This window comes from Pelmatolapia mariae, linkage group LG13 (genome assembly GCF_036321145.2).
Source record: "Pelmatolapia mariae isolate MD_Pm_ZW linkage group LG13, Pm_UMD_F_2, whole genome shotgun sequence".
In the NCBI taxonomy this organism is placed as follows: Eukaryota; Metazoa; Chordata; class Actinopteri; order Cichliformes; family Cichlidae; genus Pelmatolapia; species Pelmatolapia mariae.
In genome coordinates, this window is record NC_086238.1 from 34648873 (window position 1) to 34700351 (window position 51479).

Here is a 51479-nt window from a genome sequence, read left to right on the forward strand (position 1 = left end):
TGGCAGGGAGAGTGGTGAGACCAGACCAGACCTGACATATAGACACAGACATTCCTCCCCTGCACCCTGGTGACACACCTGCACCCCAAGGCCCTGCATGTGTGGGTGATTGTGGTGGAGCGGGAAGAGGGAGGCAGGTGGGGATCGGGAGGGAAGGAAGGGAGGGGCAAGTGGCCCCTCCCTGGGGCCAGCTCCCCCTGCTGACCCCAGTAGGCACCCCCGCTCTCTGGAACCCACCAAGACCAGGGGGCCCAGGCTCATCTGGACCAGGGCCCACAGCAACAGCACCACCCAGCCCCACAGAATCTGGAGCAGCCCACCTGACCCCACCACAGAGAAAACTGTACCCACCCCATCATCCACTCATCTCCCAGACTACACAAGACAATAGACACCCAGGTTAAGTTCATTATCCTCCTCTCCTATATCTCTCCCCCACTCTCACTCTCTGGGGGAGAGTTTACATTTCGAATACTTCAGCTTCAGGGCACGAACTGTACTGGAATCTGTGCTGCTGCAGGAACTTAAACAGGGAAGACTTAGGCTAGGTTCACACTGCAGGCGAAAGCGCATCAAATCCGATTTTTTTGACCCTATGCGACCCATATCCGATCATGGTATGACAGTGTGAACGCCACAAATCCGATATTTTCAAATCCGATCTGGGACACTTACGCATGTGGTACTGAATCCGATACATATCCGATGTTTTAGAAAGCGACTGCTGTTTGAATAGTCAGGCCGCATTAAATCCGTCTTTTACGTCACTGACACAATACAGACGCCAATTATCAGCGCCGGAGAAGACATCGTGAACGCTTCCTGGCCATCCAGTGCAGATGTTAGTGAAACTGTTGGGAAGACAACGTTGGAGAAACGTGAACATTTTATTTGTACTGTATAATCTGCAGATTCTGACCGAAATCTGCAGCTATCCTTTGAAGCACCGCTCCTCTCTAAAACAGCAATAATCCGTCTTTTACGTCACTGACACAAGACAGACGCCAATTATCAGCGCCGGAGAAGACATCGTGAACGCTTCCTGGCCATCCAGTGCAGATGTTAGTGAAACTGTTGGGAAGACAACGTTGGAGAAACGTGAACATTTTATTTGTACTGTATAATCTGCAGATTCTGACCGAAATCTGCAGCTATCCTTTGAAGCACCGCTCCTCTCTAAAACAGCAATAATCCGTCTTTTACGTCACTGACACAAGACAGACGCCAGTTATCAGCGCCGGAGAAGACAAATGGCCACTCCTGGTTCCGACTCCATGTCCATGTATACCTCTGCACCGAGGTAGCAGCCACTGCTCCAAACAAGGCCATTGTTAAAGCACGGGCTCTCTTTTTTCTGTGTCCTTCTTTCTCTAATTAATTTGTCAAAATTCTGTCGGTTACGACTGTACAGAAATTGATAGACTCCTGCAACAACACCTACTAGCTCTGTAGCCGCCATTTTTACTTCCGTAAACAGAGCACGTTGCGTGTGACGTCTTCTTTTGCGCATGCGGGCCGCTTTGAGGACCGTGAACTGTTCACACTAGAGCGCGTTTGCTGTCACATTTTATTTGTAGTGTGTGAACAAGCAGACAAAAAAAATCGGATTTGATCAAAAAATTGGAATTGAGCATTAAGACCTGCAGTGTGAACGTAGCCTAAGAGGCATGGCTATGTGAGGATTGCCTGTTCCTGTCTATAAAGCTTAATTTGGTTCAAAGCTGGTACAAAGGATTGTGCGTATAAGGTAATGTCCTCTGCTACCTGTTGAGTGGGCATCTGTAATCCTGACTAATGATCAGCAGCACTTATTAGTTTTATCAGTTTCATAAAATACACCTATACTAATGATTTACAAATCTGATTAATTGATTGAGTTACTACTGTCAAATACTACTGCTGCTAATAACAATAAAAATAAATGATGATGATAATAATCATGTATCAGAAGTAAAGGACCTGTCAAGATCTGCGGGCAGCAGATCATGTAGAGTGCAGAGTGAGGACCCAAATGCAGACAAAGTAGGCAGGAAATGAACTTAACGAAAAGTGAACCATTTAATGATTCTAAAACAGTACAAAAATAAGAAAACCAATCAAAAATGGGGAACTAAACAGAAAACCTGAACTGAAAAAAACTGTAGAGACTGGGAAAATCTGGGAACACAGATCCTGAGCGACACAGGGATAGAGGAACAGACGCTCTCACAAAGGACAGAGGAAACAGAGACATTATATACATGTGACTAGAGTCACTAACGAAGTGGAGACATATGGGAACGCAACAAGAATATTTATTGATTATTTATGCATTTATTACTCTTCTAATGAGTTCTACCTGTGTCCACCAGGGCTGGGGAGTGACCTGCAGTTTCACGCTCCTTCCACCAGATGGAGCCAGAGAGTTCTTTAGCTCAGTCCTACCACTGGTTGGCACTTTTTTTCCTTTTAGCTGTAATACCCCTCTTTTGCACACACGGTGTCACACTCTAACAAATAAAGACCCGTGCCTACTACTTCTTCCTTTTTTCTCAGTTCTGTGGTACAGTGAGTTGTGTCATTCACCACAACTAATACAAAGCCATATCTCCATGCACGCTGGTGAATAGTGATGTGCCATACCACTGATTTCCTTTCCGATCCGATACCAAGTAAAACTCAGGTGGTATCAACGATACCGATACCGATACTTTGTACAAAAACTTAATGTGTTATTGTATTTCAGATTTTAGCTTTATAATGATTGCAGGACATCAGACTGCTTGTTCTTATTGTTTAATTATGAAGAATTATCATATAGAAATAAAAAACCTGAAGCTGTGTGTCGATGCTATTTGAACACACATATGTTGTCATTTAACATGTAGATACTTACCTGGAGGCTTCAACAAAAACCTTCAACATTCACACTTTCCCTCGTTCACAGCAGTGCTCTGCCACACTACACATTTTGGTATCGACCCAGTACCAAGTAAATACAGGGCCAGTACTGCCGAAGTTACTCAGGCAGCTAAATGGGGGAGAGTAGTGTGCCATGATTAATGAGACGAATTCTCAATTTGCAAATTCTGAAACATTTTAATCACCACTATATGTTTTGAAACTGGGTTTTTGGAGACCTGGAATGTTTTTCTGTCTTTTAGCACACAAAAAGCTTTGGACATTTTTCATAGTGCATGTTGGAGGTTTATTTTTTCCAAAGAAATAATTAACACAGTTCAGCGGGCTACACACTGAACTTGAGGGATACAAGCAATGTATCGATCCGATACCAATACTAGTGTTGTTATCGATACTATCGATATTTGGATCGATCCGCACATCTCTACTGGAGAAATCGGTTCAAGCCGACGCGCTCAGAAGGCACCTCCATTAAAAGCAGTGGGCACACGGGCACTTTAGGAGTTTCCATTTGGTTCTCACACTCAGGGCAGGGCGTGCACCATCGGAAAATCCGCCTGGAAAGTTATTTCCCGGTAGATTCTTAGCACCAACAACTGGGTATTTTCCTCTTGCGTGCGAGTATCACCATCAATTTTCATCACTTGGTCAAAGGCTGAGTGTAATATGTCATCACGAGACTGCTCTAGAGGAAAATCTCCTGTGGACTGAATTACTGCAGCCGTTTCCTACTCAGCGTCAGATGCAGCTGAGTGCAGCAAAGTCGCTACACACTCCTATAGGTCGGGAATGCATCAAAACACACTGCCCCAAAAGGTGATTAAACCCTGGCCAATGCTTTGCCAGAATTAAGGGACGCATCAGGCGGGCGCTAACTGCAGCTGTAACTCTACACGTTTCAGTTTCACAAACACGGTCAGTTCTGTACTCAGGTAAGGATCTCTCCTAGTGGTGAGACAGTTAATTAACCTCAGGTGAGCAGGAACAAAGGATGGGAAGCAAAAAAGAGAGGATCGCCTCTGCAAGACAAGGGCGTGGTTCGCTGCACACTCTCACACAGACAGAGAGGGAGAGAGCAAGAGGAGAAGAGACAGAAGGGCAGAGGAGCTTTGCAACACAGTCCTCTTTGGTAACATCTAGTGGCCAAAAATATGAAGAGCAGTTTGAATGTGAGTGTATCACTGAAATCCCTGGCAGCCAAAGCCTACTGCAACATGACTAAGGGAGGATAAAAATTTCTTTTTATACATTTTCTTATAAATTGCCCACTCTGCTGTGGACACCTTCTGTCTATATATATATATATATATATGTATACATATATATATATATGTGTGTGTGTATGTGTGTGTGTGTGTATATGTGTGTGTGTGTAAATGTATATATATATATATATACATTTATATAGATAGATAGATAGATAGATAGATAGATAGATAGATAGATAGATAGATAGATAGATAGATAGATAGATAGATAGATAGATAGATATAGATATATACCAAAACAGATAAAAGATTACATTTACTTATGAACAGGTAGAAGGTCATCACTGCTTCCATGTCTCATTATGTCGCGCACTGGTTCGCTATCTCTTGCACCAAATCACCACCTAAACACACATCAGATCGTGACAATAATTCACAAGTCAGCTGATCACCTGACTTTGGCCAGCTGAACCAAGCCTTGAAACAATGCTTCTGAAGCTCAGCCAGCACTTCAGCTTCAAACAGGTCATGACTATAACCTAGGTACTCCCAAGGTCTAGTATATTGTTGTGAAGTTGGAAGATGATCCAGGAAAAATTGTGAATAATATAAAGTTTGAATAATTTTCACATTATGGTGTGATCTTGACCCGATTTTCACCAGAGTTAAATCAGCTCCAGCTGGTATTGGTATCTTGAAAAAAAAAAAAGTGGTCTGCTAACAGACAGACAGACAACCAGACTGAAGTGAATACATGCTCCATCCCTTTGGGGGGAAATTACACTGACAGAATCTGAATGTGTTGGAACATGTTCTGAAGTGTGTGAGGTGACTGGGAGTTAACAGGAAAGAGTTTCACCAGGAGATTAAAGAGTGGATTTACCAGTTTTTTAACTAATGTGTAAAGTGTGCGTGTTTTCAAAATGAAATTGTAGTTTTTGTGAAAGTTTTAAAAGATTATCTAAAATACAGAAAGCAGTTTGAATGCACACTTTCCTTTAACGAGTCAGGGTTCATCTCTGATAGTGATGAACAAATTATTTAGCTGTCACTTTGTTGTTCTGAGATATTCTTCCTGCTCTCTCGTTTACAGGTTCCGCTCGCAGCTATTTTCAGACAGAGAGCTTCAAAAGGCTGAAAAGTGGAGTCTGAGTACAGCCAGTCCTGCAGCTAAGGTGACATTTTAGATTATGTCTTATGATTTCCTCATAGATTTTTACAGTATGAGTGTATGGGTGTGTTCTTTACTCTGAAGGCTGTTGTTACAAAGCTGGCACATGATACCACACAGCTGTTATTTGTGCTGATGCTGCCTCCCTCAGACAACAGCAGATGTTAAGACTTGTCCTGCATTCTCTCTGAGCACCATGTAGACATAGACCAAGTAGAAGAGACACCGAGCACATACTGAGGATCAAGGAAGGCGAGGCAGAAAGCCTTAAGAGACCAAATGACTGTAGTGACTGCAAGAACTTGATGGACATCTACTTCACCACCTTAAAAATGTTCTTCAAATGAAATTAATGTATCTTAGTGATCTGACATTCCTTTAGTTTTTTTCAACGCGAGGGGTCTTGAGTACTCCATTAGGCAAAATCTGTTTTTCTTTTTTGTAAAGGGCAAATAGATGACAGTATGTTAATTTCAGCAACATTAAGATTTGACATCAGAACATTTTCACTTACAACACAAATATTTAATTCAATTTCAGGGCAAGTGGAATAAGACCGTGCAGCCACCCAAGATTTAGTCTGATTGACCCAAAATCAACAATAATAATGACAAGAAAAACAGAAAAGTGATATGCTGATTAAACCTGCATTAATTGTTCTGTGTAGACAAGAAAATAGAAAAGCACAGAAAGCCTCTAGTGTGGATACAGATCACCTGATTGAGTGGCGTGATGTTCTGGGCTGAACTCCACAGACTTACGGAGTGTGCTCAGAACATCAATAAAATACTGTAGACTGTCCAGGTCTTGTTTGCAGTCCTCCAGAGTGCTGAAGGCGAATAAAATATGGCTAAAATCCTTATTTTTATTATCTTTACAGGTGTCAAACTGGCAGAGGAAATTAGTGACTCATAGAGCAAAGGAATAAAACAGTCTTATCAAACTTTCTTTGAACTTTGTTGAACAGTTTTAACTGAAATTAAGCTGCAAGTCTCTACCAGCTTTGCACATCCACAGACTGTAATTTTTACCCATTCTTCTTTCCAAAGTAGGTCCAGTTTACTCTTTTTTTGGATGATAGATTGAACAGTGCTCTTTGAGATGTTTAAAACTTGGGATTTGTTTTTATAACCTAACCCTCCTTTAAACTTCTCCACACTTTCATCCCTGACCTCCTTAGATGTGTTACTCTACCACCCTTGGTGGTAGTGCTGTTTGTTTACTAATGTTCTCTCACAAACATCTGAGGCCTTCACAGATCAGCTGGATTCATACTGGGTATCAGGGGTATATAAGTAAAGGAAGCTTAATAAATAATCACATCACACTTGTCAAACTTTTATTTGTAAAACATTTTAAACACCCTGTAGTATTTTCCTTCCACTTCACATTTCCACAGTACTTTGTGTTGGTTTATCATAATATCCTAAACAAATACAGGTTTGTGGTAGTAATATGACAAAATGTGAGTTTTCTCCTTGGAACGCTCCCATGGATGCCATTTTTGGCCAGTCTCTTTTTTATTGTTAAATCATGAACTCTGACCTTAACTGAGGCAAGTGAGGCGGGCAGTTCTGTAGATGTTGTTCTGGGTTTTGTGACCTCCTGGATGAGTCATCAGTGCAATCTCGGAGTAATTTTGTTTGGGAAGGTTCTTTTCTGTTCCAGGTTTTCTCCATTTGTGGACAGAGCTGGACTGAGTAACTGTTGGGAATCAGTTTTATCTTTTAGGCTAATATCTCATAATTAGCACCACATATTTGTATTTTATACTTTATTGCACACAGTTATGTATGTAGAGTAGTATAGTAGATTGCTATACTCAGAGAAGAGCCCCCTTCTCTAAGGAATTTGGGGGGAAGGGTATGTCTCACTATTGAAAGCACCAGAAGGTAAACATGATTGTAAATTTCTTGGTTGGAGAAGCTCTCTTTCTGCCTATCTCTTTACGCAGGTCTAACCAGGGCGCAAGAGGTGGTTGTCATGGCGATGGGTGAAGAGGCGTCTCCAAATAAGGAGATGCCCAGAAAGTTGCAGAAGAAGAAATGTGAGCCCACATCAGACCTAAGGCCACCCTAAACTGTTTTGACCAATCATGTTAACATTGTCATTCTGTGACATACAATAGAAGCATTTACTGCCTGGGTGCAGCAGCCTTTTGTCTCTGAGCCAGAGAGAGGAGGTCCACGGTGGCATGGAAAACTAATTTGAAATTCTAATCGTTTTGATAATAAATTGTAAAAACTCATAATTCTCTCTCATTAAAAAAACGCTATATAATCAGTGCACTTTGGGGCGATCTGTCAATTGAAGGCCCACTGCGCACTGGCCTTACAAACACTGACAGCTGACCATTCCTTGATTTTCATTAGATTACCCAGTTAAATCTCTTAAAGCAGCTGACTCATTCCTGCCCTTTGCGGTGAGCTCACGCTCCAACAGAGTATAGTGTGGAAGAAATGGGGAAATGGTGGAGCTGTAAAATTGAGAATAAATGCAGCAAAGTGTGTCAGATGAACTGACATGTTAGCCGTCAGGGCTGCAGCAGCAGCTGCACCATCAACAGTAACACAAGGCTCACAGGACGCTGCTGTTACTAGCACCAGCTGTGCAGAAGCGCCCATAGTCCCAACAAAGTGTGAGGAAGATACAGAGGAAGGTGAAATTAATGTTGTGAAAAATAAATGGAGGGAAACAATTATGAGTGGAAAGATTCGGATAAATGAATGCCTACTTTGACCATGAACCATTCCTAATAGAAACCATCATCAAAAAGAGCCTGCATTTTTTATTTACTTGGGTTATCTTTGTCTGATATTAAAAGTGTGTCTGTTGATCTGAAACTTTTGAATGTGACAAATATGCAACAAAATAAGAAATGAAAAAAGGGGCAGCCTTATGTTATTTTTTTTTTCTTAAAGAGTGACTGTGTTTAATCAGTAACTGAGTCCAAAACAGATTTAAATATCTCATCAAGAACTAATGCTAGAATTTTATGATTTCACTTTTTCATTGGTTTCGGTATGAGAAACAGAACATGTTTTAGTGCATTGTCAGAAATACGATGCTGTAAAAAAGACAAATGATCCAAAAGCTTGGTGATATGAACGTGAAACTGGACTTGGTTGATTTATTTCGTAAGAACTCGAGAAGTGAGAGTTATCAGGCCACATTTTGTTTTTAAGGCAGACTAGTTTGTTTGGGAGAATTTGATTTTTTATTTTTTATTTTTTGACATTTCGGTCCACACTCCACGCCAGTTGGTGGCGGTAATGCAGCGTTTTGCTGCAATGCTAATATATGCCAATAAATAATATAAAGAAGAAGAAGACCTTTACGACAATTAATTTCTTTCTACGGTAAAACATGGCGCCGCGCAGCTAAGCTTGGTGAGGTAATGAAGCCCCGAGACAAACACTGAGAGCTTTTCTTCTGTTTTTTCGTTCTCAAAGTTTCAACATATTTCCTCGGCGAGGCAGCAGTTCCCCGTGGAGCTAAGGCACAGTGAAGGGAGGACTTTCACACTACGATGGCCACGCAGGGAGGCATCGTGTTCCAGGAGAAGGTCAGCAGACTGCTCCGCGGCCAGAACGGAAAACCAGTGCTCAAACCGAACAGGGCTCTGGTTCTGAAAGACGCTGTAGCGAACCGAAAACCCAAGAAAGGGGGTAAGAACATAAAGACATGAATACATCAGCGCTGCAGGAGAAACGGACCGAGAGGGCTGACTACAGAAGCCCCACCACAGACTAAGTACATGCAGTGTAGTTCAGTGATGTGCTGATAGTAGCAGCAGGTTGGAGGTTGGGGCTGTGCTCTACTCAAATTGAACTAAATGCTGCAAAACTGATCCGATAGTGCTTTACGGGATTGATGTCTTAGAAGAATAGAAGAGCAATATTAATTGACAGATGTCTCCACCTTCAGATGATTTAAAATGTCAGTTTGCGTGTTTGATCTGCAGGATGTTTCAGATCAATCACAAATAGCCATTTTTATTCATTTATTACACTTTTTTCTCAAAGAACTACAACAGAGTTACGTTTCTGTGTTTATACACAAGTATCTGGATTTACTTTACACTTGTAGTTGCCTGTAGAAGTCCTTTATGTCCCACAGCCTGTTAACTAGATTTATTATGAATAACTTAAGTTGGATTAATGTGTAAATACGAATGTCTTTCTCCACAGAGGCCTCTTGTATCACTGAAATGTCAGTCCTGATGGCCTGTTGGAAGCAGAACAACTTTGTGGACACTCTGTGCTCTAATGAGATTAACAGCTTTTATATGTGTGTGGAAAAGGCTCGGGTATGTCCATGTTTCTGCACCTTCACACAAGCATGAGATCATTTTCTTTTTGATCAAAATCCAGCTAATGCAGAATTCAGTGAAACATGCCCAACTGTGACTCTAGCAGTACAGATAAACTAAGAATGGGGAGAAAAGTGTTACTATTATTTTAGAGTAACACAAATGGAAAATAAATTATGCATCATATGCAAATTATGTATCCTCGTGTGATTTTGATGTACAACTTACCCAAGCGGCAGAAAACAACCATTCCTAACAGATATACACTAGCAGTCAAACGTTTGAAACCACCTTCTCATGTAATGATTTTCCTTTATTTTTCCTAATTTCTACATTGTAGATACAAACTGAAGGCATCAAATATATGAAGCAAGATACATAGGATTATGTAACAAAGAAAAAAAATTGATAAATAAATAAATGGATAGAAATATGTTTTATATTTTAGATTCCTCAAAGCAGCCACACTTTGCTTTGTTGACAGCGCTGCAAACCCTCGGCCTTCTCTCAGACTACGTCCACACATACACGGGTATTTTTGACAACAGAGATTTTCCGTTTTTGTTTTTGTTTTTTTTTAATTTACATCCTGTCCACACAAAAACGAAGGAAAACGCAGCTAGGAACATGCCAAAGCAACAGGTGGCGATATATTTCTAACCGTGTAGAAATGTTGGCCAATCAGAAGTCTAGAAGCCTGGGTGGGAAAGATTAAACAAAGATAGCGCATAGAAGCAGAACTGAGTCCTGTGTGTGTATATGTAAGCATTTAAACACTGCAGAGAGTACCAGTAACAGTATTGTAGAAATTCATTTCACCGAAACAATAACGTGGCGCACAGTGCGACATCAAAAAATGCGCCCACCTTTGACACTGCGTTTTCTCCGTTTTCCTCGTCCACACGTAAATGCAAAAACGGAGTTTTCGAAAATCTCCACCCTGGCAGGCATTTTTAAAAATCTCCTTTTTCAGTGACCGGAAACGCCGTTTACGTGTGGACGAAAGGTGCAAACGCATAGAAAAATCTGCATTTTCAAAAATACCCGGGTACGTGTGGACGTAGCCTCAGTGAGCTTCATGATGTAGTCACCTGACATGGTTTCACCTCACAGGTGTGCCTGTCAGGGTTCATTTGTGGAATTTCTTGCCTTCTTAATGGAGTTGGGACCATCAGTTGTGTTGTGCAGGTCAGGTTGGTAAACAGTTGACAGCCCTATTTGACAGATCCACTCAGCTAATAAAGAGAAACAACAGCTCATCATGACTTTAAGAACTGAAGGTCAGTCAGTCCTAAAAATGGCTAAAACTCTGAATGTGTGCAGTGCAGTCACAATACCCATCAAACACTACAACAAAACAGGCTCACATGAGGACCGTCCCAGGAAAGGAAGACCCAGAGTCCCCTCTGCTGCTGAGGATACATTCATCCGAGTCACCAGCCTCAGAAATCACAAGTTAACAGCACCTCAGATCAGAGCCCAGATAAATGCCACACAGAGCTCCAGTAGCAGACACATCTCTACATGTTCAGAGGAGACTGTGAATCAGGCCTTTATGGTCAAATAGCTGCTGAGAAACCACGACTAAGAAAAAGCAACAAGCAGAAGAGATTTGTTTGGGCCAAGAAACACAAGGAACGGACATTAGACCAGTGGACATCTGTGCTTTGGTCTGATGAGTCCACTGTGGTCTGCATGCATGGTTCCCACCGTGACCATGGAGGAGGAGGTGTGATGGTGTGGGGGTAATTTGCTGGTGACACTGTTGGGGATTTATTCAGACTTCTGAACCAGCATGGCTCACAGCATCCTGCAGAGACATCACATCCAGTTTGCATTTAGTTGGACATCATTTATTTTTCAACAGCACAATGACCCCAAACACACCTCCAGGCTGTGTGAGGGCTATTTGTCCAAGAAGGAGAGTGGAGTGCTGCACCAGATGGCCTGGCCTAAACCCAGTGGAGATGGTTTGGGATGAAGGCAAACAGGCCAACAAGTGCTCAGCATCTCTGGGAACTCCTTCAAGACTGTTGGAAAACCATTTCAGGTGACGACCTCATGAAGCCCATGGAGAGAGTGCCAAGAGTGTGCAAAGCATTAATCGAAGCAAAGGGTGAGGGGTATTTGGAAGAATCTACAGTATAAAAAAATGCTGAATTATTTCACACGTTTGTGTTTACTACATAATTCCATATGTGTCCATTCATACTTTTGATGCCTTCAGTGAGAATCTACAATGTAAATAGTTATGAAAATAAAGAAAAAACATTAAACCTTTGACTGGTAGCTTACATCAGTTTTCTGTGTTTTGACATTGAGCTGAGAGTTCGGTAGACTTTATAGAAGGTACAGTTACATTTCAGTGAACCGGCCAGCTCAGCAACAGCCCTGGAAGACTAGAAGCACACACCTGTGCTTCTTCCTCATTATTCTTTCTAAACTCTGACTTTAGAAGGCCTGCAAAATGTTGGGCTGAAAGTGGGCAGAAGTGTCCTTGTTGTAGTTTAGAAACATTACTCTCATAAACACATCTGTAATAAATCTTCTTCCTTCGTAGGCTGATGCGAAGAATAAAGCTGGACAGAGCAACATCCAGGGAGGACGTCTGCCACCAAAACAAGCCACGGCGCTCCTGAAGAGATATCCCAACCTGTGCAAAGAGATCTGACACACAAACATTTTAATGCTCTTCTTGTACAGATTTGGAATGGGCAGCATTTGGACTAGGACGCTCTCGGAGATGAATTTGGATTATGTCATGGTGTGTCGAGCTGCAGTTGCCAAATAAATAATGAAATAAATAAACATAAAACAAATAAATGAGTAGAATATTGAAAAGGGTGATTGTTGCTTTTACCCTTTACTGTAAGGTTCTTTCATACCTCTGACTGTTAGTTTGTAATGTGCACTTGTGTTCTTGTCTTGTTTTAAAATACAAAGGAACTGTTTCATGTCCTGAATTGAAACTGATGTCTGTTTTTTCTTAATCTAATTTGGCAAAGTGGTTTGATTCAGTGCAACGATCGTAAGTGGATGTGATGGAATTATTCTTCTAGGGTTGCATGGCTCTGGCCGGAAGGTTACTGCTATCGCTGAACACTGGAATGCTCCATCATTCCTGTGGAAGCTGATATTGGTGGTCAGCAATGTCAAAATTCAATCAGCCAGAGAGACTTGCATTAAGTACCAGTAAACAATGTTAGTGTGTTTGATGCAGATATCTGTGATTGGATTTGAACACTTAAAAAACATTCTGTCTGTGGCTTAACCTGTACTTACAGTATTTTAACAACAGTGTAAACCTAATGAATCTAATCATGTGAGTGTGACTACTGCTGCTTCAACCTTACAGGCTCTGTTAGCAGCGTTCTACCATTTGTAGACATGTTACTACCAGTTTACACATTCCTCCTCCTCGGTTATGTTGGTTGGGTGTGTGTATCTCACTTCCATAGACTCTTGCACTGCACCACAGTCTGAAATTGATATTTTATCAAACACTTTAGTGTGTGTTAAAATGTAATTTTTTGAAGAATATTTATATGAAGGTTGCACTTCATGCACTCTTCATATCAGAGCATTGCTTTGGAATCACTTAGGTTTGTAACACTGGCTTTGTTTTAAAAGATTTGAACTAGCAATATATTGTAAATCATTACAAAATATTATTGTGAAAATATTTGTATATTTCAGTATCTGCTGATCTATTGGAATTTTGCAACAATCTCTAGGGCTGGACTTCAGCCATGGAGGGTCCAGGTTTCCAGCTTAGCCATGATCCTTTCTCTCAGCTCAGCTGCTTTCACACTGAAACACCTTCAATGCACCAGTTGTACGTGGGGCTTGGTGCCCAGTCTCAGGTGGAGGTTATGATTTCTCCCCCCGACATCCTCACGTCCTACTGTGTAGTATTTGTGTTGTACACTGAGATACTAGATGTTGGGTATCAGAGATTCCATAGGTCCCACATCCTCTTCATGTAACACCTTTAATTTTTTTGTATTACCTTATTTATTAAGTTACTGTAGTTGATGGCCTGTGGGCATGTAGTAAGTCTAAACAAATATATATAAATTCCTTACTTTAATGTTATCTTATTTACTGGATAAGTTATTGTAAATGATTTGTCATGACAAACACAATCAGAACTAAAACTGAATAATAAAGCTTTACAGTTATGCTATATTAAGCTTAATTAATCAGTACTGTATTTCTAGGCAATCTTCCTCTTAACTTTGGGGCTGGAGCCTTTCCCAGCTGTCCCTGTGCAGCAGGTGGTGTGCACCCTGCACAGGTCACCAGTCTGTCACAGTAATAACACAGAGTCATGCTTGTATTCAAACCCACAACTAATTTCGAATCATCAGTTACCCAACAAGGAGCGCTGGGATGAAGGCAGAGTACCCAGACGGAAATCCACTCAGACACAGGAAGAGCATGCAGCTTCCACACTGAGGAGCTCCAGACAGATCGCAAGAATGTCCAAGGTTCAAATCCACTATTAGCCAGCAGTCCTAACCACTGCACAGCTGCATGGCTCTTATAGTACATTAGATTTAAAATTCTATCACTGCTTTTACTTCACTGACAACAGTATTTTAAGCTAGATTGATTTTTTAAATGTGGTTAATACGATGCTTTGTTTCTATTGACATTTAGCTAACGATGTTGAAAGTGTGGATTTGGTTTCATGTTTTGTCTAAGGCACAGGAAGGATTTGGGGCTGTTTGCACCAGCCACTGTGAGAACATTTTTCTGCTGCATCCCTGTTTATCTGCACATCATTGTACAAACCATTTCCCCACCCTGCTTATCACTTCCTCCCAAATATCCACACTCAACAGGAACTTTCTTACAGTCCACAGTAATTACTATTTCATACACACCTTAGGGCTTCTTACACATTCAATTACACCACATATATTATTTATTTACCTAATTATCTAAAAAAATAACTGAATTATAGATTAAATACAAACACAAACCCCAAGTACAGCCATTTTCAGTATATTCCCTGTTGTGTGCAACACTTTTAAATGGGAGGGTTATGGTATTAAAACGGGAACTACGTGTTACTAAGTCAACATTACTCTTAGCTGCTGTTCACTGGTATTGCACTAATGTTGCTCAGAATAAGTTTGTGACAAACGTTCCAAGTATATCTATTCGGTGACTGCTTTTGGAAAAAACAAACAAACAAAGGAACCTCGGGGCCTCGAGGTGGTTTTTTGGTTCAGCCCACGTCGATGGCTGTTAGCACTTAGTGGTCCTGAGAATGTTCACTTCTCAGAGTCTTTTTAGGGTGTTTCTGTGGGATCTGTGAAACCGTTGCTTCTTATCTTTGTCACCTATCTCTACGTATTGTTTTAATTACACAATCTGTTCCAAACCCCCAAACTGTTGCTGATATACCGATTCTTAGGACCTCCACGCCTGTAGTTGCCTTCATTATCAGTTAGAGCTCCTGCACATTCTTCTTTTTCTGTGGTGCACTGCAATAAATTTGCGGTACTGCTTTGGCCATTCTCCCTTTAGTTCCCCTGTGGGCTCATTTTTTTCCCCAACACGGCTTATATCTTTAACAATCCTGATATTTCTGGTGTTTCAGTTTATTATTGTAATCATTAGGCTTGTCTCTACTAGCTGCTATGAATATGTGGTACGTGTGTGTTGTGTATGTGTATAGGAGCTGGTAATGCTAGCATTAACAGACAAGTACTGCTAGCTTGGAAGTTGTAGTGGGTTTAAAGAAAAATAAATACACTCCCCTTTTCCACAAATCCCCTGTGGGAGGGGAGCTGGAGTGGGCAAATTGTTTACTTGGAGGTATTTCTTTTTACCTTTTCATTGTCAGATGCACGACACAGGAACACGCGGTGTTAGAGGTATCTGAAGCCTCAGCCCAAAGACAGAGATGATTAAGATCAAGGGTCGCAATCATCCTCGTTTTGTTTTGTTTTGTATTTGTTTTTTCTGGCAAACTTTCACAATCAGTGCCAAGTAAAACGCAGCTTATCAGGCTCTGCTTATCTGTCTGATCCAGTCCTGTTCAGAAGTTGTAGCAAGCAGAATAATGGTCTGAGGGAGGGAGGGGAGATGTTGAGGATAAAGCAAACACACAGGCTGGGTCTCCAACCGCTGCATCTGTAGCAAAGCATACTCAAATGATACACAACACCTAGGAAGTGACAAGGGGGGAGCGGCAGTAAGGGGAATCCCAACCTTAATAACAATCTCCCAGAGGGACCAAGGCCCAGCAAGCCCCAGACTCAGGCCTAGTACCACACAGAGCCAGCAATGATCCAGGGAGGCAGTCAACAGGTCACCAATCACCGGGTAGAGTGTAGGAAACGTGGGTGTAGAAGACCTGCCTGCTCCTGTTCCTGCTTCTGCTTGTCTGTGTAATTTAAAAGTAAAATAAAATGGCCTGATGTGTAAAAAGTGAGTGACTGGTTCAGCCTGATCACAGACCTGCTGTTGATGACTTAGCTGGAGCCGTTTCATAAGTAGTGGCTTCAGTCTTTGCTGAACTGCTGTCTGGTAACAGTCAGTGCTGCCCAGCTCCTTGCCTTTGTTTATGCTGCCACTTGTTTGTCAAAAGGATATTAAGCTGCTTTTTCCTGTGCTCAGACTTCGCTTGGACTCGCTGACACAGAGAGGTGAGCTGTCTTTGATTTAGAGTGAACATGCGGACTGGAATCTGTGGAAGCCCAAGAAGAGACTCGAACTGTCACAAGTTTTTGGTCTTTTGGAAATTGTGAATAAATCTGCTGTTCTTTAACTCCTAAGTCCTGCATTTGACTCCTGCCTGTACATAGACCTTCACAAAAGGAACAATTTCTTCCATATTCCCCAGTAAACTGTATGGTTCTCCACGACACACTTACTGTATAAATTTAGGAAACACTACTTACAAAACAAGTTTAATAGTAGCAATGTACCACTCAGTACTTGTTGACCTACTGATTTTTTTCTTTTTTTTAAATTCAGTCATTTATATAGTGCTGAATCACAACAACATTCATCTCAAAGTTGTTTATATTGTAACATAAAGATACTACAATTATAGGGAAAGACCTGACCAATTATTGGACCCCATATGAGCAAGTGCTTTGAAAACAGTGGAAAGGAAAAACTCCCTTTAAACAGGAAGAAACATCCAGCAGAACCAGGGTCAGGGAGGGGCAGCCACCTTGGGGGTGAGGGAAGAAGACAGGACAAATACATGCTGTAGAATAGAGCCAGAGACTAAACACGTATGTGTTCATGTGTTCATGGATGCATCATGAGAAGCCCTCAACAGACCTATTGAAACGTGACCAAGGGAGGTCTGAGAGTCATCTGATCCAGTCCTAACTATATGTTTCCCAAAAAGGAACGTTTTAAGCCTAAACTTAAAAGTAGAGAGGGTGTCTATCTCCTGAATCCAAACTGGGAGCTGGTCCCTGTGAGGAAGTGTAACGCAAGTGGTAAGGAAGGTGATAGGTAGACAGCATCAGCAGATATTATCTGGCCTAAAGGAAGAATGTATATTAAAAACAGAGTAGGTCTCAGCACGGAGCCCTGAGGAACTCCACATAGCAACTCTGTAGATTCAGACATAATCTGGTTTGCAGACAGACTAAAACTCCTATCAGATATGTAGGATGAAAACCACTTAAGGACAGAGCCAGACAACCCAACCAGATCTCTCAGTGTGTTTATCGGGATGGTAGGATTAACTGTATTGAACGGAGAGTTCTAACAAGACCAGGACTGTGTATTCTCCAGAGCTGACATCATAATATCATTGATAACTGATGCTGTTTCAGTGGAATGCATTTTACAAAAAGCAGACTGGAAGCGATCACAGATGTTGTGTTTATCCAAGTGCGCTATAAGGTGGACAGTAACTGCCTTCTCAGAAAGTTTTGACATAAAGGGAGTTTGAAAGTAGGTCTATCATGTTGATGGAGTGTTGAATCCAGCCTGGGGTTTTTGAGCCTTGGTTCTACAATGGCACGTTTAAAAAAGCTGGGAAACAATTAGGAAACATGAAACATTAAAAAAGTTTAAAACCCAAGGACCAATAGTATCAAAGGCATTGATAAAAAGCTTAGTGGGGAGAATATCTGAGGGACCTGAAGACGGCTTCATTTTGTCCACCGGGGCTGCTATTACATCATATGTCACAGTTGTAAAAGCTGACCAGGAGTCAGGAGTTGATCTACTCAACAAAAAATCAAAGAAGTTTGTTACTCTCTGCTTTAGAGTGCACATTTAAAGGTACCACATCTGGGGACACGATCGATCTGATTTTGTCAAACAGAATCTTGGGATTTCTCTTGTTTTTTGATATGAGTCTAGAAAAATATTCTGATCATTTTTCACCATTTCATTTAAAGAGAACACGAGATCTCTGAGATAGAGCCTGTGCACTTCAAGTTTAGTTTTCTTCCATAGTCATTCAGCTTTGCAGCATATTCTCCTCAAATTTAAAATAGACTGATTTATCCAAGGGCATTTTCCTGTGAGACAGAACCTATTTTCATCGGTGCCACTTGCAAAGTGGATGAGCATTCTCTATTAAAGGACTGGATTAGAGTTTTCATCATTTCATGAGAAAGTAGAGAACTGTCAATCATGACAGAGAACCTCTCAGCAGTAGTCTCAGTTGTTATGATCTATGAGTTTTGTAATTGAGGTAAAAAAAGACAGTTATCATCACTCAAATGTACATCCTCGACAAACACATTGCTAATGTCGAGGCCCAAAGAAAAGACAAGGTCCAAAGTATGGCCTTTTATATGTGTTGGTCCAGAAACATGTTGGGCAAAGTTAAAGGATCAGATAAAGCTCAGCTGCTGAGTTTGAGGCGGCTTCATATAAACTTCTCTAGCAGAGAACCCTTTCTCTCTCTCTCTCTGGTGAGTCTACATTTGCTGCAGTAGTTGTGGACGGGAACCTCTTTTTGTTCTTAATGACCTTCCTAGGGACGCTTCTTAAAACCACCGTCAGTGAACAATTCAATTCACAACAACAGTCGCCTCCGACCAGTTTGCCAGTTTGCTGGTTTCACTGTACTGACACGCCCTGTCATATAATCTTTATCAAATGATAAATCTTTCCCCTTAAGATACACCCTTAAGAAGTGTTAATTATTTACGAAAGTTCTGATGTCACATATTGAGGGTGTAATTCCGTGTATAGGGAGGCACGACCATAGACAAAAACGCTTCATACGATTTTAAGGTGAAGGTGTGTGAGTGAGAGAGAGAGAGCGTGAATGAGTCAGTGAGAGAGAGAGAGAGAGAGAGAGGGTGGGTAGAGATATTGGTATGCCCTTTCCTCTCCAACAGCGCGTCATTTTTAGCTCTGAAGCGACTTGGACGTCGGTGCCTCGGTTAAAAGCGGACAGTATCCTGTGTGTTTAAGCGTGTTTCTTATCGAGGAAGGATTGTCAGAGGCCGTGAAGACTTGGTGAATGTGAGCGCTGGAAGTGTAGAGAATATGGTTTCCTCAGCACGATGGAGCAGAGGAAAGCTGTGTCCGGATTTGTCCCGTGTTGTCTGTTACTGGCGCTGGCTGTGTCTGCAGAGGTGAGCACGCTGCTGCCAAACACGCTCAGCCTATATAAAGCCGTCTTTGTCACGGAACACATTATGTCAAGTAAACCGGGACACGGGTCTGTGGCATATTGAGTTTAAACTGTTTATATGCGCTCATCGCTTTCCATCACACTTACTACACATTAAAAAAAATCAAAACAAAGGCAGAGATAAATACCGTATTTATTTTAATAGCTTGTTGGCAAATTTCCAGAATGTATGTTGCACTATTACTGGAACTCACTGCCTCCATTTTCGCCTGATATTTCTATAGTGCTTCGTATCAACTCTTAGAATTAGTAATGACATATCAATTTATTTATTTATTTGAATGTTCATGAAACTGCAAGACCTGTTAAATACCAAAAAACTCAGTAGTGCCTTCACAAGCAGGTTTTTCTCAAAACATCAATATTTAGATTGATAGTCACAAACGGTGGATGGTCCAACATAGAATGAACACTTAGAATGAAGGCTGAAAACTTTGACATTTTCTCACTCGTGCCCTTTTTAAATTAAGAACGATTTTAAACCAGACCTAGATATCAAAATGTGGAGGGGAATTTAGAGATCCGTTTCCAAACATGTTTTTCACCTTATTTTTTTTTCTACAGGCCATAGATTATACCTGATTATACAGAAGTTACCTGTTCCAAAGATTCAGACATTTGACTTGAACATCGAGTCAAAACTGTACTGGCATCAAGCAGAAATGACTTGGACTGTGCACCAAGCACCCCTCTGCCCTCTTGTAAAGAACAGCAGGGAAATGAAATTGGTTAGAAATGTGTTTAATTATTTTGAAGAGTTAATTATCTATTTTCACAAAGTGAATAACATTAAACACTTTTTTGGAGGATATTGTTTTACTGACCACCCATTTTAACAGCAACACATTTAAGCTTAGAATGAGTCCATTCTAATGTGCTATAGTTCAGAGAAAACGATTATCAACGCAGCTTGTTCATTCGTTCTGTATTGGCGATTGGTCAATGTGCTTCATATTGTAAGCAGGTCAAAGTCTGCACTTTTATTTGTGTCACATCAGTGCAGATAAGTGTGAATGTTTCAGAGCCTTTAAGGAAATTCCTCCAAATATTTCAAAGGGATCTCTTCAAACCATACAATCCATTTAAAAGAAGTCAGCTAATGGAAAGAAACTTTTACAATATTCTCTCCTTCTTATGGAAAAAAAGATGAAGTATTTGGGGGCCCTCTGGTGGCTCTCTGGCCCCAAGCACTTTTTACATTTGCTACTATACTAGTGGGGCCAAGTATTTGTCTAGTAGAAAGACACGACAGGCAAGGTTGAACAATAAAATAACTGGAGGGAGAAATATTTATTTTTAATCTAATCTTCCTATTATTTTTTTCTGTTCCTCCTTTTAATAATGTATACTTTGTATACTTTATTAATCCCGTAGGAAATTACTCCTCTGCATTTAAACCATTCACTGAGTAGAGCAGTGGGCAGCCACCAGTCCAGCGCCCGGGGAGCGGTGTGTAGAGATGGTACCTTGCTCAGGGGTAGCCGTTCGGTGGATTTGAACCCCCGACCCTCTGATCATGGGGTGAACACTCTACCTACTGCTACTAAATTCTGACAAAACAGAATATTTGCCTAGCCCTGAAAATCTTAGAAATATGGTATCTAAGCAGATTCTTACTCTGGATGGCATTACCTTGGCCTCCAGTAACACTGTGAGGAACCTTGGAGTCATTTTTGACCAGGACATGTCCTTCAATGCACATATTAAACAAATATGTAAGACTGCTTTCTTCCATTTGCGCAACATCTCTAAAATTAGAAATATCCTGTCTCAGAGTGACGCTGAAAAACTAGTTCATGCATTTATTACTTCCAGGCTGGACTACTGTAATTCATTATTATCAGGAAGTCCTAAAAACTCCCTGAAAAGCCTTCAGCTGATCCAAAATGCTGCAGCAAGAGTCCTGACAGGGACTAGAAAGAGAGAGCAGATTTCTCCTGTATTGGCTTCCCTTCATTGGCTTCCTGTTAAATCCAGAATTCAAAATCCTGCTCCTCACATACAAGGTCTTAAATAATCAGGCCCCATCTTATCTTAATGACCTTTTTTAGAATGGGAGGCAGAGCCTTCAGTTTTCAGGCCCCTCTTCTGTGGAACCAGCTTCCATTTTGGATTCAGGAGACAGACACTATCGCTACTTTTAAGATTAGAAACTTGAAAGTTTCCTTTTTTTCATGACACATATTATTAGGACTGGATCAGGTGACCGTGATTCCTCTCTTAGTCACGTTGCAATAGGCTCAGGGTGGTAAGGGTTAACCTGTACTGCGTGTTTCTTCTTCACGCACCTTTTTTCACTCACTAGGTGTTTATACACCACACTGCATTTAATCATCAGTTACTGTTAACCTCTGGCTCTCTGCCACAATGTGTCTTTTATCTTCTTCCCCTGACCCCCAACTGGTTGTGGCAGATGGCTGCCTCTTCCCGAGCCTGGTTATGCTGGAGATTTTTTTCTGTTAAAAAGAAGTTTTTCTTTCCCACTCTCACTGAGCACTTGCTCATATGGGGTCATATAATTGTTGGGGTTTTCTCTTTGTTATTGTAGTCATGTTGGTGACCTGTTACTAATTTAATTTACCTAATTAGGTGCAAAATGTTCCTAAACAGACATTCCAGACTTCTTCTCAACATTCATGTGTTAAGTTTACTAAGTTTTCAGTGTTTTGTTATGAATTAAAATATTGCTTTATCAGCTTTTAAAATGAATGAACTTTATTTACGTTTGACACAGTAAGCCAGCCTTTATGGTTGTATGATGTTTAATTATAATATAATAATAGAACATTTAGTTTTGTTAAAATATGTATTTCTTGTTGCTCTGTAATTCCTATTCACATCGCGTTCCACGGGGTTTGTGTTTCTTTAACAGATTTCTCAGTGGGCACACTTCAATGTAGTTCAGAGTGCAGGTAAGTCATTTTCTGTATTTGGTCTTTTAGATCCAGTTGCTCCATGTGCTAAGCATTTATATGTACATACCAGTCAGGCAACTCATCAGTGCAGCTATCAGCAAGTATCAGTGAAATGAATAAATAAATAATTTTGTCAGATAAGGAAAACATTTTAGGTGAGTAATGTTTTGCCAGTGCTGAGGAATAGTCCTAGACTTGGGTTGAGTAAATCAGGGTGTGGAAAAGCTTCAGATTGCTGTGAAATGCCTTTCTCACATTGTTGGCCATGGCATCAGTGTTAAGCTACCAGCTTGATATATACTTCACTTTCATAGAACTCCAGAAGCAAATTATTATTGAAGTCTCTCATCTCAGGAACTGCAATAACTGTCACTTTATATCTAACCTAAGCTTCATATCTAAAATCCTTGAGTCATTTCTCAGGTTTGTGCTCAGTTGTCTGGCAAAAAGCTTTATGAACAATTCCAGTCTGATTTCATCTTCACAGAATAGAACGAGCCTTGATAAAAATCACTATCGTGTCTTCCTTATGTCACCTGACTTCAGTTTGGGTCTTATGTCATAAGAAATGTTACATATACAACAGTGATAAAAACAAAGAAAAGTAAAAATTAGGTAAGTTAAAGAAAAGTAAGGCTGACAAGAGAAAAATAATAATAGTATATATCCTATAAATACTACACCACAAAAAGCAAAATAGATGGCATTCACTACCACAGACTGGTCGAAGATCTCCAACATCTGGCTGAACCCATCAAAGGATCTGAGCTTGAGTCTGCTCAGCATCACTGTTGGTCCTCCAGTCCAGTCGGTCATTCAGGTGATTGTAACAGTAATAATATGAATAATTTTTATTAGATGCATTTGATCGCAGCCAAAACATGAAAATAATAATAAATAAATAAATGTTTCACTTTCTTACGTTGCATAAACAGGGCACTTTGCAACTTATCTTAGTTGTTTGGAACTCTACAAAAACCAGCTATGCCGGCAGAGTTGGGAAAGCTTAAATGAGTAAATAAATAACTAAACACAACCAAAGTTAGGGTACAACAGTAGCACTCATAGTCAGACTCCTCAGCAAGACGGCGGCAGCAGAGAAGCCACTCCCCTTTATTCCAGATGTTTCATCTACATGTTGGAATTAGTGTCTTTTTATCACACGTGCTCTGTTTGTGCTTATCACTGAAGTTACATAATGTTTACACTGTGTGAAGGCTTACTATTTATTTATTTAACCTCATCTCTCTCATCTTTTTAACATCTTGAGATGCTCTGTATATCTGCTGCATTAGTCACGTCACATTGTTTCACACATTTCTTGGATGGAAAGAACCATTTGTGTTTGTATGAAATGAAAAGTATGTATGGAATTTGATTTTATTAAAATATTGTCTGACTGACGTGATGATTGTCTGTGTCTGCAGTGCTGCTGTCCTGTTCAGAGGGTCTCACTAAACTGGGCTACTATAATGGCTCGGTTTCTCACACAGACACAGGCTCCCCATGCTTAAAGTGGACTAACTTCCCAGACTACATGCAGCAGTATCCAAACCGAGGCCTGGGAGACCATAACTTCTGCCGAAACCCAGACAGAGAAACCAAACCATGGTGCTTCTTCCGAAAGACCTCTGGAGCCATTGGATGGGCTTATTGTGATTGTCATCAAGGTGAATTAAGGGTGGGCAGCAGGTGTCTGAAGATGGATGGATGGATGTGGCTTGTAGTCTAAAACAGCGGTCCCCAACCTTTTTTGCGCCACGGACCGGTTTATGCCCGACAATATTTTCACGGACCGGCCTTTAAGGTGTCGCGGATAAATACAACAAAATAAAACTAGTACCTGTACCGAAAAAAAGAAGATTTATTCATAACACACGTGAAAAGACCCAGGAAAACCGAGTTAACGATAAAAACGATAACAAAATAACGCTGAAAACCGATAAAAACCCTGAAAACCATACATTTCACACCTGAGCCTCAACTCTCGCGGCCCGGTACCAAACGACTCACAGACCGGTACCGGTCCGAGGCCCGGGGGTTGGGGACCGCTGGTCTAAAACACCTTAAGTGGTCAGAAAGTGATCAGATTGCACTATATATGGATGTGGGAGCGCTATGATGATGCACAACTGATTCCAAATATTTCAGTCATTATTCTTTTCCACCAGCTTATTTGTAGACAGTCCTAAAAGGTAATAAAAGTATATTCTGGGTATTAGGATGATGATTGTTTCGAGTTAGGTGTTGTGGGGAAACCAAACAAGGTGCCAACTCGTTGCAGCAGCAAAGGCACTCCATCCACCAAGGAAGCACAACTGATGACTCCTCTGAAACAGTGAACATTTTGGAGTCTATAGATAAAAGACTGTCCAGTTCTGATGCATACCTGTTGCTACTGGAAATTCTTCACAATGAGCTTCAGGCTCTGTTTGGTGCTTTATAGATAAAATTGAATTGAATTCAGTGGTGTCCAGCCAGCAACAGGTGAAAACACTCGCTGCAGAAAACGCAGTCTTCCTAGAGTTGGTGACATCCCTCACCAAGGGAATGACCTGCCTCTGAGTAGAAAATAAAAATAATTAAAGAAACTGTTATCACTCTTCAGGGCCACAGTATGAGACATCGTAGTGTTTTCAAGCATCCAGGAGATGGTGAGGAGGCAGGCTTCAGCATCAGTGACCAGTTTCCCAAGGTGATTTCGGGCTATGTTATGTTCCAGATCCAGAGAAAGTTAGTTGAAGAGACTCCGGCATGTACCCGAGGACCTGGTGTCCTCTCCTCAGCTTGTGCTGGGAAAGCAAGCCTCTCACAGGGATGGCTGCCTGTTGCCTCTGGTTCTCTGGTTCTCTTTTGGCCATGGGAGCCTCCCCATCTGGGGCCTTTTTCATGTTTTGGCTGCAGTGGGCTTGCAGTTGTCATCAGGTTGTATGGCCTGAGGGCTTCAGTGCTTTTGGGGGCTGCAGATGGCCTGGGTGCATCCTGTATATGCATTCATTTCATTATCCCCTTGTAGATTCAATTTTGAAGCAAAAGGCTTTCTATACCTTTCTGTGATTGTCTTTTTCCTTTTTAAGCATATTTACCTTTGCTCGAAGTGACAGGTTACAATTTAAGCGTTCCACACAGTCCACAGTTTCCTCTGAGTAAATATGTTGTATCGTCATAGGTGCCAGTAACACTTCACTATTGCTAGAATGATCAAACCATTGATTTCATAAAGGTGCTTGTTTAAAAATGATTTTTTATTTTGTTATTATTGTACGAGTTCTGCTTGTTGAAATTCTTCCTGATGTGTGTAGGTGCACCCAGACTGGTGGGGGGTTCAGGCAACAGTGGCCGTCTGGAGGTGTATGTGAATAACAAGTGGGGCGCAGTATGTGACACGCACTGGACTGACCGTGATGCCAGTGTCATATGCAGACAGCTTGGGCTAAGGTAATGGCAGAGCTTTAATTTTAACCCAGCTGAGGAACACACACATGAGTAGCTGTGGCTCAAGTAGTAGAGTGAGGCATTTACTAATGTAATGTAGTTCCTGCTTCGGCAACATACAAAAAAATGGCACCAGAATCCTTTCAAGAACAGGTTACCACCAGAGTTGAAATGTAATGGAATATTATGTTACTGTGCTTGTGCAGAAAATGTGGTATTTAACTGTTATTATGTATGTCTTTTAATGTCTTTTCAGCTGCTTGTTAATGTAAATATAGATCAAGATAAGACTATTAGCAAACCTATGAAATTAAAGGTTATTGCAAAGAAATCAAGCACTGTGCTTTTACCCTAGCATATCTAACTTGCTAGTTTTTATTAGAAACCATAAATTTTTTCTGTTGGCCACGTTTCTCACTTGAGAAAGCATCATGCCAAAGGCTAAAGAAATTAGTTCATCATTATATTTTGTAGTATCATCATGAAATTCACAGAACAAAACAAGTCTGGCAGAGGTAGGAAGCAACCATTTCAAAGACTCAGGCAATAAAATGAGTGACAGATGTGTCCAAAGACCCCAGAACTGCTGCCAAGACACTCGTGAATGATGTAGCCAAGTAGTTTTAAAGAAGATGATCACTGGAATGGACTGAGGCTGCAGACCAACAACAAATACACTTCTGCAGAAGAGACACCTTCAAGGACACCTGCACTAACACTATGCATATCTGTGGGGTGGCTGTAGCTCAGGTGGTCGAGTGGGTCACCTGCTAGCTGGAGGGTTGTTGGTTCTACTCCAGTCTGCATGCCAAATATCCTTGGGCAAGATACTAACACCAAGTTGCTTTCCGATGCATCCATCGGAGTGTGAATGTGTATGAATCTTAGTTAGATAGCGCTAAAAAAAAAAAAAACCTAGATGAAGTGAATGGGTGTGATTTGGTGAATGAACGAGTTGTATAAAAGTGCTTTGAGTACTCAGATAGAGTAGAAAAGTGCTAAGAACCAGTCTTAAAGGTAATATATATATATATATATATATATATATATATATGTACATATATTTGATTCTGATGAGACAAAACTAGAGCTCTTTGGGTACAGAGACAGAACCCAAAGAACAGTATCCCCACAGTGAAACACGATGGTGGGAGTATTATGCTGTGGAGATACTTCAGTGTGTTTGAGGAATCTCATCATGAAGAAAGGAGGACACGTTGAGATCAGCTCTTAGCAGCAAAACTGGGTCTGGGGTCATCGCTTTGCCTCACAACATGACCAGAGCCAAAACACACGGTGCTCCCGATGAAGAACAACCCGACAAGACCAACATGTTATCTAGTAAAAAGGACACACTGCTGACTATTAGGATCCGTTTGGTGATATTTATTTTTGTTTGTTGTTGTTTTTTGGAAATAATGTTGTATCTGTGTTCAAAGTAAAATAATGTAGGCATCCAAAATAAAAAAGGACAGTTGGAAAAGGTGTGTTAAAAATTCCTTGTTCTGGGAATATTTTACATTTGAATTTTCACATGAGGGAATTTTTTCCTCATCTTTATATAATCAGGCAGCAAATCTGTGCTTATGAGAATATTGCCTGCTAAATTGCAAAGGAAGGATGAAGAAAGGTGATTTAAGTGAATTTGAGCTCGGCGTGGTTGTTGCTGCTGCACTAGCTGGCAGTACTAGGGCTGAGTAATTATGAAAGTGCTGATCTCCTGGGCACAGAGAATGGCCCAAAAAATAGAAACAAATCAGTGAGTGACTGTGTTCTGGACAAAATACCTTTTTGATGCCAGAGGTCAGGGGGCAATCACTACACTGTTTGAAGCTGATAGCAAGGCAACATTAGCTTAGTAGCTCAAATAACCACTACTTACAACCAAGCCTTAAGGCAACCATTATTTTGATTTGGCCTTAAATAAATAGTACAGAACTGAACTGAAGAAGAGCACAACATGTCGAACCTTGACCCACAGGTAATAGTAGTATACTACCTCCCGTCATCTAAGACCCAGAAACTGGGGTTACAATTCACACACACTCAGCAAAATTGGAGAAGAGAAGACTAAAACATTGCAGTACTTTGGTGTCCTCCATGGTCACTAGATCTCTAACTGAGAAACTTCAGGATGTGGTGGAATTGAAAATTTGGACGACCAAAATCTGCAGCAGCTGCATGATGCTGCCATGTCAGTATCGACCCAAATCTCTAAGAAATGTTTCCAGCAATTTTGTGAATCAATGCTACAAAGAATTAAGGCAGTCCTCAACCAGTGAGACATGCCTGCATACCAAGACAGACCAGTATGTACAAACACACTGAGACAAGTTGATGTTGTCAGGTGATGTGAGGTTGAGAGGGACTGATGTCCCCGCTGGCCGCCCCTGGTCATTACAGCTGAGAGGGAGTGAAAGGTCTTTCATTTTAATGTGATTAAAATTGATCAGGGCTGAATCAGAGCTTTATAATAATAATGTTTTTTTCTTAATCAGAGACAAATCACAATATAAGTTTGATTGATATGTTAAATGATAACAGTTTAAGCAGTAAAAATGACTGTTTTGATGTCTGAATTTTGTTTGTGAGTACATGATCCATCTTTAACCTGGTAGAGTAGTTTGTGAATGTGTGTGAAGGAATGTGAGATGATAAGCACTGTCCAGATTTTAACTGAAGGAAGGCGTATTAATGGTTGACCACAGAACCATAATTCATATGTGATTTTGTTGATAGTTGTTTATGGTTCATACTGATCAGAATATTATCAGGTGTATTAAAAATGAGTATGTATAAGTTTAACCCATAGAACAAATTAGTAAATAAATCTATGTAATGATTCTAATCAGGCCTCACCGAGAGACAGTCTGACCTTGGTGTGTGTTTCACAGGGAGGGAGGGGTGACACTGAGCAGCCACTAATCACAGAAAATGTCTGTCTTATAAAATATATGGTTTCATAAAAATAAGTTGATATAATAATCTTCATGTGAGAATGTGCTAAAGACATATCTAGTATCTAGAATTACATAAACTCAATGAAACATGAATTATATCCATGTGTGGTTAATGTTGCGATACTGTATGCTGTGTTAAGAATGATACAAAAGAAGAACATGCGCAGTTTAAACTTTGTGTTAAATCGTGTAAGTTAGAGAGAGGATGATAAGGTGTGGGTGGACATCAGGTGATTAGATGTAAGTAATGTGATTGGATGTCCCACTGGGTGAGGTCAGATGTCATCTCAGAAGATGTGACGTCCGGTAGGAGAGGAGGGACAAAGGGTGAACAGGTATAAACGTTAAGTGAAGAACAGATTCTGACTTCTGAGCAGTTCAGAAGATCTAAGATGTTCACAGTTGAAACCGGGACACTAGAGGGACTGACCCAGCCCGCCCTGTGAACCTACAAATTGGTTTTCCTATCTGTACTCTGCATTACCATCTGAGTAAGACTCATAGGATCAGAGGTTCAGAAATTCACTAAAAGTAGTGAGAATAATGATCCCGGTGTGAGAACTACATCAAGCAACTGAGGAAAACTGTAATCTTTAAAGTATTTATTTCCATTAAAGGTATTCCTTATTTACATTTCTGCTGCCTGGATGATAGCTGAACTAAGAGTGTCTCTGTATATGTACTTTTCATGCAGTGAGATTGGTGTAGCCCTACAGCATTCCTACTTTGGCCCCAGTTCCATCTTCCACTATGAGCGTCTAGGCTGCCGTGGTAACGAGAATTCCCTGCTAGAGTGCTGCAACAGGAAGTTTGCCACTGGAGACTGTAACCACGGAAACGAAGCAGGGGTGCTTTGTGCTGAACCTGAAGGTGAGATTTGTGACCTTGCATCACAAACAAACTCAAAATTACAAAAAGAATTACAAAATTACTTTATTGTAATTTTGTAAGTTCTGGATGCTCCAACGCGTCCAGAACTCTGCTGCTCGTATTATCACCAGGACCCCTTCTATCCATCACATCACTCCTGTCCTGCAGCAGCTTCATTGGCTCAAATATCGCATCAATTTCAAAATACTCTTGTATACATTTAAGGCTATTCATCATCTTTCCCCTCCATATCTCTCTGATCTGGTTCAGATCACCATCCCATCTGTCTCAGATCTTCTTCTTCTCTTTCTCTCTCTGTCCCCTCTCCCCATCTTGAAATAAAATGTATTATTATTATTATTATCATTATTATTGTTATTATTGTCTTCTTCTGTTTGTCTACCACCACTATGTCCGGTTGGTTAGCCATCACTATTTCGTCCGTCTGTATCTGGAAGTCCCACAGGATCTTAGCTCGGTCATTCTCCATCACCCTTGGGGGCGTCTCCCACTTTGACCTCGGGACTTCCAGGCCATATTCAGCACAGATGTTCCTGTACACTATGCCGCCCACTTGGTTATGGCGCTCCATGTATGCCTTGCCTGCTAGCATCTTGCACCCTGCAGTTATGTGCTGGATTGTCTCAGGGGCATCTTTACACAGCCTGGGGTCTTGCCTGGTGTGATAGACCCCAGCCTCTGTGGATCTTGTGCTCAGAGCTTGTTCCTGTGCTGCCATGATTAGTGCCTCTGTGCTGTCTTTCAGTCCAGCTTTGTCCAGCCTCTGGTAGGATTTCTGGTTTCATCCACCTCCTCTTTCTGCTGGTGGTACATACCGTGCAGGGGCCTGTCCTTCCATGATGCTTCCCCCTCTTCCTTCTCTTTCTTGGGTTTCTGCTGCCTGAGCATGCTCTGAGCACGCTGTCAGTTGTGGCCATCTTACTGATTTATTCTCGGATGTTTTTATTGTCTCATCCTGTGGTGCTGACACTCACCAGTCCCCGGCCTCCTTCCTTCCACTTAGCATACAGACTCAGGGTGCTGGACTTGGGGTGAAACCCTCCATGCATGGTAAGGAGCTTTCTTGTCTTGATGTCAGTGGCTTCTATCTCCTCCTTTGGCCAGCTTATTATCCCAGCCTGATCACGGGCAGGGCGTAGGTGTTGATAGCCCGGATCTTGTTCTTACCGTTCAGCTGACTCCTCAGGACTTGCCTGACCCTCTGCAGGTACTTGGTGGTTGCAGCTTTCCTAGTGGCCTCTTCATGGTTTCCATTTGCCTGTGGGATCCCCAGGTACTTGTAGCTGTCCTCAGTGTCTGCCATCTGGTAGTTCGATCCCTTCCGTTCTGACTACCTTCCCTCTCTTTGTTACCATCTGATTACTCTTCTCCAGTCTGAACAACATTCCGATGTCATTGCTGTATAGCCTGGTAGTGTGTATCAGTGAATCAATGTCTCGTTCGCTCTTGGCATACAGCTTGATGTCATCCATGTACAGGAGGTGGCTGATCATTGTTCCATTCCGTAGTCGGTATCCGTAGCCAGTCTTGTCAATGATCTCACTGAGGGGGTTCAGGCCTTTGCAGAGCAGCAGTGGGGACAGAGCATCTCCTTGGTAGATCCGCACTTGATGGTGAGTTGTGCTATTGGTTTGAAGTTGGCCTCTAGTGTTGTACGCCACATCCCCATTCAGTTCCTGATCAGTAATTAGATTTCATCAAGTTTTAAGAAATTAACCAGCTGCTGCCCAGAACTGACTGAATTTGTTGGCTTCAGTACTTTCTTTTCACTCGTTCACCTTGCTGCATCATACTGTTGTTTATTCAAAACATTAATAATAATAATAATAATAATAATAATAATAATAATAATAATAATAATAATAATAATAATGAACACGAGTAACATATTACTGTCACTAGTGTACAAATGGTTGGCTCAGTTGTTGCTTCAACACTTTGCCAGGTACTGGAATCCCTTTAAGGCTGGTAGGAGGCCTGGAGGAATTTGAGGGGCGTGTGGAGGTGTACCATAACGGCAGGTGGGGAACCATTTGTGATGACCAATGGGATGATCTTGATGCAGAAGTGGTGTGTCGACAGTTGGGCTTGGGGTAAGAAAAAATCAGCTGCTGCTACACACAGAATGCAAGATCTGTCATTGTATGTAGTGGTCAGAGGTGAACTTAAAGCGAAGCCTTTACTGACTGATTAAAAAATACAAAATGATGAAACATACGGTTCAAAAAAGGGATAAATGAACTAACCTACTGAAACCTAAAAGTAGGTTACACATGCAGGCCGGGAAACACAGGGAAATGTGAAGAATTCTCTCCCAAAGGAGTAAGAAGGGCAATTTGGAAGAGTGGAGATAGCTGGGGAGAACAACACACAGCTGAACTAAATCAAGGAGACGAGACAAGGGAAGGTGATGTAACATTGAGAGAAGAATTAAACTCTAAAACACCTGAAAACTAAGAACGGGGCTAAATACACTCAGGGGAAAAAATACAAGAAACAATATAAACGTAAAAAAAACCCGGAGTCACAAAAATGACAAAACCTGAAAGTCCCAAAACACAAATGCTGGGTAAAACGACTCAGGACCACAGCAGGATCGACTCCCTCCTGTTACATATAAAGTCCTTCCATGTAAAAGTCTTAATGAACAATGAGTTCAGGGCTTTAGGTGAGCTTAACTATCCCTACATTCAAATTTCAATTGAAATGAAGTTTCTGCAGAAGAAAGTCTGTATTCACTCGTTTGTTTGAACCCTGCTCCAAAACCTTCTGTGTCACTATTTGGGGGGATGTTACATGCACTCGGTGCCGACAGCTACGTATCGCTCTGCTCCACATCCCCTCACACCATCTGCACACTCTGCAGCGGCTCCAGCTGTCATGGCTCCTGAGTTGTGATTACTGGCATTATTACTAGCTTATTAAGAGCATCCAGAGCTTGGAAAAAAAATGACTGGACTTCTTTAAGTTGCTTGTAACTTACAGGTCCTAAGATAGATAGGAGGTAAACCACTTGAGAGTCACACTTTATTAAGTTCTGCAAAGCAACTTAAAGAAGTCCAATTGCTCCTGAGATTAGCATGACCTGGATGACTGAGAACCTACACAGACTTATTAAGCTCACCCATACACACTCATAGCTTAATAATATACTGTACCATAGATTCCTGATAAACAATTTCTCATCTTCATTTATCGGGCCTCTATAAAGCTGTGACATCACCAACAAAATGCATTATGGGAACGTTGTTTACACAAGCCTAAGTTGATAATGGAGTACATGACATAGATGCTGCTTTTGGGTTTGAAAATTAAATTGTGGACATTAGAAACTCATCAGAAAGGTGGACTGCTGTTGTAAATGACCATGATGTAGGCCCTTTAGGGCAGCTGTGACTAAGGTGGTAGAATGCGTCGTCTATCAGTCGGTTTGTCAGTGGATAAATCCTGACTACTCCAGCCGTGTGCCGAAGATGCCCCCGATGAAGCCATTGCAGTGTGAGTGTAGAAAGATAAAAGTGTTATGTGACTGAGTGAATGAGAATTGCAGTAGAAACAAGTCTGAGTGCTCAATAGACTAGAAAGCTGGTGTATACGTACTAGTCCATTTACCATGTTTCCAGAATGGAGTAAGATTTTTGTGCTTTCCAGCCTGGGAGCAACAACAAGGAGCTGAGGTCATGAAGCCAACAATAGTGTAGTTGGAAGGAAGACAACATTTCAGAAAATGTGTTTGGATGATCACGGCATTGTCATATTGGTAAGTTAAACCACATGTAACTGTTTACATGTCATACAGCTATTGCTACACCTTAGATGTGGCTGTAGTTAGACGGCAGCTAGAGTCGAAGAACGTCTTTATGCTTTTGTTTTTAAGAAACAGCTTTGAAAATGTGCCAAAGCTAACACAAACAGTATCTTTGCACTTTGATTTTAGCCAAATTATCTTATGAAATTCTACATTATAATTCACACTGGGTAACAGTGTTACAACTTAGACATGCAGAAGTCAATGTGGCTACTTCTCACCAGTGCAATTAAGAACAAAGACTGTAATGCAATGAAATATTATGCCATAATAAATAACATATAACTACTTTATGCTTGAATGACTTTTATTTTACACTGTTGTCCTTACAGACAGAAGGTCCTGAGTGTAGCCAGGCCCTTTCTGTGTGGAGCTTGCATGTTTCTCTCCATGTCTGTGTGAGTTCTCTCCAGGTATTCTGGCTTTCTCCCAAAGTCCAAAGACATGTAATTAGTGTGGTTAGGTTAACTAGTGATTCTAAACTGCTCATAGGTGTGAAAGTGAGCGTGAATGGTTGTCTGTCTCTCTGTGTTAGCCCTCTGACAGACTGGCAACCTGTCCAGGATGTACCCCATCTCTCACCCCAATAAGGTAGCTGGGATAGCCTTCAACCTCCCTGCAACCCTGAATTGGATAGTTTAGTCGAGGACCCAGGATGCAGACTTGTGGTACAGTTAATAAATAAACAGCAAATCTTCATGAGGAGATGAAGAAGGTCCAGAATCCGGAAAAACAACGTCTAAAAGTCCAACTGGGAGACGTGAGGGCGGGATCTCAGGATCAAAGATAACACAAGAAAACACTTAATTATATGCAGGATCACATACCAGCACTAATGCTCACTGTACATATATTTGGAACGTACATCCTCAGTTTATTCATGTATTCATAATATATTTCTGGTATCTTGTAGTGCATATGTAAATTTTCAATTGTCCTGACCAACAGGGGTGTTGCCAAAGCATGGACACGGGCCCACTTTGGCCAGGGTTTTGGTCCAGTTTTGCTGGATCGGGTTCAGTGCACAGGCAATGAGCTCTCTCTAGAAGATTGTCCTCATAGCAACTGGGAACAGCACAACTGCAAACACATGGAAGATGCAGGGGTGTCTTGCAATCCCTATACAGGTCAGAGCCAAGGAAGGAAGCACACACCAACCCCAGCCTCTATGTGACTATAAAATTAGAGTGATGATCAGCTTTTTCTTTGGGTCTGCTGTGTTTATGTGCACACTGTGTGACTTATATATATTGTTCTGAATATTTTTTTTAGTCCTAAGACTTTGATGACCTATTTTTTCCTTTAGAGCCGCTACAAGGTCAACAGTTTTTTGTTGTGGGTAAAATTTCCTGTGAGCTTTTGTTAACACTGTTTAGTGAGTTGGTTTTCACCTTTAGTTTTGTGTTGATATGCTGCTTTTAGTAATTATTAAGCTAAAGTCCAACCTAAACGTAGCAGCCTTTGAAAGACCTAAAGCAGTAAAACAAGTTGTTCATACTCACAAGTGTGTAATTTAGCGATGCGTGGTCTCAGATGGTGCAGTTCGCCTGGTGGGAGCAAACAGCGACCGGGAGGGTCGCGTGGAGATTTACTACCAGGGACAATGGGGCACTGTGTGTGATGACAACTGGACTGAGCTCAATGCCCAGGTAGTGTGCAGACAGCTCGGTTTCAGGTCAGTGCGTCTTTATATCACACAACAATAGTCTGAGTGAACTTATAGGGAACTATTGTTTTTGTTGTTTATCTCATTCATGCATTTTCCCTGCCTGCAGGGGGCGAGCAGAAGTGGCTCCTGAGAAGGCATATGAAGAAGGCAATGGGTTGATCCAGCTGGATGAGGTGCAGTGTGATGGGACAGAGACCAGTTTACTGGGCTGCACTCATTCTCAGTGGAGACAACACGACTGCTCACACAGTGAGGATGTAGGTGTTCTCTGTCACAGTGATACCAATGAGATACAAAGTAATTACGCACCTATAGGTAAGTTTCTGAGTAGCATTATGCAGGCCAACACCAACTGAAATTCAGCATTTCACTGTGGCAGTAACGGCACATTGTCCCTCTGATCTCTGTTTTCAGGCCCCCTGGTGCGTTTGGTTGCTGGAGAGACCAGGAGGGAAGGCAGAGTGGAAGTGTTTATTAACGGGCAGTGGGGAAGTGTGTGCGATGATGGCTGGAATGATGTTAATGCGGCTGTAGTTTGTAGACAGCTGGGATTCACGTTAGTATGACAATATTTTTACAGATATATTTGTCCTAGAAGGCTGGACAGTAGTCAGTGGTTTTTCCTATTGTAAGTGAAAAGATTCATCCTCTTGTGTTCTGTATTGAGGGTGAAAATGAGCTTATGGTTATGATTCATATAGGTGGCTGTAGGAGAGTGTGTGATATTGCAAAGTGCATAACAGCAATGAATAAAGCTATATATGAATGTGTGTATGAAGGGTGAATAAATGCCTGCGCAATACAGAAGCAGGCGGTAGTAACAATACAGCACACAAAATGACATCTATACTCATACAACAAAAGAATAAGTGTGGATTGTTTTGTCTCCATGCTGTCCTTGCAGTGGCGTGGCTAAAGCTCGATCTATGGCGTATTTTGGTGAGGGTCAGGGTCCAATCCATCTGGACAATGTGCGATGCTTAGGAACTGAAACATCCTTAGGCCAGTGTCCAGCTGAAGGACAAGAAGGCCATGATTGTCGCCACAGCGAGGATGCAGGTGTCATCTGTGATTATACACTAGATCCCATGGGAAACGGTGCCACAGCGATGCAGAGCTGTGGCCGCAGACTCAGTCGTCAGCGTCGCCAGCGAAGAATCATAGGAGGAGAAAAGTCACTGAGGTTAGCGTACATGCACATATGCACTCAGAAGTTTCATGTTAGTGGGACGTTTTTACTGCTAGAGAGGTCTCATGGCAGTTTAACAGTGTCTTTAGACTGAAACAGCTCTGAGAGTCTGACTCTTTGATTTCAGGGGTGAGTGGCCGTGGCAGGTGTCCCTGTGGCTCAGGTCTCAGTCTAAAGGCAATCATCCTCTGTGTGGCGCCTCACTCATCAACTCCTGTTGGCTTGTTACTGCTGCCCACTGCTTCAAGAGGTAGGAGGCAGTGATGTTGGCCCCCCCACCGTCTTCAAATCAAACAAATTGATGTTAAACGTTTGTGCTGCTTTTGTTTCAATGATATTATTACTATTTTTTAGAGGTCATCCAAGGTCAACCAGCCCCCCCACATTAACAAAATCAAACAAAATTGGTGTCAATCAATGGTGCTATGTCTGTGCTGGTTTGTGATGAACTACCTGTTATTTTTGGAGTTATTATATTAAACTTTAGAGGCTCAACAGTTGCATGTATTTAGTTTTTCTAACGGGAAACATGCCCTCATTGTTCTGATAGTTCTGTATTTTGCCTGCCTATCAGCTCTGGCATTCAGTTCAGTTCAATTCAATATTATTTACACAGCGCCAAATCACAACAACAGTCGCCTCAAGGTGCTTTATATTGTAAGGTAGACCCTACAATAATACATACAGAGAAAAACCCATCATGTGACCCCCTATGAGCAAGCACTTTGGTGACAGTGGGAAGGAAAAACTCCCTTTTAACAGGAAGAAACCTCCGACAGAACCAGGCTCAGGGAGGGGCGGGGCCATCTGCTGTGACCGGTTCAAGACAATAAAAGACATCTAAAACCAACCAGGAAATATTAAAAGTATGAATTCAAGTAATTAAAAAAGAATGCAGAAAGCCAGTCTGCTTTCTTAAATTCACCGTGTGGTCATAGTTTTATTTGATTGAACTTCAATAAACACTTTTGATTAGCTAAGATGAAATCCCCTTCAGCTTTAAGACTGTACATTAAATAGTGATTTTCTTCTCACCTTCAGATTTGGCAGAGACCCGGCGCGATACGTCTTACGTCTCGGTGACTACCACACCGTGGAACAAGATGACTTCGAACGCACGTTGTCCCCAGAACGCATCATCATTCACACAAAGTACCACAGTCAAAGCTGGGAGTATGATATAGCCCTGCTGCGTCTAAAAGGCACAGAGGGAAACTGTGTGGCATTCAACCCTCACACTGGTGCTGTGTGTCTGCCAGAGCCAGGTGACAAGTTGGAGAAGAGGCTGACTGCCTGTGTAATTACTGGCTGGGGCATCACAGGTGAGTTTCACTGCAGGTTCGCTGCTCATCATCTGTCACCACGTTTCTTTGCTGCAGAATTTGATGGTTCAATCTGTTTGTCTTTGGATTTGTTCTTTTTTGTTTACAGAGCAGAAAATGCAACAAAAGTTTATGTAATTATAGTGTCCATATATGTTAGTGTAGCATCTGGAGAAGACTTTGGGACAGAGTCAAATGGTGTCCTCATTTTAAGCTTCTAAAGAACAGAGAATCCATCCACATCAGATTTTTTCCTCATTTTTCAGTATATATTTATGCAAAACAAGTGATCAAATTTAGGGAAACACACCAGCTCTTGTTAAACATAAAAATCTGATTATTACTGGACTTTCGCTTTGATCCAGTAATAATCCTCTCTGGGATGGGCTGCACATAACTGGCTGGTGGTTGAACCTTACAAATATGTGGAGACAAGAATAACTGAGAAATAATAATATACAATTTTTTGTGAAGCTTTGATCAACAGTCCTGTATGTTTACTCCAATATTCGCGGCTCTTTGTGGTTTGTGGGGAATTCAACAATATATACGGAGATGATGCACAAGCTGACAGTATAACGATTTATTATAAAAGGTAGAATTCAGCATCAGCCTTAAATATAAACTGATGTCAGCTCATCTTGATGTAACTAAACACTGACCATGAACACCATATCTGCTGTGTACCAGTCCAACATACTGTAGTTCCATTTTATTTATGTGGTGCCAAACCACAACAACAGTTGCCTCAGGGCAGTTTATATTGTACGATAAAGAGTCTACAGTAATACACAGAAACTTTGTACTGCAAACTTCACCAAAATAGGTCTACAGTATTTTCGTCCACCAGTGTTTTTCAAATTCAGGATTTATTTCTATCAGGTGTTTCATTCTCATGTAACTGAGACTTTCTTCCATCTTTTCTATGTCTGCTGTCAGACTCAGAGTACTCACACACCTTGCTCCAGGCCTGGGTCCCCCTGCTTCCAGCCTCGACGTGCAAGAAACGATATGGTAACCGCTTCACCAGCCGCATGCTTTGTGCCGGGAGCCTGTCGAAGCACCACCGTGTGGACAGCTGCCAGGGTGACAGTGGGGGTCCGCTGGTTTGTCAGGGGGAGAGGGGTCACTGGGTGCTGACAGGAGTCATTTCGTGGGGTCATGGCTGTGGTAACCCCTCTTTCCCCGGGGTTTACACTCGTGTTAGCAGGTTCCTGCGATGGATTAACAAGGCTATCAACAAGCCCTACAAGAACCAGTGATCAAGAGAAACAATCAAACAATCTTGAGTCATAAAGTGATCTCAGAGCTTGTTGTCTTAAGAGGAAGTAAACCTGCTGGGTGTTACACCTGGAACATCAGACTGGTTTGGATCATCTGATTAAGTTTCCAGATTGTTTCATCATGGATTTGATTGCCACAGTATGGTATTTTCAGTTTCATCAAACACATTTAGAAATTAGACAAAGATAACACAAGTAAACACAAATCAGTTTCTCAATGAAGGGGAAAAAATCCAAACCTAGATGGAGCAAGTCCATTGGAAAGATCTGCAGGGTCACATGACACATGCATGTGAGGCTTTGATTAACTGCACACAGAATATATGTTTTAATAACCTGGTCCACAGAGCAGCAATGTGTGAGAATGCTGATATAAAACCCTTATTTCAGCTGATATTGTGGTTACTTGGTGGGTGATCTAAATATTTTGTTTCTTTTACTGCTGCACATTTAATACACAGCTGATCTCAAATAGTCAACGTACTTAAAATGAAAAAATACTTGTTACAGGAACATATGCACCCATTTACAGCTTGTCACTCCATAGTACTTTTCCATAATATGCATCCAGTATGTCAGTATTATAATCTTTATGTCATGTATGCACAGCCTTTAATTATTTAAGAAAAAAATCTGTGCTGACTTTGTTAAGTTATACGAATTAAAGTTGACAAATTAAAAAAAAAAAACCTGGTAACCACAAATCAGTACCAGCTGGATGACCATATCTCCATTATTATGAAAACGACGTGAAATGTTTGCCCTCCCTCCAACAGAGAGCAGGGACTGTAGGATCAAAATCAAGGTGCACTGAAGCTGGAAGCTGTTCTGGTTGCATGTGATGACCACTCATCTTATTAAAATAATTTATGTTGTTTTTTCTCCTTGATTTGTCACCCACAACCCTCTCACTGTTATTTATTCAGTTAATTTCAGTTTTATTTATACAGCAGCAGTCACTTCCAGGGGCTTAGGCCTATATTGTACAGTAATATTAGAGAGAAAACCCCAACAATCTGCTGCTGTGAGGCTCCATGAGCAGCGCTTGGGTCAGGAAGATTCCCTTTCAGCAGGAGAAGAAGACTCAGGAAAGCACACCCATCTGCCACAACCAGTGAAGAGAAAGAGAACAGAAGAAATAAAAGCCTAAGAATAGTTTTAATTTTAACATGGTTGGTCCTGTGGTGATCCTCGTTGGGTGCTCTGCTGGGCCTCTGGATTTCTGGGGCCCGGGTCTCCTCCATGCCTGCCTCATGACCTGGGCGGCAGGGATATGACTCCCCATACCCACTATTAGACACTTTCATGGAGAAATCTTATGATCATAAGTGCGCTCACACACACACACAGGTGTGCACACAGGTACTCAGAGACAAACACTCTCTTGGCTGGCTGCTGCCTCTAAACTGGTCCCTTTGGGCTCTGTTCGCTTTCTCTGCAGTAGAATATCCTGTTCCTGTTCCAACACACAGTGCTGTGTTTGTATAGCTTATCTGCGTAGCAATTTAATTAAAAACTTAAAGGTGACTTCTTATTCAATACCCCAATGACTTACCTGGATGATTGAGCATGCATCAAGACGTTCTTGATGCATAGTGTAATCGTCACTCTGTGTACTCTCTGGCTAATTTATATTCACAGTATCAACCTACTCTTTCTTTAGGGTTTCGCTAGCTTAGCTGGCAGACTGTCCTGAGCAGCCGGGCAACAGGATGGCTGGGTGACGGTGAGGAGGAAGCATAGTCCTGAACACCAACCTGTTCACGTGTGTTACTACTTTTCCCCACTCAGCGACACACCCGCCAGGGATCAAACTCTGGTAACTGGCGATTCTGTTCTGAGACGTGAGGTTAGAGACACCAGCAACGATAGTCAACTGTCTTCCAGAGCAGGCGACATTGAGGGAAATTTAAAACTGCTGGCTAAAAGTAAATATAAATTCAGTAAAATTATAGTTCACATCAGCAGTAATGACACCCGGTTACGTCAGTCAGAGGTCACTAAAATCAATATTGAATCGGTGTGTAACTTTGCCAAAACATGTTGGACTGTAGTTTTCTCTGGTCCCCTCCCCAATCAGACCAGGAATGACATGTTTAGCCACATGTTCTCCTTAAATTGCTATCCATGAAGCCAGATAACACACGACAACAAGACCTGGATGGCCTCTAATTCTCTGCTTCTAAATTCAGATCAAACTGAGGTTATTGTACTGAGCCCTGAAAATCTTCTAGTTCATGCATGTATTACCTCTGGGCTGGACTACTACTTCTTCCTGTTAAAAGGGAGTTTTTCCTTCCCACTGTCGCCAAAGTGCTTGGTCATAGTGGGTCATATGATTGTTGGGTTTTTCTCTGTATCTATTATTGTAGGCTACCTCCTGTAGCTCCGGAGGTAGAGCAGGTCAGCTGCTGATCAGAAGGTTGGTGGTTCAATCCCTGGCTCCCCCAGTTTGCGTGCCAAATATCCTTGGGCAAGATACGAACCCCGACTTGCTCTCCGATGCATCCATCAGAGTATGAATGATAGTTAGAAAGCGCTCACAGTATAGATAATGGGGCTTGTGTGTATGGGTGTGTATGGGGTGAATGTGGCGTGTTGTATAGAGCGCTTTGAGTACTCCAGGAGAGTAGAAAAGCGCCATAAGAACCAGTCTATTTACCATAGCGGGTTAACAATATGATTGTTGGGTTTTTCTCTGTATGTATGTCCAACCTAAAGTCAGCACCTGTAACCTATCAGTATTGCTTGGTCTGATACATTGCATTCAACAACACAACTGGACACTTCAGCAGCTGTGTCAGAAAGTAGTATAAGTTGCTTGCAGTTAACTAGCAAAATAATTTCAATGAGGAGCATTAGAAGCTTGTTCTAAAACAAAAACTGAGGAAGCCAAGAGTCGATAGGAAGCAAAGGAGGATTTGCCTCCTGTTGCTGCTAAAAAACAAAAGACAGGGCACAAGTTGGTGACTTACTATGGGCCTATAATTGTAGCAAAACTATTTGTGCATGTGTGTGTATTTCTATTTGTGTGCAGATTTTTGTGTGGATATTGAAATCCATTTGTGGGTTCATATATGTGTGTGCATATAATGAGATTTGTAAATGTATAAATAAAATTATTACCAGCTTGATACCCGCCCACCTAGATGGAACGGAGTGCACTGCACATTTTCCCCTCTAACCTGCACCATGGACATGGGAGGTAGGGGGGGGGGGGTTATTAGGGTTTGTTGATGATTTGTTGTTGTTTGTTATGGCAAAGTCCCGCACAACAAGAAAACCCCAACAATCAAATAACCCCCTTTGAGGCAGCAGGCTCCAGTAGAACCAGGCTCAGGAAGAGTCAGCAGTCAGTCGTGACCAGTTGGGGGTGAGTGGAGGAAAGGACAAAAGACACTGTGGAAGAGAGCCAGACATTTGTAATAGCTAGTGCTTATGGGAAGCTTCCAGCAGCCTAGGCCTATTAGAAGCTGAAAATTAGAGGTTATCCAGGTCTTTAAGTCTGACTGAAACTCTTCAGATCAGCCATTCCTCTGCAGATGATCAGTTAGCTATATGACAACGACTCTTTCAAGAATTTTTGAGACAAAAGGAATTTTTTGAGATTGGCCTATAATTAGCCAAGACAGCCAGGTCAAGTAAATAATTTTTAACGATGACCAGCTTAAAGGCGGTGGTACGTAGTTGATTATTAGAGATAGGTTGATCACATTTAAGATTGAAGCATTAATTAATGGCAGGACTTCTCTGAGCAGTCTTGAAGGAATGGGGTCTAAAAGACACGTTGATGGTTTGGAGGAAGTAATTATAGAAGTTAACTCAGAAAGAACATTGGAGAGAAAGACTCTACATAAACATCAAAAGCATTGAAAGTAGCTGTTTGTAATAACATGTTGTACACATCAGGACACGTCAACGGAAGCCGTCCTACAGAGAGCAGATCTAAACATTATTTTTTATTCTTATCACTTTATTGTTATTGCACTAGGAATAAATAATAAGGGAAGTATTCTGAATCAGCACCATGATGCAAACTTGTGGTCATAGTATAGGCCAGCTCGCACCTGCAACTGTCGGCGGAAGAGGTCAGTGAAGAGGAATCCACCGTCATCTGTTCCTAGCAAGGACAGCGTGCTCTCCATGATCTGTGAGTGTGCTAGCTAGCTACACAGCTAGCTAGCACAGTGAAGCTGGAGGATGAACGCTAACTTTTTTTTCACTCAATAAAAGTTAGCGTGAGGGTTCCTGATGGTTAGGGACAAATGCAATCGCATGGCAGGATGCTGTAAACGGACCAAACTTAAGTCAGGAGAACAACTGAGATAATCCATCCACAATAGAAGGTTAGTCATTAATATACTGCTGCATGGGCTGTGCTGTAGTTACATCACAAGGTTTTAAAAACTGAGCTTTAAAATGAATAGTGATAATAAAAACCGAGAGAGGACAACAGTGATCACTGACTGTTTTAGGGGCTTGTTCAGATTAAATAGAACAAGATACAAAACATTAAAACATGTTTAAAATAAAACATCCTTAATAAACAGAGAGTAGTTGGGACCTGGAAGCAGGATTCATCAGGTCATCACCTGATGGATATCCCACCTGCTGTGAATGTTTTAATGCAGTACAGATGTTATTATTATCACTCGTCACATCCTGTTTATGATAATTAAAATAAATAACATTCACATAAGAAATAAAATTGTCTCATATAAACTGTATGTGGTGTTAAATAGGCCTATGCTACTGTACTTTAATGTTGGTCATAAGGCTGGTACTTCAAGAGCCATATATTTTATGAGGTGGTACTCATTGTGAAAAGTTTGAGAACCACTGGATTAGTTCATAAGGATTAACACACGTGTCACACTGAAACCGTAGGTCCTTTAACTCTCCAGCAGAGGGCAGATGAAACAAGCTTGTGACTGTGTAAGGAAGAGGACTGCCTTTCTAGTATTATCCAATCCAATCCAATTTTATTTATAAAGCACTTTAAAATACCCAGCACAGGAACAAAGTGCTGTACAGAACATAAGTTAAAACAATAGAATAACAGAAAACAGAAAAAATAAATAAATAAAACACATCAAATTAAAACAGCCCTATATTAAAACAAAAACAAGATAAAACAGCATCAAATCACCTAAAAACAACTAAAATAAAATAAAAATAAAAACCAACATCTCACGTGGTGTCAAAGGCCAGGGTAAAGAGGTGGGTTTTCAAGAGTGATTTAAAAACAGGTAAAGAACTGGCCTGTCTAATCTCTAAAGGAAGCTCGTTCCACAGTTTTGGAGCTGCTACAGCAACAGCACGATCTCCTCTAAGTTTACGCCCAGTCCTGCGTACATTCAGGAGCAGCTGATCAGCTGACCTGAGAGAGCGGCTGGGTGTATAAGGCTGAAGCAGCTCAGAGAGATAAGATGGGGCGAGGCCATGGAGAGCTTTAAAAGCAAATAAAAGAATTTTAAAATGAATCCTAAAAGAAATGGGCAGCCAGTGAAGTGAAGCTAAAACAGGGGAAATGTGCTCAAACTTTCGAGTGCCAGTTAAAAGACGAGCTGCGGCATTTTGCACCCTCTGTAGTTGGGTAATATATGATGCGCTGACCCCAATATAAAGTGCATTACAGTAATCCAGCCGAGTGCTAACAAAGGCGTGGATCACTGTCTCAAAGTGAAGAATTGGCTTTATTTTTGCCAGCTGCCTGAGGTGAAAGAAGCTAGATTTTACCACTGCCTTAATCTGATTTTCAAACTTCAGATCACAGTCCACTTTGACCCCCAGGTTTGTGACAGTTGGCTTAACGTACTGGGCCAAGGAATCTAAATACACATTGGGGGTCTCAGTGGGGCTACCAAAAACCATCACCTCTGTCTTTTTATCATTGAATTTTAAAAAGTTGACAGACATCCAAGCCTTAATGTCATCGAGACACTGGAGTAATGGCTGTGTGAGGTATCTGCCTTTTTTCTTTAGAGGGACATAGATCTGACAGTCATCAGCATAAAAGTGGAAAGCAATGCCGTGCTTTCTCAGTACGGAACCAAGAGGAAGCAGATATAAAGAGAAGAGGAGGGGGCCTAGAACTGAGCCCTGTGGGACACCACACAAGAGGGGAGCGGAGGACGACACATAGTCACCGAGACTGACACAGAAAGTTCGCCCCGCCAAGTAGGACCTGAACCACTCCAGTGCTGTGCCCCTAATGCCCACCCAGTGCTCCAAACGAGAGAATAAAATGGCGTGATCCACTGTATCAAACGCAGCTGTCAAATCTAAAAGCACAAGAACAACACAATCCCCAGCATCAGTAGCTAAAAATATGTCATTAAAAACTTTTAAAAGGGCTGATTCAGTGCTGTGAAAGGGTTTAAAACCAGATTGGAAAACCTCTAACACATTTTGCTTTTCCAGGAAGGTCATTATTTGGCTGTAAACTACCTTTTCAAGAATTTTGGAGAGAAAAGGTAGTTTGGAGATAGGCCTGTAATTTGCAAGAACTGTAGGATCAAGAGCAGGTTTTTTAATCAGGGGTTTGACTACTGCATGTTTAAAATCTTTAGGGACAACACCTGACATCAGACTATGGTTTACCAGCTCAAGAACCAAAGGCCCAACTGTAGGTAACACCTCTTTTAAAAGTCGAGGAGGGACAGCATCATTTGGAGACCCTGCAGGCTTAAGACGACCAACAGTCTCCTTTACAAAGGACAGAGTCACAGGCTCAAACCTGTCAAAGACAGCAGAGCAGGAAACAGAGACTGAGAGGTCATGAGCACAAAGACAGATTTGAGCCCTTGTGGAGACCTTCTCAATAAAAAAGTGTAAAAAGTTTTCACAGGCTTCTGATGAGGGCTCGATACAATCAGTATATGGTGCACTAAGAACAAAGTTAATAGTTTTAAATAAAACGCGCGGGTTGTGACAGTTTGACAAAATAATGTCAGATAAGTGTTTTCTTTTGGCATCTTTTACAGTTCTTTGATATTGACGCCAACAGTCCTTCAGCATCTGGAACGACACTTGTAGTTTGTCCTTTTTCCACTTGCGCTCAGCTCGACGGCAGTCGCGTCTGACAGCTCGGGTCATGTCGTTCAGCCAGGGCTCAGTATTATAGCTTGTACAGCACTTTAGGAACACCTTTGCACTTTAACTAGCACTTTATTTAGCATCGCACTTTAAGTATAGATTTTCACATTAATAACATTTGCACACAAGAGATTTAATTATTTATTGAGTATTTTAATAATTAGCAGGTAGCCTTTTTTCCAGGTCCTCCAGCTGCTCCACATTAAGAGATGTGGTGGTTGTCTGTGAGGAGGAAAGAATTGTTTGTAGGAGCAAATAAGGTTTAACATTAAGAAAAAGTAACGCAAATGTGGGTGCAAAGTCTAGAGGTAAAGGTGGTGCAAAGAAGTGGTTGAGATGTGATTACTCGCCTGTCTTTCCTGTGTGCTCTCCAGGGTGTTTGGGCAAATGTTTTTCTGTTTAGTCCTTAACAGCTGAGAGTATTTAAGGCTGCCAGTTTTATTAGATGTGAGTGACTGTTGTGCTTATATTGTCTGTTTCACCCTTTTATTATTTGTTATCTTATGTGCAGCACTTTGTGATTCTGTCTAGAAAGGTGCTATATAAATAACATTTTATTTATTTATTTAAGAAAGCTAGACATGTGAGTAACTGTCACAGCCTTAGAGCTTGTTTCTGCCATACTGTGTCTTGGTGCTCCTCACTGTAAATCCAGCCGCAAAAGGCCACCCTGTTACATACAGCAAGCTATTGTAATGCTCTCACTCCGGCCTAGTGATTTTCAGACTTTTTTCTAGCATACCCTATGGAAGAGGAAAAGTGGGTCTTTTTTTCTTCTTTTCCAGAATTCTGAGACATTCTGACAGAATTCTGACTTTAATCTCAGAATTCTGATTTTTTTCTCAGAATTCTGGAAAAGAAGAAAAAAAGATGTGTCCACTTTTTCTTTCTTTTTTCAGTGGCCCTAATCGTCTTCCGTAATATCCTCCGTTAGAAACTGAACAGAATTCATACACACTGACGCCACAATTTTATTTATTTAGGAAAGGAGATTAATAAAGAAAAGAATCTCCCATTTGGAGAAATAAACTTATCAGCAGTGTTTTTTTGGTTCGTTTTTGTTTTTTCCCTATACCATATCATGACATCAAGAATTACATTCAGTTTTTACAAAATTTAACAGCATATTTTTGTCTCGATCATCTGCTGAAACCCTGCAATGGCTCCATGCACCCAGTTTGACAACCAGCCAAGCTCATCTCCTTTGACCCAACCACGTGTCACAAAAGGCCAAAATACAACTAAACCTAAACAAGCCATTGATCTGTATTTATCGGTTTACATTACATGTTGACTTTCAAACGTCCCTCATTACTGATGGATATTTCTCACATCCAGATGAATAGTATCAGCTTTCTGGGACTTTTCTTACCTGGAAAACCCGAGACTGAGAATTGTCTAAAATGAAGCAAACTGTAGCACTTTCTTCGGTGTTAATTACAGGCTAATGTAGTATCTGCAGTTTGGAGTGTGTTTGACTTCATGTTGTGTGAAATGGTAAATGGTCTGGTTCTTATATAGCACTTTTCTAATCTGAGCACTCAAAGTGCTTTATACGACTAATTCATTCACCCAACCACTTATTCTAAACTGACATTCACACTCCGATGGATGCATCGGAGAGCAACATGGGATTAGTATCTTGCCCAAGGATATTTGGCATGCAGACTGGTGGAGCCTGGGATCAAACCGTCAACCTTCTGGTTAGTAGCTGACCTGCTCTACCACCTGAGCTACAGCCACCTAAAAGGTGTATGATTACCTGAGTCAAAAGAATAATTTTACTGTGACACAATACAATAGAATATGAAAGCAGAAAGAAAGCAGTCATATTTGTTTAATATGTGCATTGAAGGCCATATCATGAAAAACAGCTGTTTACTACCTTGCACAGTGCAGTCAGTTTTCCTGCTAGAAATTTCACAATTCCCATTAGACCCAATAACCAAAGTAAAACAAACAAAAAATGATCCCATTCAGTTGCACTTAACAGGTTAGTTCCCCTACCCTGATAAACTAGCTCATGATTCTCATACAGTCACATCATTACCCACTACAGTAACACTCTCAGTCTCAACACTGTGGTTCTTATTAGTCTTAATAAATGTAATTAGTTTACAGCTGTCACACACTGCCTTAGAATAGTTTTGGTACACTGATGTATTAACCAACCAATATACCTTTCTAGAGCTAGGCCCAATAAACACACACACACACACACACGGATGTGTGAACTTCAGCTGTGATGAGAGTCCCGTCACAGTTAATGTGTTGTTTCTTCAGTGCTTTTCCTTCTGACGTTTGGAGGGCAAAAGGAAAGAGCCAACATCCGTGATCGTATCTGACAAATAAAATAAGAGTAATTTCCTCAGGGTAACTCTGACAATTAGTGGATGGACATAAAAGGTCTTACAAGCTGACTACCCCATGGATAACCCAATTTAGAGCAATTAGAGCAAGTGATAGGGAGGGTCATACTGGAAGGTTGTTAAAAATGTTTTGATTTCTCCCTCTTTCTCCCTCCCTGTGACCACTCATCAGCCTTACTGTCAAGTTTATTTGTGTTCTCTTCCCTGACTTGGGTTATACCTGTTCCTTCCAATGTTTTGAAGAATTTTAAATTATTATTGGTCTTGCAAACTTAAGCATGTGTTTTTTCAACAACGATCTTTTTTAAGTGAAATTTGTGGTCAGAATGAGCAAAGATTATTTTGTGCTTTAAATGATTTCTCTGAAATGTTCTTTTTTTAAGGGTGGAATGATTGCACAGCACACACGTTTAATGACTTTAAAAAGAAAAACTGGGTAAACAAGTTTGAATTTAATTTGGATTTCTCTAACCTACACAACTTTTTAGGATCAGAGTGGGCATCTGGTGTTTTTCCACTGCCTTCCCGTGTTTACTTGTGGAGCCCTGGTTCCTCACCTACCATACTCACCTGTCATTCACTGACAACAGTCAGCAAGTCTGTATTTAAGACCAGCGCAGTCATCTATTCTCTGCCAGTTTGTCACCCATCTCACTTACCTCACTTAAGTCACTGCTTCACTCCCCTCAATTACCTGGACGCTGGTCTCTTTGGCACGTCTCTGTAACCCACTCCTCAGAATCAAAACTGTTCACCGCTTTAATCTGCCTGTCCTCCTGCCTCCTCTGTATTATCAGGAAAACCAGGTTGGAACCACATTCCCAGACACTCACTCAGTTGCCCTCCCCAGAGCCTCACGGCCTCCGCCTGCAAAATGAATATTCTTCTCGACTCCTTGCATTAACTCCAAACTTCAGAACCTAATAAAGTCCTGATCAAAAGTTTAAGAGTACTTGAAAAATGGTTAAAAAAAATCATATTTTGCATGGTTGGATCTTAACGAGGTTCCAAGTCGAGCTTCAACATGCAACAAGAAGAAATGGGAGTGAGACAAAACATTTTTTTGAGCATGCAATTTATTGAAAACAACATAAACTGAAACAGGCAACACTGAGAAGGAATAAACTTATTTAAACCCTTTTAACAGGAAGAAACCTGCAGCAGAACCAGGCTCGGAGAGGGGCGGCCATCTGTCGCAACTAGTTGGGAGGAAGAAAGACAGGATAAAAGACATGCCATGAAAGAAAGCCAGAGATTAATGATTAATAATTAAGTGCAAATAAGTGTATAAACCCACAGTGAGTGACTGAAGAAGCAACACTCAATGCATCATGGGAATCCCCCAGCAGCTTCCACCTATTGCAGCATAACTAAGTGATGATATAGGGTCACCTGATTCAATTCTATCTATATACTTTATCAAGAAGAAAAGCCTAATAAGTAGAGATGGTATATGTCTCCCAAATCCAAACTGGCAGCTGGTTCCACATAGGCTCTGCCTCCCATTCTACTTTAAAATACTCTGGGAAAAACAAATAAGAATATAATAGAATACTTACTAATCCCTTGGGGGGGTCCCTACGGGGAAATGATGGTTCCAGGAGCAAAACACCAGTTCTCCTTAAATACAAACCCCAGGTACAAATGATTAAGAATAAAATGTCAGCAGCAATAGAATTTACAAGGCAATAAATCCAGGAATGAAAGTGTAATACAGTGACCAACTGTCAGTGTGTTTGTTTAGTTCACTGTGTCTACATCGTCCACCCCTCCTCCCCCTGCTACTCCTCCTTCCAAAGGGGTTTTTAGTCCTGTTGCTTCTGCTCCTGGGGAGGAGCAGCCTGTCACTGATCAGGCTTCTCAGTGTGTTGATGACAGTGTGCAGAGGGTGGCTGACATTATCCATAATATTAAGATGTTTGTCCAGAGTCCTCTTCTCTGCCTGTCACCAGAGAGTCCAACTTCATGCCAACCACAGAGCCAGCCTGTCTGATCAGCTTCTCCAACCTGCAGGAGTCCTTTCTGGATGTACTGCTCCCCCAGCACACCACCATGTAAAAGATCCCACTGGTGACCAAAGACTGGTAGAACATCCTGCAGATGTTATCCTGTGAGCCGTGTTGCAAAACCAGTCCAGTTTGTTGCCTAGCTAAGCTCCAAAATACTTGTAGTTTCCCACAACCTCAACCTCATTTCCCTCTGTCAGAACTGGTCGATGACTGGTTGATGGCGCGGTTGTCCTGTTTCCACCTCTGTCTGCCCCCACGCTTCTGGGGGCATTGCTGCAGCTTCCCACCCTCATTATCAAGTACATTTGTGACAAAAACACAGGCATTTTCATAGTCACACACACACTATAGGAAGAATAAAAACTAAAAAAGTACCGGTCATTGGCATGGTCTGGACTTCCCATAGTTTGCGATAAACTCCTTGTTCTTTGAGGTGTTGAGCTGTAGGAGGTTCCTCTGACTCCAGACAAAGTCGCTCACCAGATTTCTGTTCTCATCTTCTCTGCCATTCCTAATACACCCCATGATGCCTGTGTCATCTGCAAATTTCTGAGCATGACACATCACTGAGCAGAAGTCTGAAGTGTATAAGGTGAAGAGAAGAGGGGCCAGCACCATGACCCGAGGTGCACCAGTGCTGCTGCGCTGCTGAGTGTAAGACTTGATATCCTTCAGCCTGATATAGTGTGCTCTTTCTGTGGCTGCCGATCCAGGTAGCCTCTCCTCCACGCTTTTTCCTGTAGGTGTCCTATAGTGCCACCTACAGGCACTGCTTCACCTACCGCTGTGCTGACTTGATAACTGACCTGTCCTTTATTCTGAAGGTCACCTTCTTCCTGTTGAGGACACCCTTCACCACTTGTGTTATCCAGGGTTTTTTATTAGAAAAACATCGTGCTGTCTTGACAGGGGAGACCACATCCACACAGATATTCATGTAGTCAGTCAGACAGCCGGCGATCCCTTCATTGTCCTTATCACGTGGATCCAGCAACACATCCCAGTCAGCGGATTCAAAGCAGTCTCTCAGGGCATTTCCCGATACAGTGTGGTGAAGCAGAGGGGTGTACTGTAGCTAAACAACGTTATGGTCTGACTTTCAGAGTGGGGGTAGAGGTGTCACTCTGTAGCATCCCTTATATTAGCATACAGTAGATCAGTTGTCCTGTTATTCCTAGTGGACAGTTCACAAACTGGTGGAAGCAGGCAAAGTGGAGTGCAGTGAGATGTGAGATGTGATTAAAATCCCCACAGATAATGAAAAGTGCCTCTGAGTACTGTCTGCAGTCACAGGCAGCA

The 51479-nt window shown here is 41.5% G+C and overlaps 2 protein-coding genes across 2 annotated transcripts; both read left to right on the forward strand.

Moving 5' to 3' along the window:
- Positions 1 to 8636: 8636 nt before the first annotated feature.
- On the forward strand, positions 8637 to 14526 carry chchd1 (coiled-coil-helix-coiled-coil-helix domain containing 1). Its single transcript, XM_063492068.1, has 3 exons — positions 8637 to 8948; positions 9471 to 9589; positions 12153 to 14526. Exons 1-3 carry the CDS (start codon positions 8810 to 8812, stop codon positions 12261 to 12263), a joined length of 369 nt encoding a protein of 122 aa, XP_063348138.1. The 5' UTR covers positions 8637 to 8809; the 3' UTR covers positions 12264 to 14526.
- Positions 14527 to 18925: 4399 nt separating this feature from the next.
- si:ch211-51a6.2 (neurotrypsin) lies at positions 18926 to 41838 on the forward strand. The gene is made up of 14 exons (XM_063491536.1): positions 18926 to 19173; positions 22105 to 22144; positions 23575 to 23817; positions 25450 to 25585; positions 29237 to 29412; positions 31379 to 31526; positions 34190 to 34368; positions 34775 to 34916; positions 35017 to 35225; positions 35325 to 35466; positions 35815 to 36093; positions 36227 to 36349; positions 37141 to 37421; positions 38361 to 41838. The coding sequence occupies exons 1-14, from the start codon at positions 19102 to 19104 to the stop codon at positions 38681 to 38683; spliced, it is 2493 nt and encodes an 830-aa protein (XP_063347606.1). The 5' UTR covers positions 18926 to 19101; the 3' UTR covers positions 38684 to 41838.
- Positions 41839 to 51479: the final 9641 nt, after the last annotated feature.

Coding starts and splice junctions, on each gene's coding strand:
- chchd1 (XM_063492068.1), top strand. CDS start 8,810: ATGGCCACGCAGGGAGGCATCGTGTTCCAGGAGAAGGTCAGCAGACTG. Junction 8,949..9,470: donor CCGAAAACCCAAGAAAGGGG/GTAAGAACATAA, acceptor CTTTCTCCACAG/AGGCCTCTTGTATCACTGAA. Junction 9,590..12,152: donor TGTGTGTGGAAAAGGCTCGG/GTATGTCCATGT, acceptor CTTCCTTCGTAG/GCTGATGCGAAGAATAAAGC.
- si:ch211-51a6.2 (XM_063491536.1), top strand. CDS start 19,102: ATGGAGCAGAGGAAAGCTGTGTCCGGATTTGTCCCGTGTTGTCTGTTA. Junction 34,369..34,774: donor GTCTTGCAATCCCTATACAG/GTCAGAGCCAAG, acceptor GCGTGGTCTCAG/ATGGTGCAGTTCGCCTGGTG. Junction 35,467..35,814: donor TGTAGACAGCTGGGATTCAC/GTTAGTATGACA, acceptor CTGTCCTTGCAG/TGGCGTGGCTAAAGCTCGAT.